We start from the raw sequence: 72,089 nt of genomic DNA, 5'->3' as shown, positions 1-72,089 counted from the left end.
AAGGGCCGCTGCTATGAGGCAGGGAAAATCAGATACCCCAGGAGAAAACCTATTTTGTTTGTTTGTTGGTTTAGTCATGAAATCGTGCCCGACCCATCACGACCTCATGGACAACATTCCTCCAGGCCTTCCTGTCCTCCACCATCCCCTGGAGTCCACTTAAGCTCACACCAACTGCTTCAGTGACTCCATCTCATCCAGCCACCTCATTCTCTGCCATCCCCTTCTTCTTTTGCCATGTATTGTTCCCAGCATTAGGATCTTCTCCAGTGAGTTGTTCCTTCTCATTAGGTGGCCTAAGTATTTGAGTTTCATCTTTAGTATCTGGCCTTCTAAAGAGCAGTCAGGGCTGATTTCTTTAAGACTGTCTGGCTTGATCTTTTTGCAGTCTAAGGGACTCTCAGGAGTCTGGTCCAGAACCACAATTCAAAGGCCTCCGTTCTTCACACTCGGCCTTCCTTATGGTCCAACCTATATTACAAAGGACTAAAGCAAGGGTGGGCAATGTTAGTGGGTCCAGGGGATCATTTTCCACCCCTGTCAATTCATCAGCAAAACTTTTGCTGCTAAATTTCAGCAGCCAGGGAGACAGAGGCTGAACACAAATTTTAAACACCCCTATTATAGCTCCCCTTATTTGACTCTTTTCTAAACTAAACAATTTTGGATATTGTACCCTTTTCTCATAGTGGGAGTTGCTCCAACCCCTTGATCATTTTGGTTGCCCTTCTCTGCACATTTTCCAACTCAATAATGTCCCTTTTAAGTGCAGTGACCAGAACTGCTCACAATGTTCTAAGTGCAGTCGCACCAAAGATTTGTGAAAGAGGAGTACAAGCTTGGCAGTTTTATTTTTAGTGCTTTTCCTAATTATGGCAACATGAAGACTGCCTTTTTCACAGTGGGTCAACATTTTGTTTTCATCAAACTGTCCACCCCCACCTCTTTCTTGCTCAAATCCCACACACCTATATTTAGATTTGGGATTTTTTGCTCCAACATGTATTACTTTATACTTATTTACATTGAACCGCATTTGCCATTTTGATGCCCATTCTCCCAGCTTGAACAGAATACTCGGGAACTCCTCACAATCCCTTTTAAGTATCCCAAATACTTTGGTTTCATCCACAGAATTGGCCTTTCCACTGCTTACTCCTAATTCCAGATCATTTATGTACAGATTGAAAAGCATCAGTCCTAATACAGAACCCTGTGGGACCTGACTGCTTATAATCCTCCATTGGGAAAATTACTATTTATTCAAGAACTTGAATACGTGAGGCAGGACTTAACTTTGCAGAAGCCATGTTGATTTTTTTTAGCAGGGCTTGTCTCTCTATGTGCTTGCTGATTCAATCTTTAATAACACTTTCAAACAATTTTCCCACAGCAAAAATTAAGCTAAGCAGCCTGTAATTCCACAGATACCACCGGATCTGTTTTTTAAAAGCTGGCATTATATCAACCATTCTCCAGTCCTCTGCTGTGGATGCTGATCTTAAGGACATATTACAGTAGTACCTCGGCTCACGAACGCCTTGGTTCATGACCAAATCAGGTCATGAGCAAAAATTTCATGAAAATTTTGACATGGGTCACGAACTCCACATTGGGTAGCAACCAAGATCACAGCCATCTCCCCACACACACACCCTGAGTGGGGAGATGGCTACGATCGCAGTTGCATTTGTGCAGGGAAGACATGCATGATCACGGGCGCACTCCTGCAGGAAAGACGGGTGCAATCTCGGCCATCTCCACCCTGCCAACCAGCACAATCGCGGCCATCTCCCCCCCCCAAAGTGGGGAGATGGGGAGATGGCCACGATCACGCTGGGGGGGGGGGAGATGGCCGAGATAACGCCCATCTCTCCCTCCCTCAGTGTGCCCACGATCGTGCCCATCCCTCCGTCCCCCAGCGTGCCCCATTCGCACCTGTCTCTCTCTTTCCCCCATTCGCCCGCAATCGCACCTGTCTCCCCCGTCCCTCATGCTGGGATGACAGGCGTGTGCAGGGATGATGGGAGCATGCAGGGATGACAGGTGTGATCTCAGTCGTGCTGCGGGGGGGTAGGGAGATTGCTGCGCTTGCGCTCTGGGTGCGGAGGGGGAGATGGCCGCAATTTTTGTTGTTCTGTCACTTTGCTTCACATTTTTCTGATTTAAAAAAAATGGTTACAGAACGGATTAACCTTATTTACATAGAACCTTATGGGGAAATTTATCTTGGCTCACGACCAATTTGGGTCACAACCAGAGTCCTGGAAAGGATTAAGTTCGTGAGCCAAGGTACCACTGTACTTATTTTTGCAAGAAGGTCAGCAATTTACTATCTGAACGCTTCAAAAATTCTAGAATGCAAACCATCTGGGCCTGGTTTTTTATTAACTTTCAGTTTGTCAATAAGGTTGAGGATTTCATCTTTTGTTACTATTACCTACATTAATTCTTCCTCAGACTCCTTTCCTGAATACCTAAGTTCAGGAACAGGTATCTGTTCTGTATCCGCAGCTGTGAGGACAGATGAAAAGGACTGATTCACCCTGACAACATCTGCATCTTGCTTTAGTGCTCCTTTCATTCCATTATCACCCAGTGGTCCAACTGCCTCTCTAGCTGGCTTCTTTCTTCTGATATATTTAAAGAATTATTTGTTGTTGTTCTCCATGCTGTTAACAATATGCTCCTCAAAATGTTCCTTTGGTTCTCTTATTGTCTGCCTGCACCTCCCTTATGCAAGTTTGTGTTAGCTTTTGTCTTCCTGATTTGGGATAATTTCAGTTCTATCTCCGTTCTTCTCTCTAATAGCTTCCTTGACTCTACTTATTAACCATGCAGGTGACCTCTTGGACTTTAAGCTAGCTTGTGGTATGAATACTATACTGCGGTTTTGAGTAATTGCTAGGAATTTTGAAAGGGTTTAACCCTCTTGACTCTCCTCTTCAATTTCTTTTTTTACCAGTTACTTTATTTTAGAGAAGTTTCATCTTTCTGAAGTCAAGTGCGGCTTTATTAGTCCTCTTTAGCAATCTTCCACAGTTTATTAAATCTGCTGTGGTCGCCCTTTCCAATTGGTTCAACAATATTTACATAGCATACTATGTCCTGGGCAAACTCATCTTAGGATTAAATCCAGGATGGCTCTGGAACATACATTCATCTAGTCAATGTGTGGATAGTTGAGGTCACCCATTATTACCGCACTGCCTTTGCTGGAGGCCTCCCGGGTTCCATTTTCCATCTAAAGATCAATCCGAGCATTCTGGTCTGGAGGAGGACAGCATGCCCCTAAGACTAAATTGGTTTTGAGCCAGGAATTGTCATCTACAGTGCTCGGGTTCAGGAGCCTGAGCATTTCAGATCATCATGCCTGCTATGCCCTCTTTGACGTACAGAGCAACGCCTCCTCCAGTACACCCTGCCCAGTCCTTCCTATACAGTTTGTATCCAGAGATGAACAGATCCCACTGGCTTTCTCCATTCCACCACCTTCCCATTGTGTTCACACTTCTAGCTTCTCCTTTAAAAGAAGGCACTCCAGTTCCCCTATTTCGGTTCTGAGGCTTCTAGTGTTCGCATAGGAACACGTTTTTTTCCAAGATGGCAACGGAGCAACAGCCTCTCCATGCAGCGCACTCTGATACCTTATCAGATTTATCAGTTTTAGTTTATTTTTTATTATCTGGTTTTAATTCTTACTAATTTTTATCTAGTAGTGTTTTAAAATAAAGCCTCCTACAAAACACACTGCATCTCGGATCTGCAAGTTCCTGGAAATATTATCCAAGCCTCTGTTGCAATGGCGAGGAACAAGAACAATAAATGCAGCAGGACCAGCCCTGGTTTATTTACTTTGCCCGAGCCAACTAAACAACTAAAAATTGAAGATTACGTGACGCATGGGAAGACCGTAAGTAATAAGGACAAGACAAATCTCCTTTATTCTATTTCTACTTCTAACGGTTACGGTTTACTAAACTGGGCCTTGGCTTCAGAAACAATTAAACAACAATTATTAGAGTTGTCCTCCACTCTGCATGAGGAGTCTATTTGCTTGAACAAGCCTTTGCCTACATTACCCTCTCCTGAGGTTTATATGTCTTTGGGGTGCGAAGAACAAAGCAATCAACCACCCAAGGAATTTACAGCAGGCATAGAAACACCTAAACACAGTGTCCCTCTCCAAATGCATGCAACTTAACTTCTGGCACTTAGGTGACCTGGCACTCACCCACCTAATTTCCTTCACGGATGGCTCCTGGAGAAGGGCCTCTGCCGCTGATCTTAGAGGGCGGGAGGGCAAGTATGGATGGAGGCGCTCCTTCAGGTACCCAGGTCCCAAGCCATTTAGGGCTTTATAGGTAATCATCAGCACCTTGAATTGGGCCCGGACTTCAATGGGGAGCCAGTGAAGCTGACGGAGGACTGGGGTTATATGAGAACAATGCCCAGTCCCTGTCAGCAGCCTGGCAGCTCTATTTTGAACCAATTGAAGTATCCGGACCGTCTTCAGGGGCAGCCCCACGTAGAGCATGTTGTAGAAGTCTAATAGGGAAGTGACCAATGCATGCATCACTGTCGCCAGGCAATCGTCCTCCAGGTAGGGACGCAGCTGATGGATCAGCCGAAGCTGAAGGTAAGCGCTCCTCGCCACGGTCGACACTTGAGCTTCCAAGGTCAGCTTTGGGTCGAGGAGCACCCCCAAGCTGCGGACCCTGTCCTTCAGAGGGAGTGCTACCCATTCAGGACAAGGTCCAGGTCCCCCACCCCAGAGTCCGAACCACCCACCAACAGGACCTCCGTCTTGTCTGGATTGAGCTTCAGTTTGTTGGCCCTCATCCAGCCCATTACCTCGGCCAGGCGGTTCAGTACAGCCACTGCCTCACCTGGATCGGTTGAGAAAGAGAGGTAATGCTGGGTATCATCAGCATACTGATGATTCCACAGCCCACACCTCCTGATGACCTCTCCCAGCGGTTTCATGTAGATGTTAAACAGCAAGGGGGACAAAATATTGCCCTGCGGAACGCCATGGCATAAATGCCATGGCGCAGAGCCATAGTCCCCCAGCATCACCTTCTGGAATCGGCCATTGAGATAGGAGCAGAACCACTGCCAAGCAGTGCCCCCAACCCCCAATCCCGCTAGCCTATCCAGAAGGATACCATGGTTGATGGTATCGAAAGCCGCTGAGAGGTCCAGGAGAACCAACAGGGACACACTCCCCCTGTCTCTCTCCCTGCACAGGTCATCATACAGGGCAACCAAGGCAGATTCAGTACCATAACCGGGTCTGAAGCTGGACTGAAATGGGTCCAGATAATCAGTTTCATCCAAGAGTGCTTGGAGTTGTCCCGCCACCACCCGCTCTAGCACCTTGCCCAAGAATGGGATGTTGGCCACCGGTCTATAATTGGTGGCCATCTCTGGATCCAGGGATGCCTATTTCAGGACTGGCCGGACTACTGCTTCCTTTAAAGGGACAGGTACCCGGCCATCCCTCAGAGAGGCGTTGACAACCTCCAGGATCCAGGTCCCTATCCTGTGCTTGGCTTTAAGTAACCAAGATGGGCAAGGGTCCAATATGTCTCACAATTATGATGTCTCACCATAAGCTTGTGGCTTACTTCCTTCCTCCTACATTTGGGCAATCAGTCACTTCTTCACCCCCAAGGAATGACTTAACCAAAACCAGATGTTTCTCAGGTCTAGTTGGCTTTCCCCCAGGATTCAGTTTAAAAGCTACCTTTTTTATGTGCACCATTAGTTTGGTTCCTTTGGATTTGAATGGAACCCATCCCTCCTGTACCAGCCTGGAATGTCCCAAAATATTCCCCCGTGCCTGAAATCTGAACCTCTCCTGAACCTCTGAAATCTGAACCTCTCCTCCCCCACCATCCTCCCATCCATGCATTGTGACTCTTCAGGTGTGCTTGCCTAGCAGGCCTTGTACATGGAACAGGTAGCATTTTGGAGAGAGCCGCTGTGGCAGTCCTGGATTTCAATCTTCTACATAGCAACCTTCTACTTACATGTGGCTTTCAGGACCTCCTGTCTACATTTCCCCACATCATTGATACCAACATGGAGCACAACCACTGACTCCCACATGTGATATCCGCAAGCTTTGCACCAGGCATGCAACCTTTGCTGCCATCATAAACCCAGCTACGTTTAATGATAAAATCTCCCACTAGCAGACCCCGCCGCCTCCCGGCCACTAGCGGTATCTCCACAGTGCAAGCAGGTAAATGCTCACTTTCCAAGGAATGGGCTCCTTCCAAGGGATTGTTTTCCTCTTCCTCAGAATGCCTCCCTCCCTCCCTGAGACCCCCATTTTCCTTGACAGCAGAGGAGCTGCACACAGGAGTTGCTGGCCTGCTATTTGGTCCCTGGAGGCCTCCGCATCCTCAGCTATTCGCTCCTCAGTATCCAAACTTTCTCTCCCTCAGTGCTGCTTCAGGTGAGCAACTTGGCTTCAAAGGAATGAATTACAGATAGCAACATCCTAACCTTCTGCTCACTTGACAGATAGTCATACACGTGGGACTCTGAGCAATACATGGGATAGCGCCCACAGCCCTGCCCGCATAACAGTGTTTAATTGGCATTGGGAAACCTAGGTTTGTTTGACCATTTTACCGGGAGAAGGCAGGGTGGATTTGCTCTCAGGTGTTAGGTTACTGCCTACACCTCCTGGCCAGGAGAAGGGAAGACTGAGTTCCCTTGCCCTGTTGCTGGACTTACCCAATTGCTTAACTTGCCTGAGGGCTGACCCTTTCCACTGGAGCTCCTGGCATGCAGGTAGCTGGCTTCCTTGCAAGCCCACCTTCTTATGTAGCTCTAAGAAGTTTAGCCCAACTGCTACTGCAGCCAATCAGATTCGAGGGCCTCCTTTCCAAATGTATACAAACAGGGTATGTATGCTAATTGTCAACTGTCCCACCTAAGAATGGAGATGTTCTGTTCATGGAGGGCACAATACTCAATGGGTCCAAATGGGTCCTTGGAGGGAACAACAGACAAAACATAGAGGATTTTTAAAGGGAGGTGGATTGGAGGACTGAGCTTCCTTGTGTGCAATTGAAATCTCTGTCATACCCTGGAGTCACACATTTGGGGTTACTTTATTTCTGAGCTTCAGTTGGTGAGCTTTTCTACAGCCCTAGAAGCTTGCTTGCTTACTTACTTATTTAAGGTATTTCTATACTATTCAGTTAGACGAGCTCTCAGAATGGTTTACAGAATACTTGAGGCTACAATGGGTCCAAACTAAAACTGGACTTCATTTAGCTAGAGACTGTGTATAAACAGGGGCTCTTCCCAGTATAGAGCAAGATGGCATCTGAAGACCCAAGGGATTGAGCAGATTTCTAGCTCTGAGCTTATTTATTTATTTAAAACATTTTTATGCCGCCCCCATCGCAACAAAACCTCGGGGCGGTTCACAACAAAAACGTGTGGAAAAATGCTCTGACCACAGAACTGAGGACCCACATTCAGATACCCCTCCTTGCCATCTTCTCTTAGAGAGTTAGGACACACTCCTAGAATTGCATTCTAAGGCATAAATTGCTTTCAACCCATGAGCAGCCTTGAAGAAACACATCCTGATGTCTTCACATAATGTGAAAATGATTACACAGCATATGACCATCTGATAAGAATTGTCTAATCTAATCAAGTCAAAGAAGAGCTGGGAAATTTGAAGGCCAACAGAGAAAGTCCATATGAGTTTTTGTTACTGATGCAGCGATGGAGGTCAAACAGCAAGGACATTTTGCCCTGTTCCAAGACCCTGAATGACTACTTGGTGTTTCATGTAGAGGTTGAAAAGCATGGGAAACAAGGAAGAAACCTGCGGAACATGACGGTACAAATGGCACAAAAGTCAAGTGTTAGTCTACATCACCTTTTTTTGGAATTGGCCATTCAACTAATACCACACCAGAACAATGTTTGGCAACCCTGACAACCTACCCAGGTAACAATGATCAAAGGTATCAAACATGGCCAAGAAATCCAGCAAAATGAATAAGGTTGCACACTCTTTGTCCTACTCCCCCAAAGAGTCATTCATCAGGGCTACCCAGGCAATTTCAGTGCCAAAACTAGGTCTGAATGGTGACAAAAATGCCTCCAGAGAATCAGCTTTATCCAAAACTGCATGGAAACTCTTTCAAGCCCAGGGGCCAGGCTCAGCCAAGGCTCTTCGCCTTACTTAGGAAGAAACAAAACCACTTGTGTCAAAGATGTTTTACAGTGTTTTGAATATAATGATGAAATATAGATGAAGAATGTAAAAAAGTGAAAGAAAGCTTATACTTCCCTTGTATGTGGCTGTACTGATTTCCTGAATAGGCCAGAGGATGCTCTGTGGGCTTTTAAAGTTACCTGAGAGAATGTGTCCTAGGCTAAAAAACAAAAGACAAGGCTTCTTGCCATGCATTTTATGAAGATTCGTTCTTCCGCTATTGCAGAGTCTGTCAATTTGCACATAGACTAACTTCCCACTCCTGGAAGACCAGATGAAGTGAAAAACTGCTTCAGTAAGGCAAACAGTTTTGTTCTCACAGCAATATCAGCTCTTATCTACAGAATGACAGCAGAAGGAACTTCCAGGGAATTATCTCTGGTGCCCTTCTTAATAAGCTGGAGGCCTAAGGCTTTGGTAGGACTTCAAGAAACTATACTGGCTTTTTTGGACACTAGGAAAGTTTATTATACCACCTGCTGAACCTTAGTAAGCTCTTCACCATTCTTCTGGTCATACTACAATGATCACTGACTTAAGCATCTTGCCCAGGAGGGGCATAAATGAAACTGGCAGACCCTTGTTGCAATCCCAGGAAAACCTTTTTCAGGAGTGGTGTCAAACCTACCTCTTTCAAGGCTGTCAGGGTTGCACCATCCTGCAGTGAAGCATTTATCATGTCCTGGAACTAAATTATCAAACCTTTTCTGTTAATGTTATAAACTGGGCTTAGGGAAAATGCAGCCTCAGGCCACAATCAGTGCTGGCCGCATCCCAACATGCACCCTCTGCTGCTGCCTGACACACACAGCACCAGAATTTCCATATTTAGTTTGTGTGCCAGCTAAATTTGGCCTCTGTGTTGTACTGTTGCCACTGTGGAGCACCAAAGGTGTTAAACTTAGCATTTGAACTAGACAGAGGGAACCACAGTAGCACCCTGTACTGCTTCAGAGCAATTTTGGCAGCAAACCAAAGATTCACTCTCTCTTTTTCGGAGGGGTACCATGGCCTGTAGCAAAAAGGGGCCCACAGACTACCCATCACTGTTATAAGACAAGAAGAGCAAAAGTGAAAAAGGCAGGTGTTAGTTCACACACTCCTCTGAGCATTTTGACCTCATCCTCAGGCTGCAGCAACTCAAATTATTTATTATTTATTTAAATTTTTATGCCGCCCTCATCGCAACAAAGCCTCGGGGCGGCTCACAACAAGAACAAAATATACAAATATAACAAATTATACAATAAAAATATTAAAATCCAGTGCATCTCGGCTTAAAAGATTTAAAATCCTATAAATAACCAATAAATTAACAATTAAAATAAGTTTTAAATAAAAAGGTCTTAGCCTGGCGCCGAAAAACAAATAACGACGGCACCAGGCGGGCCTCTCTGGGGAGCGCATTTCCATAAAAATTACTCATATAAAACATGACTGGTTGGAGGCAAATACATTGCCTCCAGGGAACTCACTGCAGGCTTGATCCTTCCTCTGCCACTGTCAGGTTGGACGTGACTCTGCAAGCGGAGTCTCACTGCTTTTGCAGAGAAACAAGGGACCAGGGAATTCCAAGCCTCCTTTCCCAGCAGAATTGCCACTTCTGCAGAGAAACAGGGTGTGTAAAGACTGCATTCCACGTTTCTGCAAGAAAGCAGGAGACCTAAGTCTGCCAACAGTTCTGGGGGAACGCAACGTTCCCCAGCAGAATTGCTGGAAATTTGGCAGGGTGGCGGTGGCAAAAACGGAAGGAGACCCAGTGAAGGCTGTGAAAAACCCATGGAGGGGCCTCAAATTACCTCCCCATATTGTATAACATGACTAGACCATGAACTCCTCTTACCTCCCCTGAATGCTCAGCAAAGAACTAGGTATTAAGAGAGATACAAACAATTTTATACTTGAAGTGCTTAGGAAACACAGCAGAAAAGGCTTTCAAGAGCTCCTTCATATACTGTTGAAGATCAAGCCAGGCCACAAACCATTTGAAAAAAGCTCCGATAAACAGAGCTCTGAAAGTGCAAGGTTTGCAGAAAAGAATTCTTCCTTGTTTACCATCATCACCGTGTTGTAGACTTGATAACAAGCTGATGTCCACATTTGATGCATGTTGTCTGTTCTGCCAGCTGCATCCTTGCTGTCTCCCTACCTGCTTCTTTGATAGCTCCCAGGAAAATCATGGTACCAAATGAGAACCTTCATTACAGGAGAGGAATTCTAGGCACAAAATCAGGACCATGCAAACCCTCTCAGCACTCAGAGTGTCAAGTGTGAACTCTCAGAAGATACTCAGGAAGCTTTCAGGCTCCGTTGCGTTTTTATTTTCTGCCTTTCTGAGCAAAACACATTTCACCAAAAGTAAAAATGAAATGAAATAAAAGAAAAGCCTCTCCTTGCTGTGGTATTCCCTGGCTGTATCAGACAACCTTAGAAGGCTGCCAGGCACAATCTGAGCATTTTGTAGCCACATAACAAGGCACAGAAGAAGGATCCAATTCTGGAGAATGGGAAATGGAAAAGGCATTCCTGGTCCCTTCCAACTCTCCCATTCTATGATTCTATGATGCATTTCACTTTCTTCTCCTATTGAAATGGTGCAAAATGTGTACCCTGTTTGTGACAGGCAGCCTATTAGGCTGGTTTTGGTTAGGTCCCTCTACATCTGCTATCACCCACAAATACAGAAGGGTTTCCTACCGCTAGCCAATGTGGTACAGTGGTTAAGAGTGCTGGATTGGGACTCAGAAGATCTGGGTTCTCTTTGGTCCAGTCACTCGTTCTCAGTCTAACCTACCCCACAAGGTTGTTGTTGTGAGGACAGAATGGAGATGAGGACCTTGGAAGCTGCCTTGGTTCCCTTGCTAGAGGAAGAAAGAAGCATATCTGTGTAATATAATAAAAATACCAATTCCATTAGCAGGGGACTCCTTTCCTTATCTATAAAAAGCCTGGGGCTTCTCCTACTAACACTAGCAAGTAAATTCCTTCCCTTATCTCTGTTATCTGTAACCAGAGATAAGGAAAGTAATTTGCATACTAGTGTTTGCTGTGCAAAGCTTGGGGTTTCCTTGCTGGCACTAGCAAAGGAATCCTGACCTTTACATCTGGTCTCTCATGAGATCAGAGGAAAGGAAGGGATTATCTTTTAAATTATAGCACTCGTGTGGGAAGCCTTCACAGTGCTGCCAGTTTTTCAGCATATTAAGATGTGTAAGATATTCCTGTGCGGATTTTCCTAATCTCATTTCCATGCTCCAACCTTAACCCATCCGAGATACTAGGAACATAGAAAAAGAGCGAATCCGAAGGGGCCTTCTGGGCCGTCTAGTCTGATCCCCAGCTACAGCCAGCTCCACACATGACATGCTTACCATACTGACTGGGTACATATGGCATAAGAACTCACTGTGGCTTATAAACCATAGTTTGGGCTGTAGCCACCTAACAAGCCACAGATCTAAATCTGGATGACACAGCCCTTTATGGATCAAGAGGCAAAGCAGTGGGCAAAGGTGGCCAAAACCCCTTGCTGATCATGCTAAGCAGCTCCCCGGCAAGCACCAGTGTAACTGCAGGCAGAGAACGTGGGCTTCCCCAGTTCCTTGCCAGAAGCCCCACTGGGCCCACCAGGGTTTCCCCCCAATTTTTTCCAAAGCAAAATCCCCCATGAAAACGGTCCTAAGCACCCCCCCACCCAAAGTGTCCCAGCAGAAAACTGGAGAGGCTGCCTATCCAGCTTTTTAAAAGATGTTAATCAAAGCTGTGCAAATATGCTTTTCTACTTAAGTGAGTGGATTTCAGGGTTCCACTGGGGCAAGGAGCAGAAGGTGAGCTGTCTTTATCTGAGCAGGGACCGAAATCTCCCCAAGCCCCAGTTTTATACCAAAAGTGATCTTTTGGCACAAAAATAGGGTTGGATATACACCCTGTTCTCAGCAAGATGCTTCTTGGTCTTGGTTGTCCCCTTTGAAACGCTGAGGAGCACAGGTTAGACTTTGTGGAAAGCCTCCACAGGCTTCTGTAAGGCTCAGAGGCATGTCCCAGTCAAACAGCATCCAATTTGGGGTGTAAATCCCTTTCTCAGATAATGATTCCTTGTGGCTTGTGTTTTTTGAACTATCAGGAGCAACCAAGCAGTGGGAGGAGGAATGGATTTTGAGGCTCCTCTGGACAATGCCCAAAGCAGGCCCTCCTATCTCCCTGGATACTGCACAATGTGCTTAAGCAAACATGCACATCTGCACAGCTGTGATGAAAATGTAAAAATGTACGTATTTCAGGTGAGCAATAAAAAAGTGCTGAGCTGTCATGAGCAGCCCTGCAAGGTGCCTCCAGAGCACTTGGAAGAGACTGTCTGTGGCTGTTCCCACAGGGGATCACATTAGTTGGCTTAGAAGCTTTTGTGGTCTCCAAAAAACAAAAGGGACAAAGGCTGTGGCAAGCTGAAAAGAGCTTGTAGGGACAGCTGGGAGCCAGGGAATGTCTCTTTCCACCACTGGTGGTCCTTGGGGATACCTGCAAGAGGACCGAGAGGCAGGAGGAAAGGTACTGGCTATCAACAATGTGCCCAATCATCTTTTGGGCATGCTGGGGGTAAGATGTCATGCAAACCTTCCCAGTTATGGTGAGTTATCAGGAATGTGAGCTGGCCATTTTCCAAAATCCCCCTTATTCTGCACTCTCCTTTCCTTGTCAACTACAGGTAGCCTCTGGGTTACAAACATCTGGGTTATGAACAACCCACATGCAGACTGCCATAAAGCACGAGTGACTGCCACAAATATCTCTAGAGAAAAGAAGATTTCTAGAAAAAGCTATTAATATCTCCAGGGAACTACCTGACACATTTGGTGACACATCTTCAGTGGCCATGTAGTTCCCTGGAGATATTCACAGCTTTTTCGGTAGAGCTAGAGATTCATTAGAGATAGTCACAGCTAACACTTGTGAACTAGGGAATTACACAACGTATTTGGTAACACATCTGTCAGTGGCCACATAGTTCCCTAGAGATACAGTATTCATGGCTTTTCATTTTGCAGCATCGGCTTGAACGTACCCAAGCCAATGTGTTTCAGGACGCTTGTAGGGCACATAGTTCTCCTGTTTTTTCTGTAGCATTTGCCCTTGCGACCAGGTCCACAGCTGCTACAAGGCCATTTATGGTGAGAAGGTGGCTGTACAAACAACCCTGGAGGCCTACCTCAAAAAAGTGATTCCAGTGGTAACCCCTGCCCCTCTACAGCAGCACAATCAAACCCCGACTTTTCAGTACCAGGGCCATCTCCATCATCCTGAGTTAATATTAGGCTCAAAGTTAGCTCAAGAATGTTCTAAACTGTTTTAAGAACTATTTCTTTTATTTGTTTTTGCACTGCTGTATACCTGTACAAATACACACATACATTCAAATTCTCTCTTCAGTAGTTACTTTATTATTACTGTATTATCATCATTATTACTATGCTGTATTGTGTTTTAAGATGTTTCAGTGACTATGGAAGTGTTTATTAAGTGTTTTATATGCATAGAAAATATATACATATACTAAGACAAATATCTGGCTTACTCATGCGATCTGTCTTACATACAAATTTGACTTAAGGATGTTCTCAAGAATGGAACTCGTCCATAAGCTGGGGACTACCCACATCACCAGGTCAATCCATGTCTCAACTGTTCTCATCATAGACTAAACCAACAGACTCACACAGATGTCTAGCTCCAGCCTTTCCTAACCTTGCATAGCAGAAGCCATTGCATTACAATTCCCATCACCCCAATCCAGTAGCGTGAGGATGATGGGAGCTGCAAACTGGTGCTGCTGGTGGGATTGAGAGGGGCAGTTGCTCTTGGTGTGCGTTCCCAGGGCATGCTGCTTGGGACTCGGAGGAGGAGGAGCAGGGTGGGGGCTTGGAATGTGGGCCAATTTCTGACCTGCAGATGAGAGAAGCAGAGGTGCTTCTCTCAAGACAAGATTCCTCAGGGGCTCAGGCAGCTTCTGAGAATAACCAAGAGGCATCAGGAGGGGCCTCACAACTGGGGAGTTTCTCAAAGACAGATGAAGTGGGTACAGCTCTTGACCCCATGATGCACCATCAGCAGAAGAGGGCTACCCAATTATAGGATCAGCATGCAGAGAGATGTGCTCATTTCCAAAAGGCCCCTCCCTCCTGAAACGATGGGGTCCAAACATACTCATAAGGAGAATACCTCGAAGTAAATACTAGAGGTTCAACAAACTGCTCTGTGCATGCTCAGAGCTTCATTCTAGGTGAAAGTGCTTCCCAAAAATGCTTTGGTGAATAAAGACATTTTTGCAGAGAAAGGTCTGTGGCTTTACATGTGCAAAGGGAAGAAACCTAGCTCACGACACCCGCTTTGCAGTTGCAGATTCCTTTCTGTCTGTATCCCTTTCCCCCCTCTGAAGTCCAGTCACAACCTCAGGGGAGTGGAGCCAGCTTGCCTCTTTCCATACTGGCTGCAGTGGGGTGGGGGCTCAGCCTTCAAGGCCCAGCTCTGTGATCCAAAGACCCCCATGCCCCTCAAAACTGTTGGGATGCCACATAAAGGTGTGCTGTGTCTCAGAGATCACAGGTTCCTGGAAGGCTCTTCTGAGACAGTTTTTAATGCCCTTGTCTTTTTGTTTCCAAATGTACATACAGCAATGCACTGTATGTGGGGCTGCCTTTGAAAACAATTTGCAAATTTCAACTGATCCAAAACAGGGCAGCAAGATTAGGGGCTGGCTCACAAGAACACATTACATGCCAGTCCTGTTCCAGCTAACTGGTTGCCAGGTGAAGTCCGGGCCCAATTCAAAGTGCTAATACTAACATTCAAATCTGTAAATGGCTTGGGGCCAGCTTAGCTGAAGGATTGCCTCCTCCTGTATGTAGCTACCTGAACTCTGAGGTCATCTCCAGAGGTCCTTCTCTGGGAGCCCCTTCCAAAGGAAGTGAGGCAGGTGGCTACCAGAAGGGCCTTTTCAATTGTGGCACCCTGGTTTTGGAATGACCTCTGCAGAACTGCACCTGGCATCTGCTCTGTATTCCCTTTGATGCCTTGTGAAGAACTTTTTATTTTCCCTGTATGTAATAGTTTAACTTTGCTTTTATACATTCCATTTTATTCCATATTGCTGCTAGGCTTCTATACTGAATAGAATTGTGTTTTTTTAAAAACTTTTAATTTTAACTTTTGTTAGCCCAGAGCGCCTCAACTATGTATTTAAATAAATAAATAAATAAACACACTTTTGAAAACCTAGGCAGTCCCTTAGGACTACCTTGTTCCTTTTAGTGACCCTGTTTTGCTTCCAAGCTGATAGGTGCTCCTGAGTTGGCTATTAGAGGAAATGTTTGGACACTGTAATTAACCACACTAGCAATTGCTTATCACATAACACAAAGAAACCCAAATCATGCTAAGAATCTGCTTTTGCAACCACTCCTCTGCAGAACCTGGCAGGAAAATAAATGGGTGTGATAAAGCTGCCATGAAATGGAAGGAAGAAAATATATTATTTTGCTGCTCAACAGAAGAGGGGCATGGTGCCTCATTGTAAATCGTATTTTCTATTTCATTGAATCTGCAATGCTTTAAGGTTACAGTTCACAAAGGCTTCTGTGAACCAAGACTCATTACTTCAAGGGGTTTTTCAAGGGTAGGATACGTGAGCAATTTTAAGACAGACTGCTGTTATATTGTTGCTGTACAGTTTTGCAGAGTTTCTTACAGAGTAAGAAAGATGGGCTTCTGCCCCAAGGAGTTTACAATCTACATGCTGAGAAAAAGGAAGGAAAAGAATGAAAGATAAAGAAATGGGTATCAAAGGACGAGTAAGTGAATGAAATGATATATGAAGTGCAACTGTATACAGTTACAACTGTTTGGAAGTAACATTCAGTTCAATAGGATTTACTCCCTGATGTGTTGTATAGCAGAGTTAGGCACTCCAGAAGTTTTCTGCCCTGCTTATGTTGACTTGCGTTGAAGACAGCTGCAGACCAAAACATCTGGAAGGATACATAAGTCCAACCCTGGTGTAAAGGATTGCAAACTTAAGAGTAGGTTTCAAATGGGTTTTAAAGGGGGTGGGGGGAGACACTTGAACACAGGTTGTGGTGAAGGATTTTCCAAGCATTAAGAGCCAAAGCAGCAGTGTTTAAACTGGGATTTGTGAGACCCGGGTTCTAGTCTCCACTTTGCATGAAGCTTACTAGGTGACTTTAGGTCAGTCACAAACTCCCAGCCTAACCTATCTCACAGAGCTGTTGTGAGGACACTGTGAAGAGGTTATTACCTATAAAGCCCTAAACGGCTTGGGACCAGGATACCTAAAGGAACGCCTTCTTCCCTATTTGCCCTCCCGCCCCCCGAGATCGGCAGCAGAAGCCCTCCTCCGGGAACCCTCTGTGAAAGACATTAGGAGACAGAGTACCCGGAGGAGGGCCTTCTCTGCGGTGGCACCCCATCTATGGAATGTGTTCCCCAGAGAGGTCCACCTGGCGCCGTCATTATATGTTTTTTCGGTGCCAGGTTAAGACCTTTTTATTTAATCAATATCTTAATAAGTGTTAATATTGAATTCTTATTACTGCATTTTAATTTGCAGCCAGAGTGGGCTGTCAATTTATTTGTATTATATTATGTACTTTGGAATTTTATTTGTGTAAGCTGTCCTGAGGCTCTTGCAAAGGACAGCATACAAATACCTTAAATAAATAAATAAAATAAAATAAAATAAAATAAAATGAGGAGTCTCAGATAAGCTGTCCTGGGTTCCATGCAGGTAAAAGGTGAGGTATAAATATAAGAAGTAAAAGAAATCAAAGAAGGGTAGGATGCTGTTAGGTGCCAGAAATACTTTTATGAAGCCCAGTATGTTTCAAAAATCTTCATCAGGGGTTTTGCAATGGAACTAGAAGCAAAAGATTCAAGTTGGTGAGTATCACTTAGAAAGGTATTTCAAACATACCAGGCGAAAGAAATGTGTTTCTGTGCATCCTGCTGGCTTCTCCCCACTTCCCACCGTGTAACTGGTGCTTTTCCGTTTTCTTCTTTTGCAGGAGGGGACAAGGTCACAATGCAAGATTTTGTGACTACACAATGATTTTACTGTGTAGTGAATGCTTTGCTTTTTACATTACTTGGTAATCACTTGCATTTGTAATTTTCTAAACTGCCTTGAGGGGGCCTTCAATCCACAACAGCAATTAGATGCATAAAATACATTTTGGGAGGTATTGTTGGAGGCAGGTATACAATGGGAAACATCCTTGGGAAACATGGTGTCTTTACACTTGTGTGTTTTGAAAAATTTAGTCAAATGGTTTGTGTGGCTTGGTCTCGTTACAGCTGGGCAAGAAACACAATCCAAGCAATTGCTGCTCCCCCAAGAAGAACTCTTCCATGCCATCCAAGCTGGCCCTGGATGGATATGTTTTCTGCTTTCTTTAGGGTATCTCTTCTAGGGGCTATGGAGCATCTTAAAGGTCATCAGCACTAAGTAGCCAATGCAACTCAGCACATGGGAGGAGGATGGGACTAAAGGTCAGGCCCTACTGCTTCTGGCACAGGGACAAGGGAATCCTTTCCAAAGCTGTGGGGGACACCTGTCATAGACAGCCACACAGTATGACAACATAGGAACCAACCACCTGTTCTGGATTGCTGACCTAGATAGCTGCTAGGGAAGAGACCTGCTCTTAGCTCAAATTTTGAAGGCACACACAGGACTTCATCATACTGCAGGGATGGGCATCTTGGGCCCTTCCCAGTTAAACTGCAAATTCCCTCAGCACTGGCTATGCTGAACAGAGCCCGCAAGGGTAGCACTTCAAGAGCATTTGGAAGGCTACATGTCACCCACCCCTACAGTCACATAGGTTTGCATGCAAATCCCCATTAAGTACCCAATCTATGCTCAGTCTTCAGAATGTATTCCTTTGCTTGGGCAGCCTCAGAAAAAGCTTACAGGCCCAATCCTGTGGACATTTAGGCAGAAAACCTACAATTCCCAGCATGCACTTTAGGGAGTTTGTGACCTAAAGTCACCTTTTGCTGGCTTTCCTCTCATCTAAATGTGCATAGGATTGCAATCTAAAAAGCCTTAGAATCGAGGATCTTACACCCAGGACCTGCCAATTTCCAGTTGTAGTGTCACCAAGGCTTGCAGCACTAAAGAGGTTAGATTTTGTTATTCCTGGTCTCTCTGAGCTTACTTGCAATCCCCACTACAGCTGGTTGGTAGGAAAATAGATTTCCCCAGCCACCATATTTCCTTGTAGGGCATCCCCCGCTGCAGTGCCAAGCATTTGGAGGTGCCTGATTTTGCAGTTAAGGCTCGCTGGCTTTACAAAGGCTCCGTGGACCATTCTCCTATGTACTGCCATGCAAAGTCAAGCCCCAAAGAAAGAGGCTGGGTCAGGTGTGCCTGCCTGCATGTGAACATTTTACCACTCCACCGTGGCTTGTAGTAAATTCCATTCCAGAAACCAAAGGCTGACCCCTCGGGTAGGCTTCCTCGAACTCCCAGCGAGCGCACTGCCTTTTCATGTTGCAGTCACCCCCACCTTACAGCGGTCCCATGAATGCAAGCCCTCCAAATTGTCCTATTTACAAGAGTCCTACTCAGCTCTTCTAAGTTCCTTTCTGGCTTCCTTTATGGATTCAATCCACCTCTCAGGCTGGTCTTCCTCCTCTTCTGCTGCCTTCGACCCTCCCTAGCCTACCGCAGGGAGCCTCGCCATCTCAGGACGTAGGACAGCCTCAGTCTCCCGGAGCACCGAGCAAAATTCACTGGAGCCGACGGGGCTCTAATGCTGCAGCAACCCTTTGCAGGAGCCTTCCCTGTTCGGTCTCCTCCTGCTGCCTCTCTCTCCGCGACTCCTGCGTTCCTTTTGCACGCGCGCCTTCCTGCGCGCGCCGACTTCGCTCCACGCGGCGCGTGCGCCCTCGAGGAGCTCCCTTTCCCCGGGCACCGCGCGCGCACTTCCTTTCACCTTACGAGCGGCGGAGGCGGGTTTCGCTGCTCCTCCCGTGCCGGCTGCAGACGTCAGCTTGCAGCTTCACTCTCGCCCGCCCGCCCGCCCGGCCTCCTCCTCCTCTCCCCTCCCCCCGTTGCTGCATCGTCCTCCCCACCTCCTTGCGAGGGTTGAAGCGTATGCGAGCGAGCGAGCGAGCGTGCTGACTGCGCGCCGGCTTATTCCCCGGCCGTGCTACAGCCTCCGGAGGGTGCCGCCGCCGCCGCCCCGCACCTCCTTTCGCCCTAGTGCCCGCCGCCGCCTTCTCCCTCCCGTCTCCACCCTCCGCGTTTATTTCATGAGGCTCTTCTGAAGAAAGAGACGGACCAAACCAGCTGCGGGGCACGTCCACGGTTTTTCTGTCCGCGTGTGTGTGTGTGTGTGTGTGTGTGGATAACACCTATACACACACACATTTCCACATATAACACACGTTTTTACCATCCCCGGGTTTTGGCTCTCTCTCCAACCCTGCCTGGTACCTCAGCCGCCGCCGAGGAGGAGGAGCAGTAGCAGGAGAGAAACATGGCGAAAACAGAGCAGGTCCTGAATCTGGAACCGCAGCACGAGCTCAAATTCAAAGGTAAGGAAGAAGCGGAGGGGGCCACCCTCTCGCCGCTTTCTTGCAGCCGCTTTCAAAGGGAACGGCCGGTGGGTCGGGCGAGCGGCACGCTCTGCTGCAGCCGCCTTGCCAAAAAGGGCTCGGCTCCAGCGGCAGCCATTTTCCGGGGGCCGCCGGGGCTGGGCAGCAGGCGTCGATGCCGCGGTTAGCTCGCGGCGGACGGGCGGGCTGGCTAAGATGTCCTTCGTGGCCGGGGCAGCGGCAGCAGCCGCGCTCCTTCGCCCCTTGTGCTCGCTCCGCGCTGCTGCGCAATCGGCTCTTGCTCGGGGGGATGGTGCCGAGAAAGGATCCCGACCCGCACCCTTTCCACTGACTAAAGGAAGCGAAGGGTGTTTTCCTGGCTGTCTTTCCATTCGTGCCGTCTGCTTGCTCGGGCCTTTTCGGCCTTGGCGGTGCTCTTCCGTTTGGATCCGGCGGGAAGGGCGTTGGGGAGTGGGAGAAGAAACCCTGCTCGGCCGGCCCTCTCGGAGGCAGGGCGAGCTGACGGCTCCTTGCTTCGATTCCACCCGGGTGGGTCCGGCGGGCGGCCTTCGTTTAGCTAGTCCGAGCTCCGCGTAGTTTGCGGCCGTCTCTGATTCTTAACCTGGGATGGGGGGTTTGCTTCGAAGACCCCGCTTAGGGTGGCTTGAGGGGCTGGTCTGTGTTTGCAGCATGGTGTAATTACCTGTAAGGTTGACGAGGTCGCTGCTTTAAGGAGGAAAAACCAACTCGCAAACGTGATTACGCTGTTGCACAATCATGTAGCTGGAGCAAGCCCATGAGGGTTGCTCCGGGGTTAGTATTCAGTTTCCACGTCGCTGTGGATATTAAAGCTTTAAAAAGGCACCGCCAACCCGGCAGCATTAAATGAGAGTTAACCTTGTCACATATCAGCTCGATCCCATTTTCGTTTACTTAGAAGTAAGTCTTACTGACTTCGTTAAGAGTTCTTTCCAAGAAAATGTGCTCAGGATTGCGGCATTTTGAATGTTTGTCAAACAGAAGATACAAATTGATAAGGTGACCTTTTGCTGGATTTTATATGTTGGCATACTGTCTCTTGCATCAGTAATTAATTCGATACAAATTGCAAGCTTGCAGAGTAATCCTGAGCCCATGTACTTAGAAGTAGACCCATTCAAATGAGTGCTGATTAAGTTAGATTGACCATGGATGCAACTCACAGTATTAAATGAAGAGTACTGCCAGCTACCAGAGAGAGGAACAACAACAATTGCTTTATATATTTCTATTTAATATAAAATGAAAGTCAGTCTATCTGCATTTTTCTCATGTTAGATTGAAGTCATATTTGGCTTAGTCCCTGCAGGGGCACAATCTCATACCAATCAGGATTTACATGGGTATATTGAATGTTGGTTAAAACCATAGAACAAGTCAAGTCAATCTTTATTTGCATTAGCCTTAGCATATAAAATGTTAAAAAACCCCTAGAACATGTGGAATGGCATTTCAGAGTGTGTTGCAATAAATTCTGGGCCCTTTGACCTAGTGTGCTATACCATATTACCAACTCCCAAAAGAAGAAGAACATAAGAGAAAGGCCATGCTAGATTAGATCAAAGGCCTCTCTAACTCATCAGTTTGTTCCCACATTGGCCAGCCAGGTGCCTCTGGGAAGCCCAGGAGCCAGAATGTGGAGGGCGAGTACACTCCTGTTCCCCAGCAACTGGTATACAAAGGCATATTGGCCTCTGAAACTGGACCTAATACATAGCCATCATTAGCCATTTCCCTAATCCACTTGTAAAGTCGTCCAAGTCAGTGGCCATCAGTGCATCTCAGATAGCAGATTCCATAGATTAGCCACGCTCCTTCTGCCTGTACTGAATTTCCCACCATTCAGCTTCATAGGGTGACCCCCATTGGGTTCTGCTTTTATTGGAAAGAGAGAGAAAAACATATCTCTCTCTGTCCACTTTCTCCATGCTGTGCTTAATTTTATATATCTCTTTCATGTCTCCTCTTACTTTTTCCCTAAGTTAAAAAGCTCCTAATGCAATGTTTGCTCCTAAGGGATTTGTTCCAGCCCCTTTGTCATTTGAGCTGTTCTCTTCTGCTCTCTTTCATATTGGTTCCCCTCTTTCGGGTGTGTTTTAAGGTTACCCCCCTGCTATTTTTAGAATTATAGCTGAAGAAAGGCTTTGTAATACATTCAACCCATTTTATATTAGTTTTAGACCTTAGAAATTGAACACTGAAGTGATGGATGGTGTGACCAACAGGGCTGCTGGTAATATAATCTTGTGAGATCAGACAGCAGCAACCAAAGTATGGATCAGAAATGTTTCTGCTTGCAATGATGTTGGCAGAGTTTAGCTCCAAAAGGCTCTCAGTATATCTGTAAGTCCAGCTAAATGTTATAGTGGCTACTTTGCAGTAAATATGTGTAAGATTGGGCCATAATGCGTAAACTTAGAGATGCAGCTGGTAATTTTGTCTAACTGCTTTGCACATACACTTAACATAGGAGCCTTGCTCTGCTTAGTGGAAAAAAGAGTTTTCTGTCTGAGTGTTGCAGTTCACTTATAAACATGTGGATGAAATAGCAGCTGTAGTCATTCATGTGAGGCAGCAGTTCAGAGGAATAGCATTGGTAAACATAGGTTTACTGCCTGTGAAAAAAAAAGTTGAAAGTGGAGGTGGATTTTGGCTCAGGCTACTGCCTCCCACATCGCATGTGGGGTGTGCATGGATCTCGTGTTTATGTGGGGAGCTGTTGGTGCAAGGTGAGATTTTTTCTTAAATGAACACACTGAGATTGGAGAAACATCCAGACATGACTCATGAGTCATTCAGTGGAAGTAAACAAGATTCTGTCACAAGAGGCCTCAAGCCCATAGATGGGTCTAGGCACAACCAACCAAGCCCTGCTCATTGGCGACTGAATTTGCATGATAGCATATGCGAGGTTATTACTCTGCCTTGAGACAGCTACCCTGAATGATATGGATTGGTATGAGCAAATGAACTCTAGGCCCATCCTCTACTACTGCTCAAGCACTTCTTGTTTTGAATAAGTAGTGATTTTGACATTAACAATTGAATTTCCCAGAATAATTGCATATTATTCCACTTTTTTCCTGGATTGCCATTTCAAATGTCTGATTTGCATCCATTCATTCTTTTACATAGAGATTTGCCCTATTTGTCCTGTGTAATACAGAAGGTCAGCTTTAGCAGTTGATGACGTATCATGCACAGTAGTAAGGATAAAGTTATGAAGAATAATACAGAAGTATACTGCTAATAAGGTGGTGCTATTTTAAAGTGGTGCTATAAATCCCTCTATATTCAAAACATACATGGAGAGTTTTGACCACAGTTTTCAGCCCATATAACACCAGAGTATTCTCATTAGTTTTCTATTGAAAAAATTATGGACTGTGGCTTTTACACGTGCAGACATGTGCTTTATAGATGTAATCTGGGCTTTGAATAAGTTATGTGGTTTCAAATACATTCAAAGCCCTCTATATTTTTTCCATTTTAAGGATTTGTTTTCAATTTTGAGTTGGATAAAGACTAAATGGGAAATCTATGTTTAGTGTTCACCATTAGAAAATAACCACTTGTTTCCAAGAGTTGAAATACTAGTAACTTGTTAACTATAAACAAAAACTCAGTTCAATTTCTGACAAAAAGGACAAGATCCTTGAAGTTCATCCATGAATATAATTATGCTAGGCACAGCTGTTTAGAGTTGCACAAACATCAGTTCAGCAATAGCAGAAATAATCCTTTGCACACTTGTAATTAGTTAGACATATATAAATATTTTTAAGATTGTTACACAGTCTTGGTAGAGAAAGAACTTTTGTCCTAATTGCAAAATAACACAATTAAAGAATAAAGGAGGAGGCAGAATCAAAGGAACAAGAGCTGGGTTAGTACTTATGTTTCTTGGGTATGGTCACCAAATCTTGAGTGACAAACACCTTGGATAATTCATGCTTTACCATAAGAACCAAAAATGAGATTAAACTTCACTGAGAGTTAAGAAGATGCTTATCTCAGGAAAGTCAAAGTTTGTGCCTCAGCAGCAGAGCAGACACTTTGCATATAGAAGGCTCAGAGTTCAATTTCTGGCAACTCAAATTGAGCTAAAAAAAAATGTGTCAGAAATGCAGGAGGGCTACACTGGTTAGTGCAGACAACTCTTTCTTTGACTCCTTTTAATCCTTCCTCTGATTTAAGGGCAGGGGGTGCACCTTAAGGATCCCTGTTGGGATACCCAGGGTTCTGTGTTGCAAGAAATTATTTTAAGTGGTAGTGTGCTGAATTTATGTGCTTGAGTCTGCAGAGAGAGAAGGTACAAGAAAGCTAGTAAGAGCTCTTGAACTTACTTGAAATTCTAGTTTATGTTAGAGGTTTAAGTCAGGTGAAATAATATCCTTTGGCAGGGTTAGAGGCTCTTGACTCGTCCTTAAGGCAAGCACTTAAGTCAACAGTAGCGGAATAAATTTCTCTGATGGTTCCATAGAGAAGTAAAGTGACCTCAGAATATGGCTGCCAACCACTGCTTTTTACTGGGCTTGATCCTAAACTCTCACAGGCAAAAGATTATGCAAGCTTTCTTAACATGGAGAAAAAGTGGAAAAATTTCACCTGCTCAATTTCCATGTGTCAGGCTGTCTAAAAGAACAAGAACTAGACCAGTAAAGAATGGGACAACCTTATCTGTGTGTATCAGAGATTTGGTAATATACATTTCTATACTCATCTGTGACAAATCGGTCAGGGGTGTTTTTAGTTGGAAAACTGACTTACTTCAAACTGTCAATTTACCTCAAGCTGGAATGCAACCATTAGTATATGTGGACAGAATATAAAAATGTTTGTGGGCTACTAGCTGAAAAATATTGCAAAGCTAGTGTGACCCAGGATGGTCAGCAGTGAGTGGGAAAAGCAGGAATTTTCTTGCTTGGGCAAGCTGGAGTGGTGGATGATACCCCGAGAATTAAATTCTGGTAGTGCAAATGAGTTCACAATTTATAATTTTGCTTGTCTCTTTCTTTCTGGCTGGATTGTAGGGGATGGACATAATCCAGGTGTGTTGGGGAGAACCTCATTACCTTGGGAGTAAAGAAATAACACAGCTCAAAACTCTGTTGTTTGCTTAATATGCAGAGTACCTCAAGTGGACCACTGAAAACTGATGCACCTGTAGCAGTTACATGATCTCTGCTCTGATAAATGAAGAGATAGTTGCCATTCGGACTGGCTATTCTAAAAAGTTTTCTCACTATTATTACATTTCTAACCCATCCAATAACTAATATGCTGTACTGGAGCTTGCAGCATTATTTTATACCCAGATAAAACTAATTTTCTGAAAACCAAAACTCCTTGACTAGTGAAGGTGCATTTTAATAGTTTCAGAGCACCCTGAGGACATCAAATTATGTAAATCATGTTTGTCTGATTGGGATTTGCATGAAAGCAGGGAATAAGAATGAAAGAAGAAGTCTGGCATTATGTTTGATTCTCTGACACAGCCTTCCCAGGTGCTTCTAGATGGAGATATATATCTATCTAAGAACAGTTATGTACTGCCATCTGCTACAAAGCTATCAAGACTGTCAACAGCAGTTGAAAATAATAAACCTTAAAACAAAGTAATAGCAAAAGCAGTTAAAATATGAAAACTACAGATTTTAAAAGGTGCACTTGAAAAGATGTCCCACCTTTCTGAAAGCTAAGGGAGTTGGGGGGATCATAGTTTTTGAGGGAGTCTGTTTCATATTTGGGGGCAATGCAGAAGAAAGTCCTTTCATGCATACGCAGCAAGCAGGCTTCTGCAGTAAAAGATGCTCTTAAAACTACTAGCACTGCCAATTGAAAAACATGGTGTAGCTCTTCTGTCTTACATAGGTTTACTCCAAAAGATGGGAGAACTGTTGGAAAACACATAAGATTCTGTGCTTTAAGTGGAGTGATTACACAATTGTTTGCACCCTTGTCTGTATACATCCTTGATCCCTTTCTTCAAACAGCCAAAGTGAGTTCACTTATAGGGAATGTCTTGAAATAGAAAGAGATTTCATTAAGTTAGTGGCTTGTGGTTCTATTTCTCTTCTTTCTTTGGAAGATAAATGTCTTTCTGCTGCAGCAGATTATGCATAGTGAGATCCAAAGTCAGAACCATAAGTTAATCCATGCATACAGTGGAGACAGAAGAAGGATAAAGTGAGAACCAGACATGACTGAATCTTACTTGACTTTTAATTCTGATGTGCAGCTATTACAGCTATGCCTGATTCTCTCTTTAGGCATGTAGACAAAGCACTCTCATGGAATTGGAGAGGCAATAAACACCGATCTGTGGTGGTTATTTTTAGCCCATTTTCTTTTCTGACCACAAATAGGTTCCAAGCCTAGTTGAAAATGAAGATATATCCAGATGCTTGCTGGCAAAATGAATAGTTCAATTGTAGGTGAAAGTCCCCCCTTTAATACTTAAACCATCTAGGATATTCTGTGCAATAGTTTGTGTAAGATGCAAACTACATCTTTGGTGTGCTGTAACAATCACTGGACCTATTTTCCCCTCCACTGAGTATCTTATTCATTGGAGTCTGCTCTGGTGGTTCCCATTTGGCAAGAGCAATATATGCAGAATAGAAATACCTATTTTGAATGGCTTTGTTAACCTCAGCATGTGTTCTATCTTACCTCCTCAAATGCAGGAAAATTACAGGTTTATGTATCGCTCATGTCTTCAAAAGTAGCTAGAGCAAAAAAAACTGTTCACATCCAGCTCTGGATTTTTATCTTGCCAATAATCTCCACTCATTCCCCTGCAAACCAAGGATGCTGTTTCAAAAATGGCTTGAGATTTGGCGGTGTTGTCATTTCAGTTCTCCTCTCAGTGAAGAGTCTGTCTGGACTATCTGCTGCTTACCAGGGAAAAGGCACTTCGCTCAGCTCACCAGTGTGTGGTTACAAGTGAGGTGTTAGTTTTGAAAGCATTGTGATGATGGACAACTACCATGGCTGCAGCGAAATACTTAAAAGTTACGTTTTAAGCAGAATCCCTCATCATAACAGAGTGAGACTTTAACTCCAGATGTCCAAAGCTGTTAATACTGAGGATGATTTGAGAAACCTCTCTAGTTGATCCTGCCTGGAGATCTCCAGGTAATTTGTACTTCAGTTCCATATAGTCCCTGCCAGTGTTGCCAATGGTTAGGAATGTTGGGAACTGTTTTTTCTGCATATTTATGTCTCGGAGTCGGTTGGCCTTGTCCTCTTCCTCAGACCCTGTTTTGCTTATGTGCATTGAGTTTTTAGATGAGAAGGAATGTAAAAGTGGCACCATGCTGTAAGAATAGCTTCACCACTTGATTCTCCTGCAGATATAAACTTGTCCTCTGTCTGGTGAATCAGCATACATGGTGCTTATTTAAAGATTAAAGTTGCAAGAGCATTTAGTGGAGGTTAGAACTCTTAATCATGGACCATGGATTCTTAAGCTTAATCATACTACATATTTGGCATTTTAATGCTTACTGTAACATTGTTCATGTACACGGTTCTTTACAAAGAATGGAAGCGCAAAGTTCCAAGAACCAAAAATCTAAACATGGGCATAAAGGTGATAACAGAGGTAGGGGTGAGGAATGGTGAAAGGGTAAAAGGGAAAAATATGTGGTTATTTCAGGTACACACATTTAGGCTTTATGGAAATAATATGGTATTCCTTGGGCATGGGTTTCTGTGCTTTTGACTCTTCAACATTCATATTATTAAGATTCCATAGTTTGATATAACTTTACAAGAAAATAGCTGCCTTCAAAACAGTAACAATGCAACAGTTCTGTCAGGAAACCTAGTCTTAATGGGGTGTATTGCAATTATGGATAGGAGAGATAACATTTTAATAACATTGGTAGAAAAAAGAGTATCTCAAGCAAGATAAAGATCCATTAGAGTAAAACATACAGAATATGCAATCAGACTAGCCAGCTCCTATTTGTCTTAAAGAATATAAACAAATATGTAGTATGTGATTTCAGAGATGCTAGAAAACCTAATTCAGATAAGTACTTACATTCTCCATGATCTATGTCCTTTTATTTTAATAGACCCACCTTCTCTTAAATGGCTGGATATTCATTTAATGCGTAGAACTCTGCAGAAAGTGAGGTGATCAATATTGCATAATCTAGTGTCTGTCTTCAAGAAAGCAGGCAGCATTTAAGAAGCAGGTCATTTAAATCTGAATTTGCAACAAAGGAGGCTGTAAGGTTTTCTCTTGCTGTACTCTTTTAAGTATTCAGAATCATTTGACTTCTCTGAAGGCCCAGTTCTAAGCTCATGGTGACCTGTGTGAACTTTTTGTCAACACCATATGTCAAACCGTGATGCTTTAAGTATACTTCCTAGTGAATAAATCCCACTGAACTCAGTGGAACTTGATTTAGGAGTAATCTGAAGAGGACTGCATTGTACATGGTGCATACAGAAATGCCATTGCAAACATTCATAATCTGCATATTACTTTTGCTGTGTAACCCTTACTGCTACTTACAACTCGTGTGTGGTTCTTTAAGGCTATGTCTCCCTGTGCTTTTAAGTGTTAGGAAAAGAAGTGAGGAGTGATGATCTTTGGCAGTTCAACCAAAGTATCACCGCTCAGGTTACATGTCATCAGCAAGCCATAATTTGCAAGCAATGGATTTGAAGAGAGAGAGAGAGAGAGAGAGATTGCTGGTTTCTGCTTGCCTGCTTCCACTGTAACAGGGTGGATTTGATTTAAATCACTAGTTAGTAGGACTAGATTTAAATCATGGTTTTTTACATAATTTTTATGCCTGCCTGCCTTACGCATAGGTAGAGCAACTTCATTATAAAATATTCCAAAACTGGGTCTCTCTTACAGCTTGCTGCCATTAAAGCTTTTCTCCTCCAGGGAAAGAATGGTATGATCAACCTCAGGCACAAAAAGACCCAAAGCTTTGGGGAGTGTTCTGCTTAATGGGGTTCACTTTCATTTTTACTTCTCACCCTTCCTTCCTCACACTTAGCTTCTTGTGTAGATCTTTTCCACTCCCAAACATATTCTTCTGTTTGTTGAATTTTTTGAAACTTAGCCCTTAAGAGATAAGGGGTTGATTCTGTGTACAGTGAACAATGGGTTTAAGCTCTGACATTGTGAATGGAGTAATGGAAATCATTTACTAACAAATTTAAACATTGCATGAATATACGGCCTCGTGCTATATAATTAAAAACGGATCCTTATTTCATGATGAATAACCTTTGGATAATAATGTATCATAAACAGAAAACTATCATTAGAGAGATTTTTCTTTAAAAAGATTTTTAAAAAAATCAATAAAAATCCAATTTAAAATTTAAAAATATTGTTTTTAAAAAATAATTGATTTTTATCCACTCTGCAGTGGTTATAAATTTCAGGGATATTTATCAACCAGGAACTCTGGGTTGTTTTGTGATGAATAACCCAAAGTTTGAACCCAGGTTAAAGTAATGGGAATGTGCTCTTAACTCATATGATTATCACTTCCAGAGCCTTATACACATGGAGACAGAAGTATTTTCATATTTTATGTAATATATATGTAAAGTCTTTCATTGCTTCTGAAATTGATTATTGAGTATCTCCTGTACTGCAGTCATAGTATGTTTCTTTGTGTAATTCTGTAGTTGGTATTCATAGTTATGAAAACATGTTATCATCAGAATTTTTTTCCCATTCTAAATAGCCAACATATTTTTTTTAATGTAGCCATTATTCTCAGCAAAGGCAATGGTATAGTTTGCACATAGGCACCACTATATATACGGTAGTGCTACATCATCATCATCATCATCACATTGCATTTGCATTTGTATCCCACCTTTTTTTTTGTGAGAAACCCAAAATACATAATTTCACTTTATCCCAGTAACGACTGGCCCGGTTCACCGGTGAGCCAGATGGGAACAAGAATACGGATCTCGCAGGTCCTCAGTTCAACACTCTAACCATCTTGCTAGCTCTCTTACTTCGGTGACTGTCCAAAGTCATCTGTTGTGATGTGCTGCTTGTCATGGATTGCTGAAAAGCACGTGGCACAAGAAGACCAGGCAAGTGGTTCAGTGTTAGTGTTGCATTCGGGCAAAACGTCTAAGCACTTGTGTCCCTGAAGTAAAAATACTGCCTACAGTCTGACTTGCTGTATAACTTCCAGAGGAGGTCCAGTGAAGGGATCAGTTGAGGGGGGCTCACCAGTATCTTTCCATTTGTGTGATTGAAGCATTGTCCAATGTGATTGGGCTTGGAGCACCCTCAAATCAGTCAAACCAGAAAGATTCCTGTTGGGTTTATTTTTACTGAAAATAATTCAAGCAACAAGGTAGAGAAAGCAATCACACAATGTGAATGGAGAAGTTCCAGCACTTTATTTGCCCCTCTACTTGAATCCAAACCGGCTTGCCTAACTCCAGCTTGCTTTTGGCATTTTTTGCATTTTAAATGAAAGCAGAGCTGCTTATAATTTTGCTAAGAGCAATAGATTCTGGGGTTAGCCAGCTGTGGACATAGCACATGCATATAGTGTGTTTGTGAATCATATTCTGTGAGAGGGAGAAATCAATCCTTGGTATATGTCAACCGTAGAAGCTAATGGTGTCAAATTCATGATATTTGTGGCAATTTCTGTGCATCAGATGTGGGCACACATCCAGCCTAGGGAATCTACTTTGGGCTTACTAGCACTACATGATCTACTAACCAAAGCCAGGTGCAAAATAGTGTCACTTCGAAGGAAGCCAAGTACAGAGTTGTAGATCAGGGAGCAGAGTCTATTACATTTCAAGGAACATGGATTGGGAAGAGTTGTGTGCACAGCTACAAATTGACATCTGAGTTATCATGAAGTTTAAGAGGCTTATGTTGGCAGGGGTGAGGGCCACATATTTTTGTTCCTGCTGCAGAAGTCCTTTCCCATCTGCTTCAAATTGTCCATATACCAGTAGATTGATTTTGGTGAAATTGCCAATGAGTGCAGGCAGAACTTGGACTTCCTGGAGTGCTGTTTCAAGAATTTTGGCAGTTACCTCATCACGTACTGTTATTTAACTCCATTGGTCTGTACTCTCCATCTATCACAAAGGCTATTACTAGAATAATCCTTAGGCACTGCTTGCTCAAATGCTCACTACTTATGCAATCTGTGCATTCCATGTGACAGGTTGGAAGATGTGGTTTGTTTTCTTGCCAACTTCCATTGCTAGTTGGAAATACACAAAATCCCCAAATATTTGGTGAGTGTGCTAAGTGGCCAGCCTTTCTCCAACCTTGGAAGCTGGAGAGAAGGGTGGGCATTGTCTGAGTAGTTGTATGGTAGTCTTCATCACCTACCAGCTGCAACGTTGGGAGGAAAGGATGGTTGTGTTATGTTCTACTCTGGAGCAGGAGCCCTCCATGTGAAATAATGCAGGAAGACTGGATGTTGTAGCTATTAGGAGAACTCTTAGCCAGAAGCATGTTCCTAGAAGACCTGAAACCATCAGTGCCCAATCAGATGCTTCCCCTTCTAAGACTCCACCCCTTGCCACAAAGACACAGGCTTCTGACCTAGTGCCTGGCATCCTTATTCTTTCCAAGAACTCATGCTCAGCATATGAATGGCATTAGCACACAGTCTTAAGTTTGGAGATAGATGCAGTGGCTCCATGTTGAAACTAGGCTCAGGAGCCATGGTTCTTGGTCCAGGCTGTGGTTCTCTTAGCAACTTGGGTTGTGCCATGGTAGTTGGCTCTGAAGCCACCTCTGTTGACACCATTGGTTCTCAGCCTCCAAGTCTGGGACCAGAGCATTCCTGGACTCCAGGGTTATGACACAGAGGGAGAAACTGGCATGTACACACTGCTGCCCTTCCAGGAACTGCTGGTGGAAAGAAAGTGGACTTGGCTGCCTGGAGGTGTCTCTTTACCTGTTAGCGCCAGGCTTTTATGGCACAGTTGTCTGCCTTGCCAACTTCTGTGCTTGGCAAGGTGAGTTCTGTAGTTCCCTCAATCTTGTATCCTGCAAATCTTAAGGACCGCACCTCCCATCATCCCAGACCACTGACCATCCTGTGGTGGTTTATGAGAGTTGTAGTCCAAAACATCTGGAAAGCGCCATGTTGGCAAACCTTCTGTAGTTCCATTGAAGTCTGGATTCAGACAATAAGTCTGTGATAATGACAGATAAGATGGGATCGTCAGTTGGCAATAAGTGTGGGAAGGTGTGCTGTGTACGAGATGAGAACAAGCACTGAACAGAAAGAGACAGTCATTGTGATTTTACCTGGAGCCTCTGTATGTGAAGCATCTTAGTTAAGCACATGGGTTTTGTGTAAAAAGACTTTATGGGAGGAAGCTGATGACAGCGCCATCAATGAGACTCAACATAAACATCGCAGGAGCAGTTAACAATGTGCTGCTAGTTACAGGTTACTTTTCTTCTGGAAGGAAATTAGATAGAGGCTAAGCAATCAATACCATAAAAGGATTTTTCATCATTTCCACTTTATACAGAGCCTAAAAACTTGAGTGCACAACTTCCTGGGCTTGGTTCTAACCTTTCCTTCTTCTAAATGCCTTTCAAAAGAGGTGTTTATTATGGAAACATCTATACAGTTTTGGGCAGTCACTTCAGTGTTCTCTTTAGAGTAGTACTTTTGTGTTTGGCCTTATACTGGACAGGTAAGAATGTCATGGGAAATAATTGTATTCTCTCTGCCTTTGGGTGTGCTTGAACCCCATATTCTGGCAGCAGTGGTAAAAACCCCACTTCCCAGCAACACACCCGTCTATGACAGCATTAAGTGAATTACTTGTTCTGTTTTTAACATGCTAATTTTCCAAAATACTTCTGCAGAATGGCATCATCCGGTCTCTGTAAATTCTGTATTTCCACGACTCTGTTGAGCAAGGTCATTCTAAGATCCTTGGTGTGTCTATTTATTGATTTAGTGTTTATATTTATATTCTACCCTTTCTCCTGTAAGGAAACAAGGCAGCCTACATGATCCTGCTTGTTTCCCATTTTCTCCTCACAATTTTTTGAGATAGAATAGACTGTGAGTCAGTGACCAAAGTCACCCTATAAGTTTCATAGCCAAATGGAGACTAGAGCTTGGATCTCCCAAGTCCCAGTCCTGTGCTCTCACCGCTGGGCAACACTGGCTTTCCTAAAGGTTACTATGGATAATTATGTTTTTATTATATTTTTATCCCACCCTTTTTCCTTTCAAGGAACTCAAGGCAGCTTATGTAATTCTCCTTCTCTCAGCCTTATCCTCGCAACAACAAACCTGTGAAGTGGGTCGGGCTGAGAGTCTGTTACTGGCCCAAAATCTCCCAGTAGGGACAAGAACCCAGATCTCCTGAGTCCCAGTCCTGCGCTCTTGACCATTATACCACACTGGCTCTCGGGTTGAAAGCATGTGGATAATGCCTAGTGCTGTCTCGTAAGGCTTGTTGAAATAACATTTTCAGTGAGTGGGGGCAGACCTGAAAGCTTTAGTGGATACCTCATTGGCTCTGAATGCATATCTTCTGCTTCTGTTAAGTATAAAATCACATGCATAGTTTGTTACAGAATCTGGCTAGATTCTGACTTCTGTTTTGGGTGTGAATATGCAGAGCATGTGCACATTCACTTACAACCTTTTATGCAAGAGTGACATCAGTCTTCTCTATAATACTGGAATCAGCACGGTCCATCAATATATATATTTGCAAAGTAATAATGCATCCTACATTTATTAACTATGAAGACCCAATTTTAGGTTTTGTTCCTTTCATTTTATCTGTTTTTAGTGAGTAAACATGATTGTCTCTTGCAAAAATAATATTCAAACACCAGGCCTGAACACCCCACCTTCCAGAGTCAATCACTAACTGTAAGATGGTCTTTCTTGGAAAAAGGAACATAAAAGACAGATTTCAAAATGAAATGGCTGAGCTACAATTGATCAGGAGTTTCAACTCTCTGCCTCTTGTGGCTTGAACAGGTACAAAGCGTTTTTTAAATCATTCTGTGAGTGTTAATCAGCTCAACAATGCCAGGACCTATGTGTTATCATCCAACAACTGTTTTATGAGTGGCTGCTCTTAGCGTAATTATAACTGTCTGCATCTGACTTAAATATTTACCATTCCTTCCTCCCAATTATACATGTATCTACAGATACACACATAGAAATAATGGTAAAATTTCATGCAGCTGATGAAGTAGAATATAGTCCATAAAAGCTTATTTCATAATGGAGTTGTTAGTCCTTAAGGTGCCACAGACTTAATCATGTTCTTTTAATTTGGTTGTTAGCAAACTTGGGACCCTTTGGGATAGAAATATATAGATATTTTAATAAATCCATGGCAAGTGATCCTAAGATAAAGAGGAAAAAGCCTTTCTGGAGTAGACCAAGATCCACCATTGCAGGAATCCCAATAGCAAGTGGGCATGAGAATGTAAGAGCAGCAGAAGTAATAGCATACATTTAAGGGACAGTGTTTTGCAAATAATAGGTTACATCTACCAAATGGTCAGCTTGTTCCATTGCAAGAAGTAGCAACTGGTAACTGTCCAGTTGTTGTTGATAAATGCCATCAATTCGTTTCTAACTTAGGGTGACCATATGAATGGATGCCCTCCAAAATGACCTTTCTTTCACAGCCTGGCTCAGCTCTTCTATGGACAAGACTGCGGAATCATTCCAAGATTGTATGGAATCAATCCTTCTCCCATTTGGTCTTTCCCTACCATGATTGCCTTCCTCAGTGAGTCTTGCCTTCTCATGATATGTCTGAAATATGGCAGCTTCAAGTTTTGTCACTTTTGCTTCCAGGGCAAGTTTTGGATTGATTTTTGGTGGGACCCACTTGTTTGTCTTTCTGCAGTCCAAGGTATTCACAAAGGTCTACAAATTAGTTAAACATTTATTAACTGCAGTTAACTGAAATTCCCCAGCTTATTGTTTAGTATGCTGCTGGCCAAGCTTTTGCAGGACCATGTTCACTTGCTTACGTCCAGAATTACCATATAGCTGTGTTACTCATACTTCTTATTCCACAGAAACTGTCCATGGTTTTGTATAAAACTTAAGAACCAGTGAGCCATCTAATGGATGCTGTTGCATATAAAATGTAAAGAGTGCTCCACTGCAGTTCCCATGAGCCCTAGCCAGAATAGCCAATTCTTGGGGATACTGGGAGTTGCATTCCAAAAACATCTGGAGGCCACACCTTCCCTATCCATGCCTGAAAGGAATCTTGGGAAGCTGTGGTCTGTGCGTGTATGCACACTTAACTGGATCTGTCTCTTAATTTTTCCAGAAGTTCAAGGCTGTATCAATTTCTGCAGGGGTTTTTTCCTGATTTGGGAGAGTTCAAGTAACACAGGAGTCTGCATATTTTGCTTCCTTTGATGATGTGCATTTCTTGAAGACTTCTGCAGGGATCAAACAACCCTCCATAATTTCTGTCCAGAATGGTCAGCCTTCCTGTTTGGATGGCTTGCACTGACGTTTCAGCTTTGTGCTGGGAACAGGCAGTGAGAGAAGCAAACAGTTAGCACAACAGAACCTCTCTTTCTTTGCTCTCCCTGCCTCTGTACATAGGGCTGTCTTTGAGCTTTTGTGTCAGATAAAGTTGAGAGCACCACTAGAACTGTTACGCATTGTTCAGGACAATGATATTTTCTTCTGATATGGAGAGAATAGTACAGTACATGCCTGCAACCATCCCTGTGGTCTTTTCTCCTTCTCTTTTCCTCTGCTTTCTAAGCACTTTCCTATGTTCAGTTGTGTGATTTTCTCAGGTACAAAGACAGATCTTTGAGGGATGGTTGAGTTTGGTTCCTAGTTTAAGAAAAAATCAATTCTCTCTCTTTTTTTTTACATGTAGGCAGTGTATGGCACCCTAGATGATTCTGCATACACAGCTCCAGCCATCTTTGACCATTGGTTATGCTACCTGATAGGAGTTGGACTCCCTGTGAGTTGGTCATCCATGTTTTAAGCACTTTTTCATTGCCAAGGAACCAGGAATGTTGACTGGACTCAATAATCGGCTAATCTTCTATCTAGTCTGGCAGGTGAATAGGATCTTGGGAAGTTTATGTGTCCATCTTCCATCCTGTGCTGGAGTTTGAAGACATGGCGCAGATATAGCAGGAGCCAACTGGGTGACTTTGGGCCAGTCACAGACTCTCAGCCCAACCTACCTCACATGGTTGTTGTGGGGATAAGATGGAGGAGGAGAGATGATGTACGCTGCCTTGAGCCCTTTGTAGGAAAAAGGCAGGAGAGAATGGGAGAGAGAGAGATTAAAACAAAACAAAAAAAAATAACGCTAAACCATAGTCCAGAACGCTATGGCCAGATTGTTAACCAATGCAGGAAGATCATAGGAGTCCCTTGTTAGAAGAGCTTCATTGACTAGCCTCCTGTTTCTAGGCACAATTCAGCATGCTGGTTATAGCCTATAAAGGCCTATGTGGTTTGGGTCAGGCTACGCTGAAATTCAGCTTTTCCCCATGCAAGCCTGCCCAAGTTTTAAGATCTTCAGGAGAACTGCACTTGTGGCTCCACCTGGAGGCCTGATTGGTGGTGATCCAGACAAGTACTTTGCTTGGTGGCTCTAGAGAGGCTAGGTTGGCTTTCCCTGCTTTTCATTTTCCAGGAGGCAAAGGTAGTTTTTATTAAGACAGGGCTTTGAAGTATAAGTTTGTGTGTTAAGTTGGGTTCCTTGCTGTTATGCTTCCTATTTTGTTATTGCTGTATTTTGACTGTTTTTTAATAATTTGATTTTTATTAACTATATTTTAATTCCTATGAGTGTAAGCTTCTTTGAGTGCCATTTTCTTGGTAGAAGACCGGCATGCAGCTCAAATGAATAAATGTAAACATAAATTGCCTACTGTACAGCAGTTTGATATTTGATATTAGTAAATAAGGTCACAGATAGACTAGCATTACAAGAACAAGCCTGTACAAGCATTGGACTTGCATGGTTCCCTGTCTCCTTTGAAATTGCCAATAAGAGTTTAGAACCTTTCTTTTTAGCCTTTCCTTAGATGCAGCTTGCCATGCTGCCAAGACCTGGACAAATTGCAGCTTCATTTAAAACGTGGTCGGTTTAAACAAAACAAGCCGGCAAGCCGGCATCAAATCATAGCTGGGTTTTATGGGTAGGCAGGTTTGTAGCTAGCTGTATTTACAAGGCATATGAGAACAGATGGTTTGAGTCTCTTAAAAGTCTGGGTATCTCTTACACCTTAAACGTTGGGAGAGAAGGACTGAATGAAGTGGGATCTAATCCTATCTTAAACGGCTTTAAACTCCTGGATCTTGTTATGGGACACTAATCTGTATCTTAAGTGTTTTAGGACATTGGCTAAGGAATGCAGGGTAGGGAAGTGTGCAGAATCTGGTTTGGAGGTTGGAATCCATCAGATTCTTGGCCTGCTTTCTCGCTTCCCTATATCCTCCTCACATTGAATGTTTGCCTGGGCATCCAGCAGGAAGCGATCTCAAGTGGAGCATTGTTTCCATGCACGTGGCTTGCAGGCTTTGCGGATTTTGCTCAACAAATTATGTACTTTGCACTGTGAATCCACTAGCATTCCCAAGTGTTCATAGACTTGATCTCAGCTCAGTGCACTTCCTGGCCAAGGCCAAGTGTAGGAAAGAAGTCTGGCAAGTGCAAAAGAGCTGGAATCTGACCTTGTCTTCTCATTCCTAATGCTTTTTCCTTCACAAAATGCGTAGGATTGTACCTTTAACTTCTTTGCCTTAGCTGAGGCATTACTTTAAATCCATACCTAGCAGCTGTAGTTTCCATTTTTACTCAAGAGGAGATACAAGGGCTTAGCTTGGGGATGCAGAAACCCTTTTAAGATTTCTGATTGGGCCTCCAGCTCTAACCTCTTCCACCTAGGAAAATGAAACCAAATGCATCAATACAAGATGGGGAATACGTGGCTCAACAGGACCGAGAAAGAAAAATAGTTCAGAGTAATTGAGGACAATAGACTAAATATGAGCCAACAATGTGATGCAGCCGCCAAAATGTTGTTTTGGGATGCATTAACAGAAGTATTACTTCCAAATCAAAAGAAGTAGTAGTTCCTGTATACTCCTCACTAGTCAGATCTCACCTGGAATGCTGTGTCCAGTTCTGGGCACCAAGATTTAAGAAAGATGCAGGAAAGTTAGAAAGGGTGCAGAGGAGGGAAACAAAAATGATCCAGGGTTTGGAAACACTGCCCTGTGAGGAAAGACTGAGCAAACTGGGCATGTTCAGACTGAGAAGAGAAGACTGATATCCCTCTATAAGTACCTCAAAGGCTGTAACAAAGAGGAAGGTCAAGATCTCACTGATGCCAGAGTGTAGAACACAGAATAATCAATTCAAGTTACGGCAACTCAGATTCAAGCTGGACATCAGGAAGAGCTTCCTAACTGTCAGAGCAATATGAAATAGGAACCAGTTGCCTAGAGAGGTCATGGGCTCTCCCACACTAGAGACATTCAAAACGAAACTGGGCAGTCCTCTGAATCGGATGGTGTAAATTGGTGTCCTGCAACAGCAGGGGTTGGACCCGATGGCCTTCATGGCCCCTTCCAGTTCTACTATTCTATGATTTAAAGTAAGGTCTGTTTTGGCACTCACACATTTGCCTTTTGCCTTGTACAGAGAATTTTTCTCTGAAGAACACTGAGCTCCACCCTTTCTGGTTAAAATTAAGCACTGCTTTACAGAAATGTTGAGTATGTAAAATCTGGGCGATTGATGCTGGAAATTACAACATCATGTCTTCCAGCTTGTACCCTTTCATTGTTCTGCAGGCTGTTTTTCATGTCAGCTCCTTTCCTGTAAATGCTCTTAAGATTTTTGGCTGAAGTTAAATAAAAATATCTTTGTGTTGCCCTCTAAGCAGGACTGCATACAATGATCTGACATTTCTACTCCTCCACAAATGACTATCATACCCAATTCTGTTCCAGTTCTAAGGGAAATGCACAGTTCTACTACCAGGGAAATGGTAACATTTTCTATGTCCAAAGAGAGCAATCATTTTGCAGAATCCAATTATAATATGTTAATCTTGTTTATGAACTAAGTTTGGTTTAAAATTAAGTCTTAAGCAAGCAAACGGCAGCGGGTTTTGGACTTGTACAAACAAGTTATTTTTGTGTGTAGTTGAAACTCCCTCATCTCTGTGCTTTCATAGTCAGATAATGGACAGAAAGGCTCAGACTGGAAAAAGAGGTTGGTAGACTGTCTTTTTAAGTTGCACATGCAACTCTTTGTCATGAAGAGTTGTTTCTATCTGGGAAACAGAGCTTCAGTAGTTAGCAGAAACTGCTGATGAATTGTGAGCTGACAAAATTGGTTTTCTTCTTGGCATGTAGAAAAAGTATCTTGGTATTTCCACTGTGTTCATTCAGGAAGAGTCTTGAGTAGGGATGTGTGGCACTGAAGCTACCTTGTAGCCAGGAGATTTTGGTGCAGTTGTCCGATTCATGAGCTGGAAATGGGTTAAGTTGGGTTCTAGTGTGCAGCTTTTGCTTTCAGAACGGCCCATGATTCATGGGTTGTTGGTTTTTTAAGGCAGGGGAATTTGCATAAATTGGTTTCACAACTTGTGCATATCACAGCCACATTTTACACAAATTGTGGCCATATTTTGCACAAATTTAATCTGCCTTTATTATTAAAAAAAGCAAATGTTGGCCCATTTTCATAGCAGAAGACCATGTGCTGGGCTGCTTGACTTGTGTTGAAGTGAGTCAGTACCAGTACTGGGTGGATGGGCTGTAGTCCAGGTGGCTGAGCCAGGCCAGTCCTCCAGATTTTGGTGACATCCCCCCCCCCACTGTATTCCTCACACGTCTCTAGTTTTAAGCTGGGAATAAGTAAAAAGTAATGCCATAGGTTTCTGCTACTGAGAATTGATTAATTAATGCAGGTTGAACAAGCCATTAAAAAGTGCATAGCTTTTAAAATTTGGCATCTGTTCCTTTTAACAGTCATACATTTTGGGGTTTTTCCCCCTTTCCTGTTTTCTTGTAGAAATTGTGGTTTATGTCTTTTTAATGGTGATTTCAGTCATATATTTCCTGGCTGACTGGAAAAAATTTCTTGTCCTTCTCCTCTCCTCCCCATGACTCACCCTTTGTTTAAAAATTAGACTATGTCGCACAGTTCCTATGTTTAAGTCAGTGGTGTTCACCATTTTGCAAGCAGAGGTCCCGGTGTCCCCAGCAACCACTGCCAAAGCTACAAGGCAGCCTTTCCATTCCTCCATTTCCCAGGCAAGCAACAAAGGTATTCACCAACTCTGCTGGAGTCCTTATTGGGCCTCACCTCCCGGTTCTCTCCAAGGTGTCCAAGCAAAGCTTCATTAGTCAGTCAACAGGCAAGCAAATTCCAACAGTCTCACTTCAGTCTTAGATTGGGATGGAACTTTCTCTTGCCCCTAAGAGCTTTCTGCTCCATCCCGCAAGCATCCCTCAGGGCAGGGCCCTACTCCCTTGGCTCTCATCTGCATGTTCAAGTTGCTTTCCAGTGCCCATGCAGTGGCACCATTGCAGCTAGCTGATCCCCGTGCCCTTTGTGTATTGGGCTTCTGTCCCCCACCACAGCTAACTGACTGACAGCCTTCCCACCTTACAATTGATGTGTGTAGGTCTCCTAACTCCCAAGCACCAAAGCTTCCTTCAGTAGCCCAAATCACAGCAGTCAAACCACTGCTAACAAAAGCAGCATGGCTCAGGTAAAAAAAGAAGTGAGCAAAGGCAAAGCAGAAAGTTACACCTGAGCTGAGTGTGACCTGCCAGTGGCTCTTGCACCTTGTAGCAAAGAACACTGTTTTAAGTTAAAGTAGGGTGACAGTTTTTCTCACACTTTGCTACATGACTGATAGCAGGAGACTGGAAAGTGCAGGCAGCCCTTGTTCATTTACTGTCTGGAGTGGCAAATCCTTAATGGTCTTTTTGTGCTGCTCCAGGAAACACGTGCATGATCAGTATGGCACAGGGCAATGTAATCCATATAAACCATGTGTTTGGGGGGGTGTCTGCATGTTACCTTGCATGGCACGAAGTGGCTGTACTGGTCCAGGTACCATTTAAGAAAAAGTAAACCATGTACATAGCATTTGAAATTTTAGAGGTATCACATCTTTGAGTGATGGGCCGAGTTGGCACATTTATAGGGTAGAAAAACACAAGTAAGAGGCATCCATTTCTCCTTGCAGTGTTAAACCCTTCATATTTCAGAGGGCTATTTTTCAGCAAAACTTCAGAAGGAAATATTTTGCATATTCTTCTGGTTTATCATTCCTTAGCACTTGTGATAAATTGCTGATCCTTGCTTAATTACAAATGTCTCCAGAGATACAAGGCAGTGTCTAAAACTTGTCATGTAAAGCTTTAGAAGCACTGCTCTTAGCAAGGTCCCTTGTTATGAATTAAGTGTTGCCTTTTTAATTATTTTCTTTTGTAGATTCAAAAGCCAATGCTTTCTAGGTTGATAGTTGTTATAAAGCCCACTATGAATTCTATTAAACAAAAGAAAAACTGTTCTTTTTATTTTAAAGTTGCAATCCAAAAAGATACATGGTTTGCACACTGCCTAGAATGTGACTCTTGACATGCATGAATGAAGAAGGGTTTTTATGCCTTGGAAAAGTCAGAGTCCTCCATGTGTACACAAGTGTTCTTCAGAAAATCTCAGAGGGTCTATAATCAGGCATATCTGTAATGAAGCAGATTGTCTAGAATAAATTCAGAGCATAGAATGGAACTTGAATGTTACTCTCAATGTGTTGCCATAGATACTAACTTGATTCACAGGTCTCATGGGTGAGCTGTGGGTTAATTAACCTGTGGGACCCTGGGGTGCTCACCAGCTGCCATTTTGAATATGCAGGCTGCTGAGGGGATGTGCCACAACTTGTTGCATGAGCCCAGATGCTGTGGCCTAAAGCAACACTCAGGTAACCCTATATTAGAACAGCCCAGGTATGCAAACCAGCCTAGTGTTTGCCCTGACTTTAGTTTAAGCTTCCTCTTCTGTTTTTAAAGGATAGAAACTGTTGTTGTTGTTGCTTTATAGAAAATATTTTTGCCTACTGCTAATATTGTGTCACTAGCAGTGATTATATAGAGGGCTTTGTGGCATTGTTCAGCAGTTCACACTCAGTTCATTTGCTCTGTTTGGTCTCAATTCTGTCTTGTCCTCTGGGTTCCAGGAATGTTCACACATGTGGACATCATCTTGGACTGTGCTTCTGAGAAGGATTGAACAAGCTGCCATCAGGAATTTGCATCTGCCATTGATGATTTTTCAAATGGGGGCATCCCGTAGAACCTTTGCACACAATAGGAAAACTGCCCTAGAGAAGAGCAGGGTTTGAGGTTTAAATTTTGGAAACAGTTTCTCAAACTTCTTTTAAGAAAAACTTTCTGAACTTGCAACATAAAACCTATAATTAGTTCCACAGGTGAATATGAGGGGAATCTTGGGCAGGAAGAAATCTGTGGCTTGGAGTTGTTTAAAAGTAGTAGTGCCAGAATGGAAGAGAAACCTCTGCTTTACCTCCTAACAGCTGTGGGTTACCGATTTTTATGGACATGCTTGCAAGGTTCCTGATGATGGAATTCACCTGTTTTTCCTGCCTTAACAAGGACCTTGGCTCACTAGCTTGAGTTACTTGGTATAATTCTTTGAGGCTCATGTACTGTCCCCTACAGAGTGCTCACTTGCTTGTGGGAAGCTGATCAATGGATGGTCATAGTTGTAGGAATTAAACTAGAAAGGAGCAAGCTTGTTTTATTATAGAATTTGCTTTTGTACAAATACTGGCAGCTTCCATAGTTGTGTTGAGGCCTTCTGCACAACAAATTGGTAGATGAATTGGTAGGTGGTAGAATTCTGGTCTTTTATGCTTGTTTCAGATTACAAGTCATATTTTTTAATTTATCTAACTCCCAAGGAGTTCTACATGTAGGAAAGGAAGCTGAGAAGAGTGTGCCTTTCCTAAACTCTTCATTTATTTGATTGATTTGCAAAAATGACACTCAAGGCAGGGTTGTCAGTGTCAATTTGAAGTTAGGGTGAAGTTCTCAACACTCATCTGGACTAGAGCCTCCTCTGAAACGATGCATATTCACAATAGCTATTCTAATTTAAAAATTTGATCTGGATGAAGGTAGGGGATGTCATTTGAACTTCTTGCCATAGACTTAATGCCTTCTTGCTCTAGTTTCTTTGGCACAGGTTTTTAATAAAATTGCAGTTCCATCAGATGCTGCTACATAAAATGAAATCCTTAACTTGGATTGATGTGCCACTAGTATATTAAAGACAAAATGGAGTTTGGCAAATATGAAAGTAGGGGGCTCTTATTGCTCAGTTTCTGAGCTGTATGATATTGCTCAGAACTCCGCAGAGTGTAATAGAATGTGTATAAGGACTGTGTTTTCTGATCATTACCTCTTTGCTGCTGTGACCACAGCTAGCTCAATGCTGCTTTATATTTGCAGCATTCGTAACTTCTTGTATTAACTTTTGGTTCATTATTTTGATTATTGTTTTGGTTCATTTGGTTTTCTTCAGGCAGCTTTGCCTTTCCCTTAGACCATCCTTAAGACTTTGTGCAAGGGGCTTTTAAACTCTTCATGCACATGAAATGCATTACCTAGAATTACGGGGCTTGAAGTAAGAATATATAGAATCACAGTATTGGAAAGAAGTTAACAATCCTTTTTCGATATTGTTATCATTTATATCTAGGGAAATCCCATAGCTTTGGCTACTAGTTTGTCTTGAAACTTATCTTCCAATTAGTATACCTAGTTAAAAGTCCTGAAAATCACTGTTTTTAGCATCCGTATATCTTCCATTACGACTGCAAATGTGACCTTGTGACATAAGATGAAAATGCAATCTAGTCCTGTGTTCTGTTTCCAGTAATAGATCCCAGTGCTTCTGGGAAGGTCACAAGTAAGGCCTGAAGACAGTAATTCTCCTTTGTCCACATCAGCTAAGTCCTTTGCTGAGTGCACAGCAGAGAAACAGAGTGAACCATGCTGATGGGGTGGGATGCATGTATATGGCCGTACTGATCTTGGCATGTGGTTACCTGCAGGAGAAAGCCTCCCTTGGTTGAAAGAGGCCCACTGCTCCTGATTTAGGAAATATTCTCTTTAAACCATGGGTGGGGAGCCTGAGGCCCGGGAACCAGATCTGGCCACTCGGGGATCCCAGCCTTTTCCTCTGGGCTTTCCCAGTTGGTCCTGCCCTCTCGCTTTGTTTTCCACCACTAGTCATTTTGTGTATCCCCGCCCTCCCCTTCTCATCTTGAAAGGTTGAAATGCTTCTCTTAAAACTCAGTTACTGGCAATATGAGATTATGCTGGTGTCTTTAGCCCTTTCATCCCATTCCCTGTAGCTTGCGGTCCTGCCCCCTTTAATTGCAGTGCCTCACCACCACTAGAATGCAGCCCCTGGGAGCTTCTCAGACATTAAATCCTGCCCTTGGGCTGAAAGAGGCCCCTACCCCTTCTCTAAATACTGAGGTTCTGTTTAGTTACCATGACTCATTGCCACTGATAGACTTGTGTACCTGAATCTATCCATTTTTTTCAGAAGGTCATGTGAAGTGCTGTATACTTTGAGTGCTCATCTTTGAGTTTCATAAGCCAATTATTAATCATTGTATAAAATATATTACTGGTTATAAAATTCAGGACCTTTTTAAGTGAGGGGGAAGTAGTGTTTAATTTTCTTTTCTTTGTAGGCAAATAATTCACTGCGCACATAAATCATGTCTAGCAAACACAGTGACGCTTTTCACAACATGCTTTAGTGGTTAGTTCTGCCCAAAACTCTAGAGTGCTAGTAGAAAGAACTGCATTGAATAATTATTTTATCATCTTAATATTTCTTAAGATATTGTGGTATGGCATAAACGCTCTGGATCCTTCTAAACAAGGAACTTTTAAAAACATTAAATAAGCATAAAATAGTTCTGAAAAAAAGGTACATGCAGTGATGATGACGATGATAATCCTGAAGTCAGAACTGACACCTGAAATTTTAGCCCCTGTAACTTGCTTCAGCTCTTAACCAGAGAAGTCATTAACTACTGACCTTTCATTTCTTCCCATAATAGCAGCTTCCCATTTAGAAACTTTACATTCCTACAAGCTGGGTTATATTATAGTTTACTAAGAGGCTATTTATAATTGGTGCTAACAAGGGCTTGCATACTCTGCTATTTAAAGCTGGAAACTTAATATGCCCAACACTGCAATAGAAAACATTTGTTGGAGCAGAACATAAATGTAATCAAGTTCTGATTTTGCATAGTAAAGAAGCAGTAGCACTGAGCCAGGAAATTATGGGGGCAGACACTAGCTTAGCCTTGAATTCACTTGGAGGCTTCGGGCAGTCTGCAAGGAAGGTAGATTGCAAGTGCAGCAAACTTTTGTAGCATGCAACACTCCCGTTCAGATCCCAACTACTCCATTCCATTTTCCTCCTCCCCATCTGGTTTTCAGTTTCCATCCTTGAAAAGTCTTCCAGCTTTATATATACACTCAGCTTGTGTTTGTCCTTAGTGGGCTTATCTTTCAGGATTACCCCCCTGCCTAAGTTTTTGTATTTTAGTTTAAGTTTTGCACTTGCGCAAAATTTGGGATTCTCCCAAGTCTGCTTATACATCCCACTTTTACATGCACTGTTGCTTAGGCTCCTTAAGCAATAGGATTCCCAGCCTGGGCATTAGAAATGGAATGAATGACACTTGGTCTGTCTACTGCAGGACACCTCCTTGAGTGCCATGCAGTCCCATCACATTGCAGAGAATTCTGGTGCAAGTTCTAGACCAGTCGGTATCAACAAACTTATTTCACTCTGTGGCTTCTCCTATTTATTGAATTGTTAGATTTACACCCCACCTTTTTTCTTCTAAAGAACTCAGAGTGGCCTGCATCATTTCCCCTTTGCTGGTCTCAGTTATAGCCACACAACAATCCTGTGAGATTGACTGAGCTGAGAGTCTAACTGGCCCAAATCACCCAGTTGGCTCCATGGCTGAGTGGGAACTAGAACCAGGTTACCTGAGACCCAGGCCCATCCTCTCAAATGCTCCACCAGACTGGCTGTCTGGTATTAAATCACATGCATAATCTAGAACCTACCCAGCAGCCCCTTGTGGCTGCATATTGCAAGAGGCAAGAGGGGTAGTGAGCAGTAGCAGTTTGTCAGTGCATGCTGCCCAGTATTTTGATTTCCTTCTAAAAGACTCTCCCTAACCACCAAAAAACAAAAACAAAAAAAGCTATTGATGAGCCCCAGGATTCCTCATCTTCCTTAGCAATTTGTGTGCAATTCTGGTTGTTAGACCTAAGGAATAATATTCTGGAGTTAGGAAAGAAAGGCAACTTACAGGATCAATGGGTTGAAGAAACTCCCTTATGAGAAAGGTTTGCAGCATCCAGGCCTGTTTAAGGTTAGAAAAAAGACAAATGAGGGGAGACGTGTTAGAGGTGCACAAAACCACGCATGATGTCACAAACGTAAATAGGGAGACACGTTTCTGCCTTATAATACCAGAACCTGGGTTGATCCCATGAGACTAGTTAGGGGGAGACTCAGGATCAAGACAGATAAAAGAAAGACTTCTTCATACAGTGCGTAGTTAGATTGTGGGACTATCTTGTGCAAGACGTAGTGACAGCCACACATTGAATGGCTTGAAAAGAGACTGGAGACATCATGGAGCAAAGAGTACTAGTCATGAAGGTTTTTGGCTACCTCCAGGATCAGCGGTATACTCGAGTTGTGGGGAACTGGAGGGTGTTACTGCATGTCTACTTTTGGGTTTCTCGCAAGAAGTTGATTGACCACTGTGTGAACAGAACAGTTAAGAAGGGTTGTTGTTAAGTTTTTAACATTGCTGGAAACATGGTTTGAAAAAGACTGGACTCGCACCTTAGTTGGAGTGATTCTAGCGAGCCCACTTTCTGTCATGCTGTGTTTCTAGCTGTATGTATTTAAGGAGACCCTTCAAATGTGACTTACCACTTCGTTCTGCTGCAGTGTAGGCCAGAGGGTGTATGTGAAGTAAGTGCTATATTACACTTTAGTAAAGTGGTGGAGGAATGTGCTTTGCATGCAGATGGCCCACGTTTGATCCCTAGCATCACCAGGAAGGACTAGAAAAAAATCCTGCCTGAAACACTGGTGTCAACAGCACTGGATTAGATGACCCTGGGACCTGACTCAGCAGCTTCCCATGTTTCTGATTTTGGGTGCGAGCAATTTATAAAAGGTGTTCTTAACAAGGAATGATTACTAGGTTGTTTTAGTGCACATCCTTACTGCTCTTGGAAGAGTCATAGGTTCATATCAGTTCACACTACAGAAGCCAACAGGTCTTACTTGAACTTTTTAGGTGTAACTCTAAGATGTATGCTCTGAAAATGTAAGTTGGAAGTGTGATGAGATGTTTTGAAACATGGATCGCCTATCGATTCCATTTGCCAGGAAGTCATGATTGTTTGCGGTTCCCTGCTGGGTGCAGGCGCTGTAGCAAGCTTTGTTTGCTTTACTGCTCTTGGAATCACTTCAAACATGGCACAAATGGAAGCAAGACACCTGGTGATTTCTCAAATCTAGGTGGGCTGTTACCAGATTTAATGTTGAAGCTGCGGCGCCAGAGAGCATTTAATAGATGGAACAATGGCAGCTCCATCTTGAATTTGTGAGCTGTGATTGCCTACGGATATTGCATGCACTGTGACTAAACCACCATGCCCCTGTGGAAGAACTTGTTGACAGCTCTGGCCATGCTGCCAAATGCCATGTCACTCGGGACTTTTCCTTGGCATTGAATGTGGGCTGTGCAGGATAGAGCCAGGGAAAAGTCAGCTGTGCTCAAGCATGGATTTCTCAGTTGGCGAAACGTGGATCACACAGCTGGCTTGCTGAGATTCGCCAAGGAGGCTGCTGCACCCCCAGCTTCCCTCTTCCAATTGCTAATACATTATGTGCTGCTTCCAGTAACTGTGCATGCTTTCTTCTGACCACCACATTCCTTAGCCATCATGTTTGATGTAAACAGGGCTGCCCTTTGCTATTTCTTTATTGCACGTTTTGCTGCATCAGCACCATAATAGAACAGCACAAGATTGGGACATTGGTGGTTACCGGAAATGGGTGGCAGTGGCACTAGCAATGACAGGCTATGAGTCATTCACATGGTGTGCCAACCCAAAATGACCCTGAAACTGTTTTGCCGTTATAGAAGTAATTTTGGCTGGTGCAAGCAAATGTATCCTAGGGCTGATATATGTGTTCAGGAAACGTACACTGTGTAGATTTATTGAGACCTATATCACTCCACACTGTGACTAGGGAATGAGGACGAGACTGCAAAGGCATTAGGCAAGTTCATGCAACATGGCAGCCCATCTTGTGAGTGAGCTGTGGAGTGTCCCAGCCCCATGCTCTCAACCACTGCACTCTACTAGCTTCCCATAATGGCTTGCCATGCCATGTAAATCCACTCACTGACTGATGAAAGTTAGTAGTTTGGATGAGTGCAGACCTGATTTGCACCTAACAACAATCCAGTAATATATATAAAAAGTTGTGATCATCTCTCCCACCCAGGTATAGATAACCCACCCACACACCTTATGTCTGCGATTTGTTTAGCATTAGGTGTGAATCAGAACTTCTGGCATTGCTCTCCCACATCAAATTTATTTATTTAACATATATCAAGGCTGCTTTTCGGAGCAAGAGGTCTCCCAATACAGCTTGCAGCAATAAAATCCCATGTCATAAAAATGGATAGCGTTATAAAAGAACAATTCATAAAAACAACAGACACCAACAATAAAAGAACTGTCCTAAACAGTACTATAAATCTACAATGCAGCATTACCTGCAAACCAGAACAGCAAAGGGAAGGCCGGAGGAAGAATCCACCTGTGGCCATTGGCTGTGATGGCTGAGGTTGATGGGGACTGTAAGCCATCACAGCCGAAGGGCACTCGATTGAGGAAGACCACTGTACAGTGTCCAGAGCCATGGGCATAAGAGCATCATAATGACAACGCCCAATATGTTGTCTGACCTATTCTGGGTTCTCTGAATACAGGGGTAGTTTGCATGCTTCTGTCTGGGTAGGAGAACTGTGATGTTTGCATGGCTGGACAATATTTTGAAGCAGCTCTTGTTCTGTTTTTCAGGTCCCTTCACAGACGTTGTCACCACAAATCTGAAACTTGGCAATCCTACAGACAGAAATGTCTGTTTCAAAGTGAAGACCACAGCGCCTCGCAGGTACTGTGTAAGGCCCAACAGTGGGATTATAGATGCAGGAACGTCAATTAATGTCTCTGGTAAGTTATTCCAATGTTCTTCACAAGCCAACACCATGGTGTTTGTATCTTTTATTTTTCCAAATACCTTTGCTTCTAAATATAGTAGAAAATTGAATAGAGAAGTACAGGATGTTAGATTAAATGAATATACAGGGAAACTTTTAAACTGTGTTGTGCATGGTTTATCTCATTTTTTTAAATGAAATTGTTTTGGAAGAAATAACTGGAGCAAAAATGCTATATGGAAATCCAGAAGGAATACCTTTTAAAATGCTGAAACAAGGAGGTACCATGGCCTACCAAAGGGTCATATTTGTAGAAGATAATGGTTGAGTTAATGACTGAGTTTAGACAACATGATCATCCACACTGAAGGACTTGAGTGTGGGTGGTTGTTGAAGAAGGTTGTTGCTGAGGTAGCTTGTTGTCTGAACCCAGCTGAGATAACAGAACATGGGGAACAAACGCAACAGCCAACCATGGGTTTTCTTCATGGTAAGCAAGTCATGGCTTGTCAGCACAGACAGGTTCAGAAAACACAATAAGCCATGTTTTAGCAACAAACCATGGCTTGACAACACCTCATACTCAGTCTGTGTAATCATGTAAGACATGGGTCCTCAAACTATGGCCTGTTGGCCAGATCTGGCCCACTAACATGCCCGTTTATTCGGCCCGTCATAGAGGATTTGGACTCACTGCGTGCGCATGCACACACGTGACAAGGCACCAGCTTGCTCGCAAGGAGATTGTTTTGGACTAGCTTGGAGAAAATGATCCCTGCGTATGCACGCCCCGTCTCGCCTCGTGTGCACATGTGTGTGCCCCCCATCTGGCCTGTGCCCCCCGCCCGCACTGCCTTGGCGGCCCATGCCCATTGCCAGCAACTTTGAACTGGTTGAAAAAGTTTGAGGACCCCTGATGTAAGACCTCTGATATTGCTGCTTTTGCTGGTAGTGTCTGCATGGTCTGTGCTCATCTCTGGCTATTGTACCTTGTTAACTGGAGATGGTACGATTGAGCCTGCCATTTTCAGTGTGGAAAACATGTTGAGCTATAGCTCCCCCTATAGTTCTCAGGCAGAGCTGACCCATATGTTCCAAGAAAGCAGGCCAAGGATCATGAAACATCTCTGATTTCACCATTCCCCCAGTCACTTCATTCAGAATGTTTAATACTTTAATGACTGGTTTGTGGTTCTGAACATGCAAGAAACAGCAGCACAGGCTCTGCTGGACTTGTAGCCAGTGGAGGCTTGTGGTTCCATTGCATCCACTTCAGGCTTTGGTCTGAATTTTTAAGGGGCTCTCTATGGTGCTGAACCTACATTTGGGAGTTTGGTACCACAGGTAACTCCTTAAAAGTTCAAGCTGAGACCCTGAGTGACTAGACTGAATGACTTACCTTGGAGCCACCAGCCAATGTTTCTAGCAGCATTATGTTTGCAGAATGCCACTGACGGTTCAGTTCCCTCCTGATTTTGAGGGCTAACCCTCATGTGCATTGTTTTGCAAATGGTTTCCTCAATTTTTCTTCATAATTGTATCCAAGAATGGATGTAGGTTTGCTAACACAAATCCCATACAGGTAGATGTGTTCCTTTTCTGCAGTCAAATGCAGCTACATCAGCAGAAGACATTGACTGGTAGAACAGCCATGTTCAATGTTTCTGCTTTAAATTAGAAGGCTTCATTTGATTGTTTGTTTAAACCAAGTGGATGGCTGTGCTGGGCATATGTAAACCAATTTTGGCAAGAAAGCCACTTCCAGGAACTTATTGTGGTGTTTCCAACCCTCGGTTCTTCTTCGTGGTCCCTGTGCATCATACGTAGGACTTTGCACCCATGCAGAACCTAATTTTCAAGAAGCTTCTGTAGCTAAACACTTATTTTTTGGGCAGAAGCCCATCGCCGTCCTGTCCATGGGAAGTACGGAGAGTGGCTCCCACCCATCTCCTCAGTTCCTTTTCGACTGCCACCACACCTAGATTGGAAGCAGCTTCACTCTCTACCTCAGAAGCTTTGGCACTCTTCCTATCATGTTTTCTAACTCCTTTGGTTCCTTTTTTCTCGAAATTACTGCCCCTGGCAAGTAGGCTTCCTCCCCTGAAGCTCTTATTTGTGGTGTGAAGTTACAGTGTTGTTTGCAGAACTGTACCTTTCTGGAATCACAGTGCAAATGAGAGATTATAATCTCTCTTAGAAGCCTGGAGTAGAACAGGAAATTTATGTGACAATAGCATGTCTGGTGTCACCAGTTAGTGGGGTGGGAAGCAGTGGAGCACAACATCTCTTACCAAATAAAGTTATCTTGGGCACTAATAGTATGGGGAAGAATTCTTTTGTTCTATTGCCCTCCTCAGTGAGAAAGACTTTTAAGTATTACATTCGTGTTTTTCTGTTCCCGAACTGGTCCTTCAGTTGCCCATGGAGATATGGAAGAAGATTGAGGGTCTACAAAACCAGAATGTCACTCCTCTCTTAATAAGTTTCATGTGGAAACCTTTAATTTTGCCACAAGTGAAAATTGAGGGTATCTTTGAATCCAAATTTGTCTGTGTTCAACAAATGCTTGTACGTGTCTTTGGTGTTTTTTGGAACGTTGTGATATGCTGAATTTGTCACTAATACACAAGCACCCATTTACAGAGCTAAAGTAAAGAGGAGATGGAATGGTAATACAATTGCAGCTGAGCAATGAGCTACCGTGCTGTTTGAACACAGTGTGACCATTTCCATCTGCTGGTGTTCACTAGTTTAATTCTGCTTTATGCCCTCCATATTCTCACACACATGCTGTACCTTTAAAGAGCTTATTTCTGTCCCTTTTCTGAGCATGTAGCACATGGTCTTTATTTCTTGCACAGCTTTCTATAAAGCATACTTTAATTAATACTTGTTTACTGCTGCCCTGCACTACCAACCCCAAGGACTCATAGCTAAAACCATATGATGAACGTGGAATGATAAATCATTTCTTGATCTCTCAAATGCATCTCTGGAGTATCAGGTATTTCAGAGTTCCACCTACTCCCTTCACCTTTCTTTCAGCTGAATCACAGTCACTAGGAAGCGCCCTGGTTTGTTGGTTTCTTTGTTTACAACACCGTAGGAGGTAGCTGGGACTTTGGAGAGATACCAGGTGGAAAGAATTTCATAAATAGGGAAGCTACCAAGAATGCCTCTTGACATTGCCTCATTAAACAGATTTAGGGCAGAAATGGGATGGGCAGAATCTCCATAGTCTTGGATATTTTAGCACAATTTGCAGAGGGTAAATACCTATTGCATATTGCCATAAAGGTGATAGTAAAGGCCAACTCCTAGGGTTTTCCTATTTTTAGTAAGCATTCAGCCCTAGAAATGCATTTGCAGTGAGATTCTTAATTTACAGCAGTTCTTTTGTAGATGTACCTCTGCCAGTTGCTTTATAGTGGAAAAAGAAAGGGCACAAGCTGCTTCAGATGCAGAGTTAAAATGTGAACCTTGGCCAGGTCCAAGCATAGTTAGCCTTACCACTTGTACGTACTGGGCTCACTTTAAAAAAATAAAAATAAAAATGCTTTTAAATCTTGTATAATCAGATTCTGGGTTGGATGCAGAGTGGGGTCAGAATCCACAGCTGAAATGCCAAGTCCAGTGAACCCAGAGAGAAGCCAAGCAGTCACTGAGAATCAGGCAGCTGCAAAGTTCTGTGGGAAAATTTAATGAGCATACTTGTACTAGTGGGATAGGGCAGATCCAACATGATTGATCTGAGGATACAGTGTCAGATTAAGAGGGCAGACCTGTTGTGAAACCTCAGATGTTCCATGTATTTAACTGTGAAATGGGACCCACCCTGAAGGCATGGTTTGTTCTTTGCAGTTTGGAGGAGGAAGGGAATTTAGTTTGGAATCAGCTTCTTACCAGCAGGCCCCATTTTCCTGATGGACAGTGTTCTTACTTTGTTTGTTTCAGTTAAGTTCTGCAATATTTTCTTGCACTGCAAAGCCATCCCAGCTGATCAGTTTTAACACAATAAAGTTTTTTTGATTAGAAGGACTTTGTCCTGGTCAGCTTGGAAGGAGGGGAAGAACAGCCAGGACACTGCTCATATAACAGTTAATTATGGCTTAAGCCTAATGTAAGAAGCACATACCTGAAAATCAGTGGAGGTGGAGTTGTTTTCCTCTCTTTACATCACCCACTCCAGGAGAGGGAATATCAGGGGAAGAAGGGATAGTAGGTATGTTTAAACAATCCTCTCCTAAAGCAACATGATCCTGATCCAAATTGGGGGCTGCAGAAAGCAGGGAAAACAAGCATGCATTATTCCACTATAGTTTCATAGTTCCACTATGCATCATGGTTAGGCAAAGGATTAATTTGACCCTTAGTCTTAATAAACAGGAACTTTTAATAAACAGGAACTTAATAAACAGAAAACAAATAAACAGAAAACAAGACCCACTTGGGTTCTTGTGCATATGAGTGATCTCCTAGTTTGCATCTTCTCTGTCAGTGTTCACCAGTGTTCCCCAGATGTTTGGCATGCAGCTCCCATTCTCATTAGCTATGCCAGTTGGGACAAAACATCTGGAGCACATCTGGCTGCTCTAAGGGGGCAGCAGCTATCCGGTTTCTTTAGCACTGCTATGGTTTTAAAACATCAGAAATAAAGGAATGAATTCAGATGACTGATTGAAAGTGCAGCTCATGGTTAGCTCCCTTTTCTTGCCCCAGTAAAGCTGTCCTTACTTGAACACAAAAGAGAACATTTCTTTCCTTGAAGTCCTTTGCACGCGCACACATCAGTTCCTTAAGAAATTGCTGGTGTGTGTTTTACAGCACTGTCAGCACATCTCTGCCTGCTCTTGTGATTTGTTACAGAATTGCTTAACTCAGCCCTTTCCCCCTTTCACAGTGTTTCACTGTACTGCTCTTGCTATAATTGTCTCCCCTGATGCAATGGAGTCTTGCAGGTATTCGACAGAAAATGTGCATGAGGAGGAAATGAGCAGAGCTGCTTGGCCTGCCGTGAATTTTACAGGACTTCTGTGTCAGGAAGAAGGGAGGAAGGGATTTGAAACACGAAGAAGATACAAAGACCATTGGGGGCACCACACAATCCACAGATCCTTTAAAAGGGAGAAAGGAAGTGGGGTCTTTTGCCTCCTGGGGTCGGAAAGGAAGAAGTGGGTTTCAGAATAAAGGGAGTGGGACCCGCAGCAACATGTTGCAGGGTGGAATGCATCTGCTCCAGCCTGCGCTGTCCTCTTCCAGGAAGCTCTGTTCCATTAACCCCTAAAAGTTAGCTCAGTCCTCATGCGTTTAAGGATTTTTCTCCAGGGTTGTCTTTTGTTCTGTTGCTAACCTTGGGATTATCTATAGTCTAAGATGTGGACAGCCTGGTTCCCGGCAAATGCCTCGAAGAGCGAGTTTTCGGATAAGTGCGCAAGAGTCCCAGATCTGGCCGGGAGTCCACATTCAGTTCACACAGTGGCCAGCCAGCTGCCCTTGGGATACCCACAAGCAGCAGCTCCTTCCTGCCCGTGCTTCCTAGAGGTGGTATACGTAAATACACAGCCTCTGGCAATGGAGGCGGCATATCGCTGTCAGGAATAGTAGCATATGACCTTTCTCATGAGTGCAACACACCCTCCCACATGTGGTCCTAAGCCATTTGCATACATTGATGTTAATGCATGGAGTGAAGTACCCAAGAGCGCTTCAGTTACCTTGATATATGGACCTTTCCTGCTTGACACATATATAGGAGTGGTTGTTGCTTCTTGCACTTGGTGGTTCAGGGGTTGTGCTCCTGGTTCAAGGCTGCTTAAGGGCCTTGTTGGCTCTGTTGCTCTGGCTTGCGTTGGTGTTTTTGTTGTGTTTTATTTTTATGCATGTATGTCGTTTGCATTTGTTTTGCATTTTTGAGCAATGATTAGGTAGCCTGGGAGTGTTAAAATAAAAGTTGGAACATTAATCCTCTGCCTTGTAAATCTGCCAATTCCTGGGAACCTTAAGCGGTCACTCACTACAGCTAACAAATTGTGACAGCATTGCATTGGTCTTTTGGTGGCCCATGACGAGTCATCTTGACTTTTTGTTGTCTGCTGACCTCAAGGTGGACCAGGAACTACCCAAGGTAGCTCAGGAGAATGGCTGCAATTCCTCAGCCCTGTCAGTGACATTCCAGAGTCATCTGCACCTTTGCTAACGATGCTAGAGTGCGGTTTTTGGATCATGTGCTTCATCCTCCAGCCTCTTAAAGGAGCTGAAGCCTCGTGCATCTTGCAAGTCCTGAGCTCTACCTCAGCTTCCCCAGTTGCAGAACAAATGAGGCATGGCTCCTGCTTTCCATATCAGGAAGATAGCAGGGAGTCCATGGCTCAGCCACCAGCACCTGCAGTTTGAAGAATCAAGTAGTAGTTGCTGGGAAAGATCGTAGTCCTCCCCAAGACTCTGGAGAGCCCTGCCAGTCATGGTTGGAGATGCTGATCGAAAGGGATCAGTTGCATGTCTCTGCATACAGCAGCTTTATATGTTCTAAGGCAGCCTCCTGCAACCTGGAAAGGGAGTGTGACATAGTGCTTGAAAGTGTTGGGTTAGAACCTGGGAGATCTGATTCTAGTACCCCATTTGACCAATTCTGGTCCCCATTTGACCAGTGACAGGTAGTTGTTGAGAGGATAAAATAAGAGAGAAGGTCAACAACCATGTAAATGGTCTTGGATCCTTCCATGGCTTGGCCATGCTGGATGGGACTGATGGGAGTTGCAGTCCCAGCACATCTGAAGAGCACCAGCTTGGGAAAAGGTTTTTCTAAGGTGCCTTCAGGTGGGTGGAAATGAATACTCCATTTCTTGAAACTGGAACTGTCTGACAGCAGTGGTGCTTTAGCAATTTTCTTTTCAGTTCTTCCTCCCTACCAAGATTCCCATCGGGCCTGCATCTATTCCCTTTCCTATGCCATGGAGGTCTCCTGTATTTTGCCACTACATAAGCAGCAGGGAGAAACAGGGCAATTAGCACAGGAGTTGAGTGAGCATCCAGATGTGTCTGCCAGTTCGCGTACATGTGACTGTCATGTAAAAACTAATAAGTGAGCTGTTGTATTAGTTCTGCAGAAAGCATACTGCCCTCTGCATGTTTCTTGACCAATAAATTTTTTGCAGGCAAGGCTTAGATGTATGATTGCAGCATCCTTGTTGCAGGTTTGAATAGACAGAGTGTCCTGAATTCTTTAAACATTTTTGGCTGAAGGAATTAGCTTCTCAGTAGTTCACCTTTGCTGTACTAGAAATTAGCCTGTTGCTATTAGCAACGGCTTAGTCCGTCTGTATGCTCCCTTCACACACTAGCACAAGCCCAGCTTTATTCTCTGCAGAGCTTTGGTTGTGCCTCGCCTCACCCCTATCTGTTGCGACATTACTGCATATAATTTTCACAATGCAAAATTGTAAGCTTCTATAGAAAACCATGACAGATACTGTATTTGCAGACTTTAAAGCCTTTTCTGTTTCCACCTTGGACATTAGCAATGCAGGATTCCTCAGCCATTGCTTACCAAGTGTCTGAAATTTTAGGAACAGAGGGTGAAGGCTGTGAAAGAATCAATTTATTGACAGCTGTGACTGCCTTAAAACATTTTACATTGGCCAGGCCCTAAGCAAAATAACAAAAATAAATAAATCAGGCCAGTGTAAGTTTAATTCTAACAAGACACTGGATATTTTGAAGAGAGGCAGATAATTTTATTGGGCACTGAAGACATACAAGCCATGAGCTAAGGTCATCTGTGAAAACTTGCAACTAGAAATGAGTATTTTAATGAATAAATCAGCTGAAATGCAGACCATGTGAAATGTTGCAATTTAGGTCAATTTCTTACAAGTGTGGAAGGGCCCCCGACATTTTCCCCAGTGATTTCTTTTGCATTTACGCATTTCATAAGTAAATTAGTCAAAATGAATATATGACTGTTACAAATAAAATAGTAGACAAAGCTGACAATTTCAGAGTTGTAATTAAAATTTTTTGGGTGGTTATTCCTAGCAAGTATGTAAGAGATACATAAGTCAGTGAAATGTATTCAAGTCTAAATCTGAAATAGATCTGATAGGTAATGATAGCAACATTGATGCTACAAACTCAGAGGAAGAGAGCTGAACTCTGTTGAAACATATGAGCCATTTTCAGTGCCTCGTGCAGAGTTCTTTGGTTTGCCATAACATGTCTTAGCATACCAACAGCTTTCAGTACTTTTCAGAATAAGAATTGTATTGCTGTTTCCTTTAAATTTTAAAAATGAAAGAAAGGCCATGCTTTTGCCCTTAAATTTTTACAAGTATTCCAGTAGACATTTTAACATAATTTTTTCTCACATTAAGTGTCTGTTAATTCTCCCTCCGCCATATTTCAGGTCAAATTCTTGTTACGTATTGAGGGAAAAAGAAAAAAACCCAGCATGGGCACACTTTTAGTTTTGATGTTTACTAAATACAAATAACATAAATGTACTCTGTAGTAGGTCAGTTTGTAGCCTTCAAAATGCTTAGGCAATGGTTCCCATCAGTTCTAGGCTAATCAATACTGAAGGATGATGGGAATTGTAGGAAAAACATCTGGAGTTCCACACTTTGCCCACTAGTGTTCCAGCATATTCAGATATTTTCCTATGGAAACAAACTAGATTTGTGCTGAAAAATTTTCTGGAAAATCCGCACCACCCATTTGACTTAAAACAGGAGAGACCTTTCTGAGATATCTCCCTCCTCCCTCCCTCCCTCCCTCCACACACACACACTTTGCAGAAGCCCATTTGGTGGACACACATAGCATTCTTTCCACAATTCCAAATGTGGATTTTTTTCTGCTAAGCCTGGCTGAAAAGCTTTCTCCTTTTCTGAGAAGAGTTAAGATAATCTCTTGATTTGGTCTGTTGAACAGTGAATAATGGTTTCAGTGTTTTAACATGTTTTTACTGCATTTATGTGTTTTTACCCATTGCATGCCACTTTTGTTAAAATTTTCATACATAACTACATAAAACAAACATTTCCAAGCAAAAATTTGGTTTTCATTTGTATCCATGTTAAATAGTTCATGCTACCACACATTTTCCCCATTGTACCAGTGTGGGGCTCCGCTTAGTACAAAAGCATCAATTTGCCCTCTTGTACTGGTGCAGAATTCTAAACTGGCTTGTGATACTAGCATAATCACCAATATTGAAGTAGTTCCTGAGAATTATAATTGGGATCCCTTCCAACAACTTCTTTGGCAAAGAACTCATAAAGCTTCTAAACTTTCCAGATAAATGATTTTTTTAATTGAGGAAGGCATCTATCACATTAGGTGCTGTTTAGTCAAATTGTGCAAGTAACGAAATGTTCCTACACAATATAACTGAAATTTAAAATACAGTTTCTTCCATTCAGTAGTTATCAATGCATTTCACAAGACTTCATGGCTGTTTAGCTTTATGAGTATGAAAAGCTCAAACACTTCATTTGCCAAATTCAGATTAAGCTTCCCAACAAAATGACTTGGTGTTTCTGGCCTCCTTGCAGTGATTGATGCTGTCGGAACTGCTGTAGGAGCAAGTAAAGATGTAGATATGGCAGCAAATGCTGGTGCACTCATGCAGCAATGTTTTCTCTTTTCAGTGATGCTACAACCTTTTGACTATGACCCTAATGAGAAAAGTAAACACAAGTTCATGGTTCAGTCAATGTTTGCACCCCCTGATACTTCAGACATGGAAGCAGTAGTAAGTATTTTTTTAAAAAATCTTATGAAAGAATGTGATGTGCTTTTGTAATTGTCAAATATTATTTAACATGTCTTTTTGAAGCAAGCGTATTTGACTAAAGGACATAGGCTGTAAAAAAGACATTTTTGTATATAAAGGGCAGGTAGGCAGCATTCCCAAAGAATTTATATAGACAGTGCTGATACGTTAGACTAGAACTCTTGGCAAGAGTGCCAGCATCTCAAGGTTCATAGAACCCAGTCTTCTGTTGAAAAGTTGTACATTTGCTTAGTTGTCTTATGAAACAAGGCTGACAGACCATGCAGATAGGCTTTTTAAAAGTTCTTAATGTGAAATATCTGGAACTCTTTGTGCTTGTAATTATAATATTGAAACTGTGCTAGGTTTGCACAACACACGTGTTAATGTTTTCCCTACTTTCAAAAAACTCTTACAGCCTACTGTTACGCCCACTGTGGAAGTCCAGCTTAGTCTTTCCGACATGGCACCAATCCTGTGGCTCACTTCCATAACAGCATGCTTGTTTGACCCTGTTGTCGAACGTATTCAGTGACTCTGAAATACATTTCACTCTTCCTGCTCTAAATTGATGACCCTGACAATGAGGTTCAAATGAGTGTTGTTCATTATGAACTATAATAAACAAATTGGAGCCCCTTAGAATTGGGTGGGATTTGGGAGTGGAAAAGTTAATTTGAATCAAGATCAGCCTTCTCTTCATTCAACACTTTCTAAATATATTAGACTCCAGCACCCATTGTCCCTAAGCAATGTGCCCATGAATGATTTGAGATGTGGTCTAGTATATTTGGAGGCTGCCAGGTTAGGGAAGATTGCTCTAGAAGAGCTTTGTCATTGGCCTGGCAAACCATGTGTACACCGTTAAGAACTGAAATGGTTTGTAATGCCTATTCTTAGCTGTGTGCTTTCTGCCTAGAGGATGGTGCATGCATGCTAGTCCTGGAGAATGATGTTTAATGCCAGTGGCTTGCATTTGTAAAATGTTTTAGCCTCTGCTGGTGCAACCAGCCGTGCTGTTTACAGTATCTGAACTGCAGTTGGGGCACATTACATGCTACATGTTGGGTGGAAGTGCTGACTTGACCCACTGCATTTTTATTCTTTGGCATAGTTCACCTTACAGGAAACAAACGGTTACATAAACAGAACTAACCAGTGTGATTAGTCCTGCATCTTCTGCCCATGGGACTGAGTACAGTGTGTGAATATGTGTTAACATGTGCCTGAAAAATAGATGCTCTTCTGGGTCAGAAGGTCTACAATATTTGGCAGGCCAAAAATCATTGGTGCAAGAAGCAGATGGCCCTTGCTCTGTAAGCAAGCTGCTCTCTGTCTCTATTGGCGCTGGCAAAGGGAAGGAGCAACATGGAGCAAGTGCTCGGCCTGCATACCTTCCACTATCAGTATCCGGTCCTCTCCTCCCCTGCCCCACTGCCTCCTCCTGCTTTGGGACTACAGGTCTGCTGAAGAGCCTTGGCCATGCAGCTGCCAAACAGTCCTCAGCCTTCTTCTCAAGCTTGGGGTTGGGGAGTGTCAGGGATTACTGTACAACTGCCCAGGAAGGTAAGCTGGCCACTCAGCATCCTTGCAGTTAGTGGCACCACTCTTGCCCAGGTGAGCAAATTCCTTAAAGTTTCTTCTTGGCTCCAGTGAAATGCACTTGAGGACTTTCTAGGATGCTCTGAAACAGGCCCTATTTCCTGGAATGCATAGATATACATTGGTGACATCTGCCACCAGCTCATCTTTTTACTTTCAATTCTGTGTGTTTTAGTGGAAAGAAGCAAAACCAGAAGAACTCATGGATTCAAAACTTAGATGTGTATTTGAGCTGCCGGCAGAAAATGAAAAACCCGTGAGTGTAATTATGTTTATGTGTAATTCATAAAACAGCTGCTTCTAATAAATAAAAGCTTGGATTCTGAGGTTAGCTACAAGTTCTCTAAATGTCCATCTTTCGCTTGTTTCGAAATGGTGGTAATGAAAGTCACAACACCTTTGCTCCAATATGGTTTGTTTGTTTGTTTGTTTGTTTTGCATGTGCTGACCATTGGCCCGTTGTCTTAGGGTTTCAGTGAGCACTACAAACACCATTGTTTCTCCATTTTGCTGTATTTGAACTTTTAAAAAATTAGCTTAACTTCGTAAGAGCCAGGTGTGGGGTGGTGGTTAAAGTGTTGGACTGGCGACTTGGGAAATCTGTGTTCTAGTCCCCACTTGCCCATGGGTGACTTTGGGCCAGGTACTCGCTCTTAGCCTAACCAACATGGCAGGGTTGTTGTGTGGATCAAATGGAACTATGTCATAGCAACAGTAACAGCAACAGATTAGAATTGCCAGTTCAAGAAGGTTTGGCAAGTTGTGCTGCTTTTGCCATTGCTGGAGCTGGAAAGGGAAAAAAGCAAATAGAACTCCTTCAAATGGCTTAGTTTTTTGTTGTTACATGCTGCCAAGCCATCTCTGACTTACGGTGACCCTATGAATGAATACCCTCCAAGATGTTCTTGACAACCCTGCTTGGCTCTTATAAACTTGAGTACTTTAAAACTGTACAAAAAGAAAAAACATGCTGTTCTGTGTTTAAGAACCACACTTAAGAAAAAAGAGGCCCCTGCCCCTATTTTCAAGAACATACAGCCCTACATTTGTTGTTGGACTGCAATTCCTATCAGACATAGCATAGCGAATAGTGAGTGACGATGGAAATTCCAGTCCCACAACATCTGCAGGGTGGAACATGCTGGAATACTATAGCCAATAATTTCCAGAGTTATTTTTTACCCCTAAATATTTAATGATATGAGACTTGCAGCAAATACAAGCAAATACCCTCTTAATCTTAGCTATTAATGATGTTGTGACTCAGTTTCAAGGACAAAAAATAGAATGTTCCAGCGGAAGGGTGTGTAGGGCACCTCCAGAGATTTTATAGAGAAGGCGTTCTCTTCACGAAGGATTGGTGCAATTAAGGAGCATGTCCTTAAATTGATCTGAAGATTGGCTCTTCCTTTGCTGTTCCTTCCTGCATTTTTAACACAGAAGCAGTTATTACACCAACTCATTCCTGGACTAGAGTCAGACTGCCCCTGGAGTTTCTGCCAAACCTTTAGGCCTAGCTTAATGGTTGCAAACACTTGCGTCATCTGCAGTCTGCTCGAAGCCAACTCCCTCCCTTTAGCTCCAGGATCAAGGACTGCCTTGCTGTAAGGTCTGATGGTTATTTCCCTGTCGTTTCTGTGAGTGGGTGTCTGGGTGGAAGCAAAGTGTGCTAAATTAGAAAATATTTCAGGGACTTTCAGCTCTGTCCTAGCCATCAACAATTTGAATCATTACCGAACTCTTGTGGCCTTGGTGCTGGATTCATGGCCCAATACGAGCACTAGCCTGTAAAAGAAAGTGATGCTCAGGGCCTTTTCCTTTCTGTACCTTCAGCTACCTCTGTCACGTTCTTTGTGTCTATACCGTTCTTTTCTCCTACTTCCATGTATTGGAAGTAGATTGCCACTTGCAATTTCTTCCTCTACCCATAAAACCATTTCCTTCCCAGTCAACTGCAGCATAGGTCTTTGCAGAATTTACCCCAAAGCGTTGGGGCCTGTGATGTCATGCTGCTTAGAAGCATCTTTCTGTTCCCCTTACTTAGAAACATATAGAAACATAAAAACAGAGCGAGTCAGAAGGGGTCTCCCGGGCCATCTAGTCTGACCTCCGGCACCAGCAGGCTTCGCTCACAACATGCCCATCATGTGGATGTCCAAGTCTTGCATGGGGAATGGGCCAAACCAGAGGGAAAAGCCAATTCATGAAGCCACTCTGCTGGTACCCAGCTAGGTATTCCATGCATTGTAGCTTTCATTATGCTGCTAACGGGCAGTGGGTGTTTCTGAGCTGTGTAGTAGCCCACTAGCAGCTTTCCCTTTTTGGAACAGAAATGAACACTAATGGATTTCAGTCTTGCTTACAAGCCTGTTGCTCTTTTTTTGCTTAAATTTTTAGCAGCAGCTGTGGATTTAGATAGAAGCAAGGTTGGCTGCAGGTGAACATTCTTTAGGTTACTATAGCAGACTTATTGCATCCATGAGTTGGAAAGATTTTCTTCCCAAAACTGGAGTTCGAGGCTGCCCATAGCCGAACTTGGATCTGTGTTTCTATTCCATTTACATTTTTAACATCTGGCCTGTAGCTACAATGAACTTTCTAAAGTTTGGAAGAGTTGGATAACTTGGCTGGTGATGAGGTAGACTTTCCTGGCTGTTTCAGATTAATCAGATGGTGCTTGACAGCCTTTTACAACAGCTGCCTTGGCTTCCAGTAAGTTCCTGGGGACAAGCCAGAAGATTCCCCTTAAAAACCTAGATTTCTTGAACCTAAAATACGTAAGGGGCCACCTGCTTCTGCACAAGGAGAAGTTTGAGTACTCATGATTTATTGGGAAGGGTATTTCAGCATCCCACCGGTGTGGAAATATTCATTTATTTTTATGCATTTGTGCCTGTATTTATATCCCACCTTTTTAATTCTTGCAAGGAACCAAAGGTGGTTTACAGGGCCCTCTTCTCAATTTTATCCTCACAGCAACCCTGTGAGGTAGGTTAGTCTGAGAGTCAGAGACTGGTCCAAAGTCACCCTGTAAGTTTCATGGCCTGAGTTGTGGACTGCAACCCGGTCTGATACTCTAACCGCTATACCATGCTGCTTCTCAGTGTGGTATGAATCATTGCATATAGAAAAAAGCCTTCGCATCGGTTGTGACTCTAGACCAGGGGTCCTCAAACTTTTTGAACAAGGGGCCAGTTGAAAGGTGCCAGTGATGTGCGTGGGCCGCCAAGGCGGTGCGGGTCAGGGGGGAGTGCACAGCAGGCAGGGGCATGCGCATGCAGAGATGGTTTTCTCCAAGCAAGTCCAAAACGATCTCCTTGCAAGCAAGCTGGCGCCTTGCCATGCACAGGGCGAGGCACCAGCTTGCTCGCAAGATCGTTTTGGACTCGCTCGGAGAAAATGATATCCTTGCAAGCAAGTCGCAAGGTGCCGGACTCTGAGCGAGCCCAAAATGATCTCCTTGCGAGCAAGCCACGTGGCTAGCTATGGCAGGTCGAATAAATGGGCATGGCAGGCCGGATCCAGCCTTCGGGCCATAGTTTGAAGAACCATGCTCTGGGCTGTCATTTTTGCTATTCAGAAATACATCTCTCACTTTCTGCTGCCTCAGACATTTTAATTTTGCTCAGATTTTAGAGACTGGCTCCTTTAAAAGTTGCTTTATTGCTCTGTTGGTCTTTTTACTGTTTTATTGCAGCATTAAAATGTGTTATTTAGCCTTTAAACACAGCACTTGAGAAAAGTATGACTTCTAAATTGTGCTGAGCTGGAGTGAGTGATATAAATATAGTAGGAGCACACAGGTTTCTACCTTGCATAAATACAGTTTCTCCTCTTTTCTTCTTTCCTCAACAGCATGATGTAGAAATAAATAAAATTATATCCACAGCTGCAACAAAGACAGAATCTTCTGTAATGTCAAAATCATTAAGTTCTTCTTTGGATGACACTGAAGTTAAGAAAGTAATGGAAGAATGCAAGAGGCTTCAGATAGAAGTGCAGAGGTTACGAGAGGAGAATAAGCAATTTAAGGTAAAGTCTACATGTATGAGTTTGTAAGCTTTCTGACGCAGGTATGATTCTATTCACCATTTAATGACAAGTGAATGACAGGTTCATGAAGGTGTCTCTGGGGAGCTCTCAGTTGCATGATAAATCACAAATATCAAGGCCTTTCTCAGAAGTCTTCCTTTTGGCACCCCCATCTTTTGGAAGTGAGTTGGGTGTTCTTATTTAAACAGAGGTGCAGAACTTCAGGATGGGGGCCAAATGTAGACCTCTGGAGTTCTATAACTGGCCACCCCCACCCCCCTTGATCATCAAACATTGGGCAGTTTCCTGTCTGCTGTGTGATTTTTTTTTCAGTGTCTCCCCTAAAGCTTAATTATTGGCACCAAACTAAAATATGCTGTTATTCTTGTCCCCGCCCACCACTGCAACATTGTCCCCTAGACCATGTCCAAAGTGGAGTTCAGCCCTTGCCTGAAATCGGCTCAACACGCCTAGATTAGAGGGACTTATTTATCTGCTGCTGTTACTTAGATCAAGGTTAGCCCCTCTTGAGAGCCTTTTGACTGTGAAAAGCAAGAGACTGTTCTACGAAATGGTGACACGTAGAAAGCCAGCCCGTGTGATAATCAGTGCCACTCAGATAGAGATAGCAGCTCATATATGTGTGTGTGGCTACTGTTCAAGAGTCTAGGAATGGCCCTCTTGGCATCAGCTTTACAAGGCCAGGTGCAGGTATAATATTGCTGATTTGTTTTAAGCTGTCGAAGGATAGACAAATCAATTATATGCTGCTGCCCCCCATCACTTCCAAATGGCCCAAATTCTTTAAAAAATATTTTTCAAATTCCTTTTCACACAATACCTGCTTAATCTGCAATAAAAACATGAATACAATAGAATGGGTCAACCTTCAACTCTGGATGGCCTCCTCCAGGGACTTCATTTATATCTTAGAGGCATGATGCACAAAACAGAGCTCCGAGTAGCTTCAAAGGCCAGTGAGCCAAGCCATAAATCCCTACTAATACTTTCTGGGAATGCTCAGCCAAATAGGACCAGAACCACCGCAACCCAAGATGCTTCCAAGTCCCATCCTAGCCACGGTCATCATGATCAAAGGTATAAATAGAGGGCTACTAGCACCAACAGGGACTTGCTGCTTCTATCTAACTCCTAGTGTTGGTCATCCATCGAGGCTGTCTCCATTGCAGCATAAAGCAAGACTGAAAAGGAACCCAGTAATTCCTTCTGCAGTTATGGGGAATGAGCCGTTTGTCCCCAGACCTTATGTGGGCACTGGCACTGCAAGAGTTTAGAGTTGATTAAGGTTCCTGCTCAGTGCATTCTGGGTTTTACCAGGACTGAGTAGTATCCTGTGGCAGTCCTACTTAGTGTTGACCCACTGAATTAACTTTGACTGGGCCCACTCTAAGAAGGATGAGCATTCAGTACTTGTCCTGTTTATCCTTAAGGTAAGCACAGTAACCAGAATTCCTGCATTGAAGGGGAGTGCTTGATCTCTCTTCAAATTGATAAGACCAAATTGATTCAGCCCAACTAACTCCAGCCTGAACTAATTAAGAAACACATCAGCTTATTGCAAGATGGGATGCTCTTCTGCAAAACAAATTCAAGTTATGTTTGCTGCAGGAAGAAGATGGACTGCGGATGAGGAAGGCACCCCAGACAAACCACCCAACCTTTGCTTCAGCAGCGGCTGTGAAGGAAGAAGGGCTGAGCACTAGACTACTCGCGCTGGTGGTTTTGTTCTTTATTGTTGGCGTAATTATAGGGAAAATCGCCTTGTAGAGGCAGCATGCCAAGGATTGTAAATTGGATTGACGGATCTGCCATATCATTGGATTAAATTTATTCATAACAAATGTTTAAAAAATGTATGACATCTCACAGGTCTTGCCTTTTAAATTTTTACCCCTGCACAAATATAACATTAACATAACATAATCTTCTAGAAAGTTTAAAATGAATGAGGAGCAAGCAAGAAGAAAGAGAGAAATTACCTTATTTGTGAACAATTGGGAAGAAATCATGTATGTAACACTAAAATGGTGCATTGTTTAAAAAAAGTAACTTTAAACATTTTTTGGACCTTAGTACTTATTAATGGACTTCTTTTCTTTGGTGGAAAAAAACACCGCCCATTGAAGTTCATCCTTCTGGCTACTTAGAGGTTGGCTTATGCAGGCTAGGGCAGTGGTTCTCTGTAAAATAGGATAACCCACTATTTCTCCCCATAAATTTAACAGTTCTGTCCAGTGGGTGTGACTTAGGCCTCAGAATCTCAGCAGTGTAACTCCCCAAGCAGCAGTTCAGTTCATTCTGAATGCTAGAAACATGACCCTACATCTTACGAACCCCAACTGTGGGACTGTGGTAGATAGGGGCTCCAAGGGGAAAAGAAATGGGCTTGGAGCCATGTCCATGATCCATAAGGGAGCCAGCAGCGCCAGGGCTGTTGAATAGATGGTGTTTCTGCCGCTGGTCCCAGCCGTTCTGTGCATGGAATGGTGTGATCAAAACCTTTGGAATTTTGGAACCATGCTAAGACAGGTGAGGTCACCTGTGAGCTTGTTTGCTCCATCTGGCTGACAGTGACGGGAACGAATTGCTTGTCATCGTTTGGAAACATAGCCTGCTCAGTCAACATTGCACCAGCATGCTTGGAGTTGACCTGGGTGTATGATTTCCATTTCTTCAGGCTTCGTAGGAAGGACTTTGTGCTGAACACCCTGACCCTCCCCCCCTGTTCATAGTCCAGTCAGTTTCCTTCTGTCCGTCTTGTGTTCCAATCCATTTGGCAGTATGTTCATGGGGACCATGTGTTTATGTCTGCATCCATCACATCTTTTTCCTACCCCCAGCCTTCCATGTCCTCCAGTGAGACTTGCACCCACAAACTCCTACAGGCTTGGGCTCACACTGCATTGCATTCGCGTGTGCGTGCATGCGCGTCATCTGTTGCACAACCTCATTTCCCTCTTTAGCTGCTGCCTTCGTATGAAGCTTTTCAAGATCAGGTTTCTGTCCTGAACCAGTCAAAAGGCCATCAGGGATTTAGCCTTGTGAACTCGAGGGTGAACAGAGCTCATTTGGATTCCCACTTCGTAGCACAACTTAGTTCAGTTTCAGCCATGTTCTCTCTCTGTCCTCAGTGGCCGGTTTGAGAGGGAGACGATGGTTTCCATTTGCCCATCAGCTGCTTAGTGGTGACTTCTGAATGGAAATCATATTGAGAAAGGCAGTGCCTCTTGGACTGCAACCCATACTGAAAAATAAAAGAATCCAGGGACTTGTACATGAAGGAACCTCTGGGTGTAGACCCAACTCTAAGTTGCCTAGTTATCGTATGTGTGGGAGGATTGGTTCAGGCAATGTTAGGATGTCTCACATTGGCTTCCACAGCTGGCGTCAGGATAGTTAAGCAACGGAAAGCTCAAGGAAACGGAGTGCAGCTCCACTGCAAGATAGACAAGTACCGCTGGACAGTCGTCTTGTGTGTCAGGTTGTATGGAATGAGGGTCAATGCCGTGTTTGTCTAAAAGGGGACCAAGCAACCATTGCTGTTGGTTCATGTAGCTGAGTTAAACTCTTATATCCAGATGTTTAATGCATATTTAACTTATTTAATGTATTTCATCTCATGGTTTTCTTTTATTGTCATGGAAATTTGATTACTGCTATAAATGGTTAAAAAAGGAAGGAAAAAGGCACCTGTTCAAAGTGGGTGAATAGAACTACATTTTTCTTTTTATTGCTGTCGTGGTGATGGATTCTTCTGCCTCCTAATGCTTTGGGCACCACATAATTCTCCGTTCCGATCATCTAAACATTGGGGGAAAGCAGCGGTCAGGAAACTGTTTTTGTATATAAAATAAGTCTATGTAGGGGAAAAATTAGTAGGAATTAGTTCTATGCTGTTAAAAAGACCAATCCTGTTTGACTATGTAGCATCTTTAAAAAATCAAATAAATCTACCCCCCAAGTTAATGAGGTTCATTTGTGTTTTGATTACTTGTCATGATATGAGCTTCGGCACAAAACAAGACATTCAGGGTGTAATCCTATGCTTGTCTAGAACATTATTTGCTGGGTCATGCTGGGAGTTGTGTGCATTTTCTCATCCAAACGATGCATAAAATGTGCCTTCAGTTGCATCCTTTTATTAAGAATCCTCCTAGCTTTCTTTTTTTAGCTAGAACTGGGCAACATGTGAAGTTCGGGGGGGGGGGGCTGTGCCCCACCCTGAACTTGTAACCAACATGTTTGCTACAGAGGCAGCAAAAATCAACCCGATTTACCAGGGAAACAAGGTACATAGGAACATGGCACAGAATTACATCCAGTAGTGGGATTCTGCTTTGAGATCAGGCACCCCACATGCTTCCCACATGCCTTGTTTTCCTGCTACTTTGGTACAATGCTTGAAGTTGCAAAGATGGCTGCCACAAGTGCATCAGCTGCTGGGGAACACAACGCCAAAATGGCCAAGGAGCAATATTGCCTACCCTGCTCTAACCCATGAGCATTTATCTGTTTGGAGAAGGCATGCTATACATGGGATTGGCTTCTGTAATTCTCCTGGCTATGGATGGAGGAAGTCAGTTGGTCCTTAAATCCTATAGCAGCATCACTGCTGAAATCCCTCTGGAGCTGCTACCTGCAACCTTTAGTTTCCATCTTGGTTTCATGGGGTGTTTAACATGCCAATATGCCACGTGGCGCCATCGAAACATTACAATAGCTTCATGGGGTGAGGTGTTCTACAGATCCACGACACGACATGAGGCTGTGAGATGTAAAAATGTCTTTGAGATGAACGCACAGGAAAGTGTTCTCCTAAGCTTTACAGGGCAGGTGTACATGAGCAGCGTGGAGACGACTTAAGAAGGGTGGCAACCCGTGTGCTCCTGGAGAGGCCTTGATTATTCCAACCTGAATGTGTAAAGGGAGGCAAAGTGTTTTGTATCAAAGTGAGTAAAATTGGCTTGGTTGCATTCATTAGTTAGTTATCAAGAATAATTTCTGCTCTGGCTTGATTTATAGCTGTTTGAATTTGTTACTTGCCAGGGGTGACAATTTTGTCAGTGTCCAAGTTAGGCATTCTCAGTTCCGCTTCAAGTGTGACCCATGCATGTTGTTCCTTTTTCATTCCACAGCAACGGCAACCTGGGCACGTAGAGCTGTGGTATGCAGACATGGTAGACCTTAGCGATGGTGAACCTACACCCAGGGCTCTGAATGGAGCTGTGAGATTTCCACCAATACACCAATTTAGGCATGAGTCTGACATGCTAGTATTGGGATAGGCAGGAAGATAAACCTAATGGGGAAAGGAAAGGAAAGCAGTGCTTGTATTCCCATCCAACTGCTGCTTCCCTATGAAATACACATTGGTAGTGGAAGAGTAAGGAATGCGTACCCAGCAGAAATTCCTCCTATAACGCTTCTTAAAAGGCAAGAATTTTCTTGCATCAAGTCTTTTTTAAAAAATGTGTTTACTCATGAGCTTTGCCATCCAACTGCAGACAGCTCTTGGCATCTCTATCACCATATGGGATCATGTGAGGTTTTACAAGTTTCCACTTTATTAAGAAATGTGTATTTTCTATTTAATTAGTATTCTACTTTATGAATTTTATTTTTTCTAAGTTGGATTGGTTCATGGACCAGTTCCGTGGTTCAAGCTTCAAACCCCTGTGTCGTTTATTTATTTATTTCAGAAAGAAAAATAAGCCAAAAGAAATAGCATTTATTTTAGGCAAAATAAATAGGAAGAACTAATTGCATGCATCTTTTGCCTGTTTACAGAGAAGATGAACAGACAGGATGAACTAATTGTTTGTGGTTGTTCTGTACTACCAAAATGTTTTTGTCGTTACGGGTGTCAGGATGTCTAGGGCTAGACATTGCTTTGATTAAAAGTTTTGTTTAAATTTTAAAACACTGAGGAGTCAAAATAAATGACCATGTGGAAAAAGCCTGAATTGCTGGATCAGGCCTTAAAGCACAGGAAATAATCCCTTTTAAAAATGAGCCACTCCAATTCCAAGCAAAGGCCATACTCTGTTTTGTAACCATGTTTTTTGTCTGCAGGGCAGAGAGGTCTGAATTGTTTGTGTTTCATCTCTGGAATAAATGCCATGAGGCTAGGCCTCAATTGTTCCTGTATTGTACTTGTTCTGGCCCCGCTGGGGATAGGTAAGAAGGCCGTAAGCAATGTTTCCCCGTATCCTGTGAGACATTTGTCACAGGTGTATCATTCAGCTTCACCTCTTCCAGGAGCAAAACTTCTGCACATAGGAACAGTATTCACTGCCCATCCAAGACCAAACCAGCTTAACATTCCTTTATTACAATTACTGTCGCTGGGCACAGTGCTTTCCCGACAGTTACTGTAAGGTCTGCGGCTAAGCTCAAAGAGGACAGGGAATCCGAGATGGTGGCAGGTGATCTCAGATCCCTGCTGATAAAACCAGCCTGGTACATTGTCTCTCTAAGCTCAACACCTCTACATCCTGGTGCTGCTCCCAAGCACCAGACCTGAGTGGTGGATGCTGCAGATACTTAAAATACTGTCCTGCTGCTGACAAGCAAAAGGAAAGAATTCTGCAATTATGCCAGTGCCTACTAAAAAAAAGGTAGCCATTTTAGAAGATGAGCAACTGTTTTATGTACATGACTTTAAGAGTTTTCTCTGTAAAAAGTTGCATGCTATGATACATTTGGTGTTTTAAAATTGTACATTAATATAAGTATTGCATCTGAATCTGTTAAAGCAGTTGTGCCCCAGCACTTTTATAAAAACCCATCAATTTTATCTACATGTTAGCCACAACCTTGTAAATATATAGCATGTAATTTATGAGAGTTGCATAGCTGGCTATAAAAAAATAGTTTGAGCAGTTTGGAGAGGACCAGCACTTGCAAAGTGATTAAGGTAGAAAGCTGCTTTTTTTTACAGCTAGAAACAAGACTGTGGCTTTTACATTATACTATTCCATCTACATCATCCTGAGTTATCTTAGATTGTCAGGGTTCACCCTTAAGTTTTCCAACGTGCAGTTCCCTGTTGCCAAAAAGAATAAAAACTACTCCATTGAGTACTGTGACTTACATAGGGATGCTACAGCCATGAAGAATAGCTGCTAAATTGACATTTTGATCAGACTCTGTGAAATAACTGGAGCTTTTTGGCTATTGCCAGAAGCTGTGTATTTCAGTTAACTCAACTGAATGTCGCTTTGTTGACTGTTTAAGAAAGACGAATGATGCCAAAAAACTCATAATGGGTATTTTTCTCAGTGCAGTGGGAGACAGCTGGCGGATGTTGTAAACAAATGCCCTTCTGAGCATCTTCTTTG

The 72,089-nt window shown here is 43.2% G+C and overlaps 1 protein-coding gene across 3 annotated transcripts; it reads left to right on the top strand.

Annotated features, from left to right (window-relative positions):
• The first annotated feature begins 19,384 nt into the window (after positions 1–19,384).
• On the top strand, positions 19,385–68,715 carry VAPB (VAMP associated protein B and C). 3 transcript variants are annotated; one of them, XM_044454900.1, is made up of 7 exons: positions 19,385–19,867; positions 35,813–35,902; positions 49,183–49,335; positions 58,970–59,073; positions 60,872–60,952; positions 64,552–64,728; positions 66,358–68,715. In XM_044454900.1, the coding sequence occupies exons 2-7, from the start codon at positions 35,875–35,877 to the stop codon at positions 66,514–66,516; spliced, it is 702 nt and encodes a 233-aa protein (XP_044310835.1). In that variant the 5' UTR covers positions 19,385–19,867; positions 35,813–35,874; the 3' UTR covers positions 66,517–68,715. The 3 variants fall into 3 exon arrangements, with proteins under 3 accessions (XP_044310835.1, XP_044310834.1, XP_044310836.1); XM_044454901.1 differs by lacking the exon at positions 19,385–19,867 and adding an exon at positions 34,670–34,687; XM_044454899.1 differs by lacking the exon at positions 35,813–35,902 and having other exon boundaries at positions 19,386–19,867.
• The last annotated feature ends 3,374 nt before the right edge of the window (positions 68,716–72,089 follow it).

Source organism: Varanus komodoensis, unplaced genomic scaffold, assembly GCF_004798865.1.
Source record: "Varanus komodoensis strain SLA01 unplaced genomic scaffold, ASM479886v1 scaffold8, whole genome shotgun sequence".
NCBI classification, from domain to species: Eukaryota; Metazoa; Chordata; class Lepidosauria; order Squamata; family Varanidae; genus Varanus; species Varanus komodoensis.
This window is presented reverse-complemented; position numbering and strand designations above follow the sequence as displayed.

Excerpts from the sequence above, each read along its gene's own strand:
- VAPB (XM_044454899.1), top strand. The coding sequence starts at position 19,810 with ATGGCGAAAACAGAGCAGGTCCTGAATCTGGAACCGCAGCACGAGCTC. Across the intron at positions 60,953-64,551 it reads CGGCAGAAAATGAAAAACCC|CATGATGTAGAAATAAATAA; the intron begins GTGAGTGTAATT and ends TTTCCTCAACAG. Across the intron at positions 64,729-66,357 it reads AGGAGAATAAGCAATTTAAG|GAAGAAGATGGACTGCGGAT; the intron begins GTAAAGTCTACA and ends TGTTTGCTGCAG.